At 50.1% G+C, this 55,558-nt stretch overlaps 1 protein-coding gene and 1 long non-coding RNA gene across 2 annotated transcripts; both read right to left on the bottom strand.

Moving 5' to 3' along the window:
- Positions 1–9,469: 9,469 nt before the first annotated feature.
- LOC144741126 (uncharacterized) lies at positions 9,470–26,968 on the bottom strand. The gene is made up of 5 exons (XR_013589883.1): positions 26,814–26,968; positions 18,910–18,955; positions 16,753–16,789; positions 15,404–15,463; positions 9,470–9,532 (listed from the first exon to the last, which is right to left on the bottom strand). It is a non-coding gene; the product is annotated as an uncharacterized LOC144741126 (long non-coding RNA).
- A 4,162-nt stretch (positions 26,969–31,130) lies between these two features.
- On the bottom strand, positions 31,131–53,401 carry ILF2 (interleukin enhancer binding factor 2; the record flags this gene model as incomplete). Its single annotated transcript, XM_078623761.1, has 3 exons — positions 31,131–35,258; positions 37,363–37,515; positions 52,348–53,401. Coding segments are annotated over 2 exons (1,200 nt in total), but the record flags the coding sequence as incomplete, so codon positions are not given.
- Positions 53,402–55,558: the final 2,157 nt, after the last annotated feature.

Here is a 55,558-nt window from a genome sequence, read left to right as displayed (position 1 = left end):
CCACCCACCCCACCCACCCCCCCCCCCACCCACCCACCCTCCCACTACACCCCCCCACCCCACCCACTCACTCACTTCACCCCCTCACCCCACCCCCCACCCACTCACCCCCTCCCTCCCACCCACTCCCACCCACTCACCCACCCCACCCACCCCACTCACACCACCCACCCACTCCACCCACCCCTCACCCACTCCACTCACCACCCACCCCACACTCCACCCACTCACCCACCACCTCACTCACCCACTCACTCACTCACCCACTCACTCACCCACCCTCACCACCACCACCCACTCACCCACCCACTCACCCACCCACTCACTCCACTCACCCACCCACTCACTCACCCACCCTCACCCACTCACTCCCACACTCACCCACTCCTCACCACCCCACTCACTCACTCACCACCCACTCACTCACCACCCACTCACTCACCCACTCACTCACTCACCCACTCACTCACCCACCACACCCACTCACTCCTCCCCACTCACTCACCCACTCACCCACCCACTCACTCCCACTCACTCACCACCACTCACTCACCCACACCCACTCACTCACCCACCACTCACCCACCACTCACCCACTCACTCACCCACCCTCACTCACTCACTCACCCACTCACTCACCCACCCACTCACTCACCCCTCACTCACTCACTCACCCACTCACTCACTCCCACCCACTCACTCACTCACCCACTCACTCACCACTCACCCACCCACCACTCACTCACCCACTCACTCACTCACCCACTCACTCACTCACTCACCCACCTCACCCACCCACTCACTCACTCACTCACTCACCCACTCACTCACTCACCCACTCACTCACCCACTCACTCACTCACTCACCCACTCACTCACCCACTCACCCACTCACCCACTCACTCACCCACTCACTCACCCACTCACTCACCCACTCACTCACTCACCCACTCACTCACCCACTCACCCACTCACTCACTCACCACTCACTCACCCACTCACTCACCCGCTCACTCACCCACTCACCCACTCACTCACTCACCCACTCACTCACCCACTCACCACCCACTCACTCACTCACCCACTCACTCACTCACCCACTCACTCACCCACTCACTCACTCACTCACCCACTCACTCACCCACCCACTCACTCACTCACCCACTCACTCACTCACCCACTCACTCACCCACTCACTCACTCACCCACTCACTCACCCACTCACCCACCCACTCACTCACCCACTCACTCACCCACTCACTCACCCACTCACTCACCCACTCACCACTCACCCACTCACTCACCCACTCACCCACTCACTCACTCACCCACTCACTCACCCCTCACTCACCCACTCACTCACCCGCTCACTCACCCACTCACTCACTCACCCACCCACTCACCCACCCACTCACCCACCCACTCACCCACTCACTCACTCACCCACCCACCCACCCACTCACTCACCCACCCACTCACCCACCCACTCACTCACTCACCCACTCACTCACTCACACTCACCCACCCCACTCACCCACCCACCTCACTCACCCACCCACTCACCCACCCACTCACCCACCCACTCACCCACCCACTCACCCACTCACTCACTCACCCACACCCCCCACCCCACTCACTCACCCCACCACTCACCCCCACCCTCACCCACCCACTCACTCACTCACCCCTCACTCACCCACTCACCCACTCACTCACTCACCCACTCACCCACCCACTCACCCACCCACTCACCCCACTCACTCACTCACCCACCCACCCACCCACTCACTCACCCACCCACTCACCCACCCACTCACTCACTCACCCACTCACTCACCCCACCCACTCACCCACCCACTCACTCACCCACCCACTCACCCACCCACTCACCCACCCACTCACCCACCCACTCACCCACTCACTCACTCACCCCACCCACCCACCCACTCACTCACCCACCCACTCACCCACCCACTCACCCACTCACTCACTCACCCACTCACTCACTCACCCCACTCACCCACTCACTCACTCACCCACTCACTCACCCACTCACCCACTCACTCACTCACCCACTCACTCACCCACTCACTCACCCACTCACTCACTCACCCACTCACCCACTCACTCACCCACCCACCCACTCACTCACTCACCCACCCACTCACCCACTCACTCACCCACTCACTCACTCACTCACCCACTCACCCACCCACTCACCCACTCACCCACTCACTCACCTCCCCCACGTCGCCCCCCCGACTCCTCCGCCCCTCACAGCGGCGACATCCTTCTCACCCTCCCCACGGAACCCTCCTGGGCCACAACAACAACAACCACAACAACAACAATCACAACAACATCAACCACAACAACATCAACAACAACATCAACAACAAACCACAATCACAACAACAACCACAACAACCACAACAACAACCACAACAACAACAACAACCACAATCACAACAACAACCACAATCACAACAACCACAACAACCACAACAACAACAACAACAACCACAACAACCACAACAACAACAACAACAACCACAACAACAACCACAACAACAACAACAACCACAATCACAACAACAACAACAACCACAACAACAACCACAATCACAACAACCACAACAACAACAACAATCACAACAACAACCACAACAACAACAACAACCACAACAACAACAACAATCACAACAACAACCACAACAACAATCACAACAACAACCACAACAGCCACAACAAGAACCACAACAACAAGAACCACAACAACAACAACCACAACAACAACCACAACAACAATAATCACAACAACAACAACAATCACAATCACAACAACAACAAAAACAACAACAACAACCACAACAACAACCACAACAACAACCACAACAACAACAACAACAACGATCACAACAACAATCACAACAACAATCTCAACAACAACAACCACAACAACAACAATCACAACAACAACAACAACCACAACAACAACCACAACAACAACAACAATCACAACAACAACAATCAAAACAACCACAACAATCACAACGATCTTGTAGAAGTTGCAGCAGCAGCAGTCACACACACACGTCACACACACGTCACACACGTCACACACACGTCACACACACGTCACACACACGTCACACACACGTCACACACACGTCACACACACGTCACACACACGTCACACACACGTCACACACACACACGTCACACACGTCACACGTCACACACGTCACACACGTCACACACGTCACACACGTCACACACGTCACCACACGTCACACACACGTCACACACACGTCACACACACGTCACACACACGTCACACACACGTCACACACACGTCACACACACGTCACACACACGTCACACACACGTCACACACACGTCACACACACGTCACACACACGTCACACACACGTCACACACACGTCACACACACACACGTCACACACACACACACGTCACACACACACGTCACACACACACACACGTCACACACACACACACGTCACACACACACACGTCACACACACACACGTCACACACACACGTCACACACACGTCACACACACACGTCACACACACACGTCACACACACACACGTCACACACACACACGTCACACACACGTCACACACACACGTCACACACACGTCACACACACGTCACACACACGTCACACACACACACAGTCACACACACACGTCACACACGTCACACACACACGTCACACACACACGTCACACACACGTCACACACACACGTCACACACGTCACGTCACACACACACACGTCACACACACACGTCACACACACGTCACACACACACGTCACACACACACACGTCACACACACGTCACACACACGTCACACACACGTCACACACACACACGTCACACACACACACGTCACACACACGTCACACACACGTCACACACACGTCACACACACACACGTCACACACACGTCACACACGTCACACACACACGTCACACACGTCACACACACACGTCACACACACGTCACACACACGTCACACACACGTCACACACACGTCACACACACACACGTCACACACACACACGTCACACACACACACGTCACACACACGTCACACACACACGTCACACACGTCACACACACACACGTCACACACACACGTCACACACGTCACACACACACGTCACACACACACACGTCACACACACGTCACACACACGTCACACACACACACGTCACACACACACGTCACACACGTCACACACACACGACACACACGTCACACACACGTCACACACACGTCACACACACGTCACACACACACACGTCACACACACACGTCACACACACACGTCACACACACACGTCACACACACGTCACACACACGTCACACACACACACGTCACACACACGTCACACACACACGTCACACACACACACGTCACACACACGTCACACACACGTCACACACACGTCACACACACACGTCACACACGTCACACACACACGTCACACACACGTCACACACACGTCACACACACACACGTCACACACACACGTCACACACGTCACACACACGTCACATGTCACACACACACGTCACACACGTCACACACGTCACAGACACACACGTACTACACACACACACACTAAACACACACGTCACACACACACGTCACACGTCACACACACACGTCACACCACACACACGTCACACACACACGTCACACACCACCACACGTCACACACACGTCACCACACACACGTCACACACACACACGTCACACACACACCACACACACGTCACACACACACGTCACACACACACGTCACACACACACGTCACACACACACACGTCACACACACACGTCCACACACACACGTCACACACACACGTCACACACACACACGTCACACACACACACGTCACACACACACACGTCACACACCACACGTCACACACACACGTCACACACACACGTCACACACACACACACACGTCACACACACACACGTCACACACACACACACACGTCACACACACACGTCACACACACGTCACACGACACACACGTCACACACACGTCACACACGTCACGTCACACACACGTCACACACGTCACACACACACGTCACACACACGTCACACACACACACACGTCACACACGTCACGTCACACACACACACGTCACACACACACGTCACACACACACGTCACACACGTCACACTCACACACGTCACACACACACGTCACACACACACACGTCACACACGTCACACACACACGTCACACACACGTCACACACGACACAACACGTCACACACGTCACGTCACACACACGTCACACACACGTCACACACACACGTCACACACACGTCACACACACACGTCACACACGTCACGTCACACACACGTCACACACAGCACACGTCACACACGTCACACACACGTCACACACACGTCACACACACACACACGTCACACACGTCACGTCACACACACGTCACACACACGTCACACACACACGTCACACACACACGTCACACACACACACACGTCACACACACACGTCACACACACGTCACACACACACGTCACACACACACACACACACACGTCACACACACACACGTCACACACACGTCACATACACGACACACACACGTCACACACACACACGTCACACACACACGTCACACACACGTCACACACACACACGTCACACACGTCACACACACACACGTCACACACACACACGTCACACACACGTCACATACACACACACACACGTCACACACACACACGTCACACACACGTCACACACACACGTCACACACACACACGTCACACACGTCACATACACACACGTCACAACACACGTCACACACACACACTCCACACGTCACACACACACACACACACACACGTCACTCACACACACGTCACACACACACACGTCACACACACACACGTCACACACACACACGTCACACACACTACACACACACGTCACACACACGTCACACACACACACGTCACACACACACACGTCACATACACACACACACACGTCACACACACGTCACACACACACAACGTCACACACACACACGTCACACACACACACACACACGCACTACACACACGCACTACACACACGTCACACACACACACGTCACACACACACACGTCACACACACACGTCACACACACACGTCACACACACACGGCACACACACAGTAACGTCACACACACACGTCACACACACACACACGTCACACGCCACACACACACGGCACACACACACTACACACACACGTCACACACACACACGTCACATACACACACACACACGTCACATACACACGTCCACACACACACACACGTCACACACACACACGTCACACACACACACGCACTACACACACGTCACACACACACACGTCACACACACACGTCACACACACACGTCACACACACACACGTCACACACACACTACACACACTACACACATGTACTACACACACACGTCACACAACACACACGTCACACACACACACGTCACACACACACTACACACACACGTCACACACACACACACGTCACACACACGTCACACACACACACACGTCACACACACACACGTCACACACGTCACACACACACACGTCACACACACACACGTCACACACACACACACGTCACACACACACCACGTCACACACACACACGTCACACACACACACACGTCACACACACACACACGTCACACACACACGTCACACACACACACACGTCACACCCACACACCACGTCACACCACACACACCGTCACACACACGTCACACACACACACGTCACACACACACACGTCACACACACACACGTCACACACACACACGTCACACACACACTACACACACACACACGTCCACACACACGTCACACACACGCCACACACACACACGTCCACACACACACACGTCACACACACACTACACACACACACACGTCACACACACACACGTCACACACACACACGTCACACACACACACGTCACACACACACACGTCACACACACACTACACACACACACACACGTCACACACACACACACGTCACACACACGCCACACACACACACGTCACACACACACGTCACACACACACACGTCACACACACACACGTCACACACACACACGTCACACACACACACGGCCACACACACACTACACGTCACACACACACACACACGTCACACACACACACACACGTCACACACACACACACACACGTCAACACACACACACGTCACACACACACACGTCACACACACACACACGTCACACACACACACGTCACACACACACACGTCACACACACACACACACGTCACACACACTAAACACACACGTCACTCACACACACACACGTCACACACACACACACACGTCACACACACACACACACACGTCACACACACACACGTCACACACACACTAAACACACACGTCACACACACACGTCACACACACACACGTCACACACACACACGTCACACACACACGTCACACACACACTAAACACACACGTCACTCACACACACACACGTCACACACACACACACACGTCACACACACACACGTCACACACACACACGTCACACACACACGTCACACACACACACGTCACACACACACGTCACACACACACGTCACACACACACGTACTACACACACACACACGTCACACACACGTCACACACACACACGTCACACACACACTAAACACACACGTCACACACACACGTCACACACACACACGTCACACACACACACGTCACACACACACACACGTCACACACACACACACACGTCACACACACTAAACACACACGTCACTCACACACACACACGTCACACACACACACACACGTCACACACACACACACACGTCACACACACACACGTCACACACACACTAAACACACACGTCACACACACACGTCACACACACACACGTCACACACACACACGTCACACACACACGTCACACACACACTAAACACACACGTCACACACACACTAAACACACACGTCACTCACACACACACACGTCACACACACACACACACGTCACACACACACACTACACACACACGTCACTCACCTCCACCTCTCCGCCCACCCCCTCCCCCCCTTTCTTCTCTGGCTCCTCCCCCAAAGCCCCCCCCACCCCTCCCGCCCGCACCCCCCACTTCTCTGGCTCCTCCCCCAAAGCCACCGCCCCCCACCCCTCCCGCCCCAGGCCCCTCCCCCATCTTCTCTGGCTCCTCCCCCCAAAGCCCCCCCCCACCCCCTCCCCGCCCCCACCCCCCCACTTCTCTGGCTCCTCCCCCAAAGCCACCCGCCCCCACCCCCTCCCGCCCCCTTCACTGGCTCCTCCCCCTTCGTCACTGGCCCCTCCCCCAAAGCCGCCACCCCCTCCCCCCCACCCCCTTCTCTGGCTCCTCCCCCAAAGCCACCGCCCCTCCCCCCACCCCCCTTCTCTGGCTCCTCCCCCAAAGGCTCCCCTCCCCCCACTGGCCCCGCCCTCTTCTTCACTGGCTCCTCCCCCAAAAGCCACCGCCCCCACCCCTCCCCCCCCACCCCCTTCTCTGGCTCCCTCCCCCAAAGCCACCGCCCCTCCCCCCACCCCCTTCTCTGGCTCCTCCCCCAAAGGCTCCCCTCCCCCCACTGGCCCCGCCCTCTTCTTCTCTGGCTCCTCCCCCAAAGCCACCGCCCCCACCCCTCCCCCCTTCTCTGGCTCCTCCCCCAAAGCCGCCGCCCCTCCCCCCCACCCCCTTCTCTGGCTCCTCCCCCAAAGGCTCCCCTCCCCCCACTGGCCCCGCCCTCTTCTTCTCTGGCTCCTCCCCCAAAGCCACCGCCCCCACCCCTCCCCCCTTCTCTGGCTCCTCCCCCAAAGCCGCCGCCCCTCCCCCCCACCCCCTTCTCTGGCTCCTCCCCCAAAGGCTCCCCTCCCCCCACTGGCCCCGCCCTCTTCTTCTCTGGCTCCTCCCCCAAAGCCACCGCCCCCCACCCCTCCCCCCATTCTCTGGCTCCTCCCCCAAAGCCGCCGCCCCTCCCCCCACCCCCTTCTCTGGCTCCTCCCCCAAAGGCTCCCCTCCCCCCACTGGCCCCGCCCTCTTCTTCTCTGGCTCCTCCCCCAAAGCCACCGCCCCCACCCCTCCCCCCCACCCCCTTCTCTGGCTCCTCCCCCAAAGCCAACGCCCCTCCCCCCCACCCCCTTCTCTGGCTCCTCCCCCATAGCCCCCACCCCTGCCCCTCCCCCCCCCCACCCCTCCCCTCGGCCCCCCCCCACCCACGACATTCCTGGGGGAAGGCCTCCAAAGGGGGGTTGGCCCCTCCCCCCCAATCCCCCACTTCCCCCCCAGCCCCTCCCCCCTCCCCCCCCAGCCCCTCCCCCTTTCCGCGTGCCCAGAGACTTGGGGGATGACATTTCCACAGCCTCCTGGAGACACACACACACAGTGACACACACACAGTGACACACACACAGTGACACACACACAGTGACACACACAGTGACACACACACAGTGACACACACACAGTGACACACACACAGTGACACACACACAGTGACACACACACAGTGACACACACACAGTGACACACACAGTGACACACACACAGTGACACACACACAGTGACACACACACAGTGACACACACAGTGACACACACACAGTGACACACACACAGTGACACACACACAGTGACACACACACAGTGACACACACACAGTGACACACACAGTGACACACACACAGTGACACACACACAGTGACACACACACAGTGACACACACAGTGACACACACACAGTGACACACACACAGTGACACACACACAGTGACACACACACAGTGACACACACACAGTGACACACACACAGTGACACACACAGTGACACACACAGTGACACACACACAGTGACACACACACAGTGACACACACACACACACAGTGACACACACACACAGTGACACACACAGTGACACACACACAGTGACACACACACACACACAGTGACACACACACACAGAGACACACACAGTGACACACACAGTGACACACACAGTGACACACACACACAGTGACACACACAGTGACACACACACAGTGACACACACACACACACAGAGACACACACAGTGACACACAGTGACACACACAGTGACACACAGTGACACACACACACACACAGAGACACACACACACAGTGACACACACAGTGACACACACAGTGACACACACACACACAGAGAGACACACACACACAGTGACACACACACACAGTGACACACACACACACAGAGACACACATAGTGACACACACACACACAGTGACACACACACACACACAGAGACACACACAGAGACACACATAGTGACACACACACACACAGTGACACACAGTGACACACACACACACACAGAGACACACACAGAGACACACACACAGTGTTACACACACACACAGAGACACACACACACAGTGTTACATACACACACACACACACAGTGTTACACACACAGACACACACACACAGTGTTACACACACACACACAGACACACAGTGACACACACACAGTGTTACACACACACACATAGACACACAGTGACACACACACAATGACACACACACAGACACACACACAGTGACAGTGTTACACACACACAGTGACACACACACAGTGACACACACACAGTGACACACACATACAGTGACACACATACAGTGACACACACACACAGTGACACACACACAGAGACACACACACACAGAGACACACACACACAGAAACACACACACAGTGTTACACACACAGACACACACACACACACAGTGTTACACACACACACATAGACACACAGTGACACACACACACACACAGTGTTACACACACACACAGACACACAGTGACACACACAGTGACACACAGTGACACACACACACACACACAGTGACACACACAGTGACACACACACAGTGACACACACACAGTGACACACACAGTGACACACACACAGTGACACACACAGTGACACACACACAGTGACACACACAGTGACACACACACACACACAGTGACACACACACACAGTGACACACACAGTGACACACACACAGTGACACACACACACACAGTGACACACACACACAGAGACACACACAGTGACACACACAGTGACACACACAGTGACACACACAGTGACACACACACACAGTGACACACACAGTGACACACACACAGTGACACACACACACACACAGAGACACACACAGTGACACACACAGTGACACACACACACACACACAGTGACACACACACACAGTGACACACACACACACAGAGACACACATAGTGACACACACACACACAGTGACACACAGTGACACACACACACACACAGAGACACACACAGAGACACACACACAGTGTTACACACACACACAGAGACACACACACACAGTGTTACATACACACACACACACAGTGTTACACACACAGACACACACACACACAGTGTTACACACACACACACACATAGACACACAGTGACACACACACAGTGTTACACACACACACATAGACACACAGTGACACACACACAATGACACACACACAGACACACACACAGTGACAGTGTTACACACACACAGTGACACACACATACAGTGACACACATACAGTGACACACACACAGTGACACACACACACACAGTGACACACACACAGAGACACACACACACAGAGACACACACACACAGACACACACACACAGTGTTACATACACACACACACACAGTGTTACACACACAGACACACACACACACAGTGTTACACACACACACACATAGACACACAGTGACACACACACAGTGTTACACACACACAGACACACACACAGTGACAGTGTTACACACACACAGTGACACACACACAGTGACACACACACAGTGACACACACATACAGTGACACACATACAGTGACACACACACACACAGTGACACACACACAGAGACACACACACACAGAGACACACACACACACAGACACACACAGAGACACACACACACACAGTGACACACACACAGTGTTACACACACAGACACACACACAGTGTTACACACACACACATAGACACACAGTGACACACACACAGTGACACACACAGACACACACACAGAGACACACACACACACACAGACACACACACACAGAGACACACACACACAGAGAGACACACACACAGTGACACACACACAGTGACACACACACAGTGTTACACACACAGACACACACACACATAGACACACAGTGACACACACACACAGACACACACACACAGAGACACACACACACACAGACACACAGACACACAGAGACACACACACACAGAGACACACACACACAGAGAGACACACACACAGAGACACACACAGAGACACACACACACACAGTGACACACACACAGTGTTACACACACAGACACACACACACACACATAGACACACACACAGTGACACACACACAGACACACACACACAGAGACACACACACACACAGACACACACACACAGAGACACACACACACAGAGACACACACACACAGAGAGACACACACACAGAGACACACACAGAGACACACACACACACAGTGACACACACACAGTGTTACACACACAGACACACACACACACAGTGTTACACACACACACATAGACACAGTGACACACACACAGTGACACACACACAGACACACACACAGTGACACAGTGTTACACACACACAGTGACACACACACAGACACACAGTGACACAGTGTTACACACACACAGTGACACACACACAGTGACACAGTGTTACACACATACACACAGAGACACACACACACACAGTGTTACACACACAGTGACACACACACACAGTGACACACACACACAGTGACACACACAGACACAGTGTTACACACACAGTGACACACAGACAGTGACACACACACACACAGTGACACACACACAGTGACACACACACACACAGTGACACACACACACACACACAGTGACACACACACACACACACAGTGACACACACACACACACAGTGACACACACACACACACAGTGACACACACACACACAGTGACACACACACAGTGACACACACACAGTGACACACACACAGTGACACACACACACAGAGACAGACACAGAGACAGATAGTCAGTGGCATACACACACACAGAGACACACACACAGAGACACACAGTGACACACACACACACAGTGACACACACACAGAGACACACACAGTGACACACACACAGAGACACACACACACACAGTGACACACACACAGAGACACACAGTGACACACACACACACAGTGACACACACACACACAGTGACACACACACAGAGACACACACAGTGACACACACACAGAGACACACACACACAGTGACACACACACAGAGACACACACAGTGACACACACACAGTGACACACACACAGTGACACACACAGTGACACAGTGTTACACACACACAGTGACACACACACAGTGACACACACACACAGTGACACACACAGACACAGTGACACACACAGACACAGTGACACACACAGACAGTGTTACACACAGAGACACACACAGTGACACAGTGTTACACACACACAGTGACACACACACAGTGACACACACACAGTGACACACACACAGTGACACACACAGTGACACACACACACAGTGACACACACACACAGTGACACACACAGTGACACACACAGTGACACACACACAGTGACACACACACAGAGTGACACACACACAGTGACACACACACAGTGACACACACAGTGACACACACAGTGACACACACACAGTGACACACACACACAGTGACACACACACAGTGACACACACAGTGACACAGTGTTACACACATACACAGTGACACACACATACACAGTGACACAGTGTTACACACACAGTGTTACATACAGACACACACAGTGACACACACACAGTGACACACACACAGACACACACACACACAGTGACACACACACACAGTGACATACATACACACACATACACAGTGTTACATATACAGTGTTACATACAGACACACACAGTGACATACATACACACACAGACACACACACACACAGTGACACACACACACAGTGACACACACATACACAGTGTTACATACACACTCACCCACCCACCCACTCACCCACCCGCCCACTCACCCACCCACCTACTCACCCACCCACACACTCACTCACTCTCTCACTCACCTACTCACCCACTCACTCATACACTCACTCACTCACCCACCCGCCCACTCACCCACCCGCCCACTCACCCACCCACCCACTCACCCACCCACCCACTCACCCACCCACACACTCACTCACTCTCTCACTCACCTACTCACTCACTCACTCATACACTCACACACTCACTCTCTCACTCACTCACTCACTCACTCACCCACCCACTCACCCACCCACTCACCCACTCACCCACCCACTCACCCACCCACTCACCCACTCACCCACCCACTCACCCAGCCACCCACTCACCCACCCACTCACCCAGCCACCCACTCACCCACCCACTCACCCACCCACTCACCCACTCACCCACCCACTCACCCACTCACCCACCCACTCACCCACCCACTCACCCACTCACCCAGCCGCCCACTCACCCACCCACCCACTCACTCACCCACTCACCCACCCACTCACCCACTCACCCACCCACCCACTCACCCACCCACTCACTCACCCACCCACTCACTCACCCACTCACCCACCCACCCACTCACCCACCCACTCACTCACCCACCCACTCACCCCCACGCTCACCCCACGCTCACCCCACGCTCACCCACCCACTCACCCACCCACTCACCCCCACGCTCACCCCACGCTCACCCCACGCTCACCACTCACTCACCCCCACGCTCACCCCACGCTCACCCCACGCTCACCCCACGCTCACCCACCCACCCACTCACTCACCCACCCACCCACCCACTCACCCCCACGCTCACCCCACGCTCACCCCACGCTCACCCCACGCTCACCCCACGCTCACCCCACGCTCACCCCACGCTCACCACTCACTCACCCCCACGCTCACCCCACGCTCACCCCACGCTCACCCACCCACCCACCCACTCACTCACTCACCCACCCACCCACTCACCCCCACGCTCACCCCCACGCTCACCCCACGCTCACCCCACGCTCACCCCACGCTCACCCCACGCTCACCCCACGCTCACCACTCACCAGATCCCAGAGAGGGCCTCTGCAAGTCGTCGTCCTGCGGGTTCCAGCTGATGCACTTACCTGCACAAGAAGCAGCGTCACAGACTCAGAGAGACTCATAGACACACACATAGACACACATAGAGAGACATAGAGAGACATAGACACACAGAGACTCATAGAGACTCATAGAGACACAGAGACACAGAGACACACATAGAGAGACATAGAGAGACAGAGACACACAGAGACTCGTAGAGACACTCATAGAGACACACAGAGACACACAGAGACTCATAGACACATAGAGACTCATAGAGACCCATAGAGACCCATAGAGACACATAGACACACACATAGAGAGACATAGAGACTCATAGAGACACACAGAGACTCATAGACACACACATAGAGACTCATAGAGACACATAGAGACACACAGAGACTCATAGAGACACATAGAGACACATAGAGACTCATAGAGACACATAGAGACACATAGACTCACAGAGACTCATAGACACACACATAGAGACTCATAGACACACAGAGACTCATAGACACACATAGAGACTTGGTGAGTGGCTGGGACTCAGGGTCTAGTAGAGACTCGGGGTCTAGTAGAGACTCAGGGTGTAGTAGAGACTCAGGGTGTAGTAGAGACTCAGGGTGTAGTAGAGACTCAGGGTCTAGTAGAGACTCAGGGTGTAGTAGAGACTCAGGGTCTAGTAGAGACTCAGGGTCTAGTAAAGACTCAGGGTCTAGTAGAGACTCAGGGTGTAGTAGAGACTCAGGGTCTAGTAGAGACTCAGGGTGTAGTAGAGACTCAGGGTGTAGTAGAGACTCAGGGTGTAGTAGAGACTCGGGGTGTAGTAGAGACTCGGGGTCTAGTAGAGACTCAGGGTCTAGTAGAGACTCAGGGTCTAGTAGAGACTCAGGGTCTAGTAGAGACTCAGGGTCTAGTAGAGACTCAGGGTGTAGTAGAGACTCAGGGTGTAGTAGAGACTCAGGGTCTAGTAGAGACTCAGGGTCTAGTAGAGACTCAGGGTCTAGTAGAGACTCAGGGTCTAGTAGAGACTCAGGGTGTAGTAGAGACTCAGGGTGTAGTAGAGACTCAGGGTCTAGTAGAGACTCAGGGTGTAGTAGAGACTCAGGGTGTAGTAGAGACTCAGGGTGTAGTAGAGACTCGGGGTCTAGTAGAGACTCAGAGTGTAGTAGAGACTCAGGGTGTAGTAGAGACTCAGGGTCTAGTAGAGACTCAGGGTGTAGTAGAGACTCAGGGTCTAGTAGAGACTCAGGGTGTAGTAGAGACTCAGGGTGTAGTAGAGACTCAGGGTCTAGTAGAGACTCAGGGTGTAGTAGAGACTCACCAACCATCTTTGGGCTGGTAGCTGCAGCCTCCAAGCCCTGAAGACAAAAAGTTAAATGTCACCACTCACTACAATACGTAGCGTATAGTGTAGTAGTGTATAGTGTAGTGTATAGTGTAGTGTATAGTGTAGCGTATAGTGTAGTAGTGTATAGTGTAGTGTAGTAGTGTATAGTGTAGTAGTGTATAGTGTAGTAGTGTATAGTGTAGTGTAGTAGTGTATAGTGTAGTAGTGTATAGTGTAGTAGTGTATAGTGTAGTAGTGTATAGTGTAGTAGTGTATAGTGTAGTGTAGTAGTGTATAGTGTAGTAGTGTATAGTGTAGTGTAGTATTGTATAGTGTAGTGTAGTAGTGTATAGTGTAGTAGTGTATAGTGTAGTGTAGTAGTGTAGAGTGTAGTAGTGTAGTGTAGTAGTGTAGTGTATAGTGTAGTGTATAGTGTAGTAGTGTAGTAGTGTATAGTGTAGTAGTGTAGTAGTGTATAGTGTAGTAGTGTAGTAGTGTAGTAGTGTATAGTGTAGTAGTGTATAGTGTAGTAGTGTAGTAGTGTATAGTGTAGTGTAGTAGTGTATAGTGTAGTAGTGTATAGTGTAGTGTATAGTGTAGTAGTGTATAGTGTAGTGTAGTAGTGTATAGTGTAGTAGTGTATAGTGTAGTAGTGTAGTGTAGTAGTGTAGTGTATAGTGTAGTGTATAGTGTAGTAGTGTAGTAGTGTATAGTGTAGTAGTGTATAGTGTAGTAGTGTAGTAGTGTATAGTGTAGTGTAGTAGTGTATAGTATAGTAGTGTATAGTGTAGTGTATAGTGTAGTAGTGTATAGTGTAGTGTAGTAGTGTATAGTGTAGTGTAGTAGTGTATAGTGTAGTGTAGTAGCGTATAGTGTAGTAGTGTATAGTGTAGTGTATAGTGTAGTAGTGTATAGTGTAGTATAGTAGTGTAGTGTATAGTGTAGTGTATAGTGTAGTGTATAGTGTAGTAGTGTAGTGTATAGTGTAGTGTATAGTGTAGTGTATAGTGTAGTAGTATAGTGTATAGTATAGTAGTGTAGTGTATAGTGTAGTGTATAGTGTAGTGTATAGTGTAGTGTATAGTGTAGTGTATAGTGTAGTGTATAGTGTAGTAGTGTAGTGTATAGTGTAGTGTAGTAGTGTATAGTGTAGTGTAGTAGTGTATAGTGTAGTGTATAGTGTAGTAGTGTAGAGTGTAGTGTATAGTGTAGTGTATAGTGTAGTAGTGTATAGGGTAGTGTAGTAGTGTATAGTATAGTAGTGTATAGTGTAGTGTATAGTGTAGAGTGTAGTGTATAGTGTAGTAGTGTATAGTGTAGTAGTGTATAGTGTAGTAGTGTATAGTGTAGTAGTGTATAGTGTAGTAGTGTATAGTGTAGTAGTGTATAGTGTAGTGTATAGTGTAGTGTATAGTGTAGTGTATAGTGTAGTAGTGTAGTGTAGTAGTGTATAGTGTAGTGTAGTAGTGTATAGTGTAGTGTATAGTATAGTGTATAGTGTAGTAGTGTATAGCGTAGTGTAGTAGTGTATAGTGTAGTAGTGTATAGTGTAGTAGTGTATAGTGTATAGTATAGTGTAGTAGTGTATAGTGTAGTAGTGTATAGTGTAGTGTATAGTGTAGTAGTGTATAGTGTAGTGTATAGTATAGTAGTGTAGTGTATAGTGTAGTGTAGTAGTGTAGTGTATAGTGTAGTAGTGTATAGTGTATAGTATAGTAGTGTAGTAGTGTATAGTGTAGTGTAGAGTGTAGTGTATAGTGTAGTGTATAGTGTAGTAGTGTAGTGTATAGTGTAGTGTATAGCAGAGGTGTGGACTCGAGTCATGTGACTTGGACTCGAGTCAGACTCGAGTCATGAATTTGATGACTTGCGACTCGACTTGGACTTGCATAACAATGACTTTGTCCCACCTATGAGATGTGGACTCGAGTCATGTGACTTGGACTCGAGTCAGACTCGAGTCATGAATTTGATGACTTGCGACTCGACTTGGACTTGCCTAACAATGACTTTGTCCCACCTCTGGTGTATAGTGTAGTAGTGTAGTGTATAGTAGTGTATAGTGTAGTGTATAGTGTAGTGTATAGTGTAGTGTAGAGTGTATAGCTAGAAGTGTCGGACAAGTATTTGCGAGTTCCCAGTGAAACTTACCGCTTCAGGTGTTTCGTCCTCCCAACTAGACATGCTGACGATGGACCTGCATCATCATGACATCATCAGAATCATCAGCATCACATCATCAGCATCACATCATCAGAATCACATCATCAGCATCACATCATCAGCATCACATCATCAGAATCACATCATCAGAATCACATCATCAGAATCATCAGCATCACATCATCAGAATCACATCATCAGAATCACATCATCAGAATCACATCATCAGAATCACATCATCAGAATCACATCATCAGAATCACATCATCAGAATCACATCATCAGAATCACATCATCAGAATCACATCATCAGAATCACATCATCAGAATCATCAGAATCACATCATCAGAATCACATCATCAGAATCATCAGCATCACATCATCAGCATCACATCATCAGCATCACATCATCAGAATCACATCATCAGAATCACATAATCAGAATCACATCATCAGCATCACATCATCAGAATCACATCATCAGAATCATCAGAATCACATCATCAGAATCACATCATCAGAATCACATCATCAGAATCACATCATCAGAATCACATCATCAGAATCACATCATCAGAATCACATCATCAGAATCACATCATCAGAATCACATCATCAGAATCACATCATCAGAATCACATCATCAGAATCACATCATCAGAATCACATCATCAGAATCACATCATCAGAATCATCAGAATCACATCATCAGAATCACATCATCAGAATCATCAGCATCACATCATCAGCATCACATCATCAGCATCACATCATCAGAATCACATCATCAGAATCACATCATCAGAATCACATCATCAGCATCACATCATCAGAATCACATCATCAGAATCACATCATCAGAATCATCAGAATCACATCATCAGAATCACACTACTATACACTACACTGCTATACACTACACCACTATACACTACACTATACACTACACTATACACTACACTATACACCGCTATACACTACACACCACTATACACCGCTATACACTACACTACTATACACTGCTATACACTACACACTACAGTACTATACACTACAGTACTATACTATACACTACACTATTATACACTACTACACTATACACTACAATATACACTACACTATACACTACACTACTACACACTACACTATACACTACACACTACTACACTATACACTACTACACTATACACTACTACACTATACACTACTACACTATACACTACTACACTATACACTACTACACTATACACTACTACACTATACACTACTACACTATACACTACTACACTATACACTACTACACTCTAGCAGAGTAGTGGGAGGGGCTATCAGAGTAGTGGGAGGGGCTAGCAGAGTAGTGGGAGGGGCTAGCAGAGTAGTGGGAGGAGCTAGCAGAGTAGTGGGAGGAGCTAGCAGAGTAGTGGGAGGAGCTAGCAGAGTAGTGGGAGGGGCTAGCAGAGTAGTGGGAGGAGCTAGCAGAGTAGTGGGAGGGGCTAGCAGAGTAGTGGGAGGGGCTAGCAGAGTAGTGGGAGGGGCTAGCAGAGTAGTGGGAGGGGCTAGCAGAGTAGTGGGAGGAGCTAGCATAGTGGGAGGGGCTAGCAGAGTAGTGGGAGGGGCTAGCAGAGTAGTGGGAGGAGCTAACAGAGTAGTGGGAGGAGCTAGCAGAGTAGTGGGAGGGGCTAGCAGAGTAGTGGGAGGAGCTAGCAGAGTAGTGGGAGGAGCTAGCAGAGTAGTGGGAGGGGCTAGCAGAGTAGTGGGAGGGGCTAGCAGAGTAGTGGGAGGGGCTAGCAGAGTAGTGGGAGGAGGTAGCATAGTGGGAGGGGCTAGCAGAGTAGTGGGAGGGGCTAGCAGAGTAGTGGGAGGAGCTAACAGAGTAGTGGGAGGAGCTAGCAGAGTAGTGGGAGGGGCTAGCAGAGTAGTGGGAGGAGCTAGCAGAGTAGTGGGAGGGGCTAGCAGAGTAGTGGGAGGGGCTAGCAGAGTAGTGGGAGGAGCTAGCAGAGTAGTGGGAGGAGCTAGCAGAGTAGTGGGAGGAGCTAGCAGAGTAGTGGGAGGGGCTAGCAGAGTAGTGCGAGGAGCTAGCAGAGTAGTGGGAGGAGCTAGCAGAGTAGTGGGAGGAGCTAGCAGAGTAGTGGGAGGAGCTAGCAGAGTAGTGGGAGGGGCTAACAGAGTAGTGGGAGGAGCTAGCAGAGTAGTGGGAGGAGCTAGCATAGTGGGAGGGGCTAGCAGAGTAGTGGGAGGGGCTAGCAGAGTAGTGGGAGGAGCTAGCAGAGTAGTGGGAGGAGCTAGCAGAGTAGTGGGAGGAGCTAGCAGAGTAGTGGGAGGGGCTAGCAGAGTAGTGGGAGGAGCTAGCAGAGTAGTGGGAGGGGCTAGCTAGGGGCCAGTGGGTTATAGGGGAACGTGGCTTATGGGATCAATCCATCCAGCAGTGAATAGACCACGGGATGGTGAGTTATAGGGGCCAGTGGGTTATAGGGGAACGTGGCTTATGGGATCAATCCATCCAGCAGTGAATAGACCACGGGATGGTGAGTTATAGGGGCCAGTGGGTTATAGGGGAACGTGGCTTATGGGATCAATCCATCCAGCAGTGAATAGACCACGGGATGGTGAATTATAGGGGCCAGTGGGTTATAGGGGAACGTGGCTTATGGGATCAATCCATCCAGCAGTGAATAGACCACGGGATGGTGAGTTATAGGGGCCAGTGGGTTATAGGGGAACGTGGCTTATGGGATCAATCCATCCAGCAGTGAATAGACCACGGGATGGTGAATTATAGGGGCCAGTGGGTTATAGGGGAACGTGGCTTATGGGATCAATCCATCCAGCAGTGAATAGACCACGGGATGGTGAGTTATAGGGGCCAGTGGGTTATAGGGGAACGTGGCTTATGCGATCAATCCATCCAGCAGTGAATAGACCACGGGATGGTGAGTTATAGGGGCCAGTGGGTTATAGGGGAACGTGGCTTATGGGATCAATCCATCCAGCAGTGAATAGACCACGGGATGGTGAATTATAGGGGCCAGTGGGTTATAGGGGAACGTGGCTTATGGGATCAATCCATCCAGCAGTGAATAGACCACGAGATGGTGAATTATAGGGGCCACGGGGTTATAGGGGAACGTGGCTTATGGGATAAATCCATCCAGCAGTGAATAGACCACGGGATGGTGAGTTATAGGGGCCAGTGGGTTATAGGGGAACGTGGCTTATGGGATCAATCCATCCAGCAGTGAATAGACCACGGGATGGTGAATTATAGGGGCCAGTGGGTTATAGGGGAACGTGGCTTATGGGATCAATCCATCCAGCAGTGAATAGACCACGGGATGGTGAGTTATAGGGGCCAGTGGGTTATAGGGGAACGTGGCTTATGGGATCAATCCATCCAGCAGTGAATAGACCACGGAATGGTGAATTATAGGGGCAACGGGGTTATAGGGGAACGAAGTTTATGGGATCAATCCATCCAGCAGTGAATAGACCACGGGATGGTGAATTATAGGGGCCACGGGGTTATAGGGGAACGTGGCTTATGGGATAAATCCATCCAGCAGTGAATAGACCACGGGATGGTGAGTTATAGGGGCCAGTGGGTTATAGGGGAACGTGGCTTATGGGATCAATCCATCCAGCAGTGAATAGACCACGGGATGGTGAGTTATAGGGGCAACGGGGTTATAGGGGAACGAAGTTTATGGGATCAATCCATCCAGCAGTGAATAGACCACGGGATGGTGAATTATAGGGGCAACGGGGTTATAGGGGAACGAAGTTTATGGGATCAATCCATCCAGCAGTGAATAGACCACGGGATGGTGAATTATAGGGGCCAGTGGGTTATAGGGGAACGTGGCTTATGGGATCAATCCATCCAGCAGAGAATAGACCACGGGATGGTGAGTTATAGGGGCCAGTGGGTTATAGGGGAACGTGGCTTATGGGATCAATCCATCCAGCAGTGAATAGACCACGGGATGGTGAATTATAGGGGCCACGGGGTTATAGGGGAACGTGGCTTATGGGATCAATCCATCCAGCAGTGAATAGACCACGGGATGGTGAGTTATAGGGGCCAGTGGGTTATAGGGGAACGTGGCTTATGGGATCAATTTGCTACTGGCAAAGGAGGTTCCAATAATGTTATAATCTCGATGTAAAGCTTTCGTGAGTCGTCACTTAGAAGGGAAATAATGGAATAGCAAAAATAAAACATAATAAAATACTATTTTTTTATGTTTAATTATTATTTTATTATTCACGTAGAAGGGAAATAATAATAAAAACATAATAAAAAAATAAAACATAATAAAATAATAAATATAAAACTTACTAAAATAATACAAATGAAACATAATAAAATAATAAAACATAATAAAATAATTCTCACGACGTTTCGGCCACAACGCAAGCAGCCGTCCTCAGGTGAAGAACAGGTCTGTCGAGAAGACGTGTTTAGCAAACACAAGACGCTGTTCTTCTCGACAGACGCTGTTCTTCACCTGACGACGGCTGCTTGCGTTGTGGCCGAAACGTCGTGAGAATTGTATTTTATGAAGTTTAATTTGTATTGTTTTATTATGTTTTATGTTCATTATTTTATGTTTTATTTTTATTATTTTATTATGTTTTATATTCATTATTTTATTATGTTTTATTTGTATTAGGTTTTATATTCATTATTTTATTTTGTTTTATTTTTTTTATTTTATTATTTCCCTTCTACGTGACTTACCGAAAGAACCAAGAAGATGTTAGAATCTCTGAACAATTTTATAATTAATCGATTAACAATGTTATAATTAATCTGCTAACAATGTTACATGTTAACATTATCATTTATCTCTTAACAATGTTATAATTAATCTGTTAATTGATAAACTTTAACAAATGTAAGGTTATCCTTAAGGTTATAAACTTTAACAAATGTAACTTTATAAGGCGGCAGCCATTTTAGAATTAATTAAATAATTACCGGAGCGTCTTTGAGAGGCTTAAAAACAGCAATTTTAAGACGTTTTAACTTTTAATCGCGTTTTGTGAGGTAAAATATAACATCATCTATCATATAAAGTGTAACAAATTAAGATTAAAAAACATTTATAAATGTTTAAGATAAGATGTTATATAAACTCTAATTACGCGCGGTCCGAACTGTACAGAAACCCGTGCTAATCGATTAATTATATTATTAATATTATGTATTAATCTTATATTCATGTTATTATACTTTATATTTTTTAATGATTCTATACTAATCGTACAAGTTAAACGTATGGTTATTCTCCCATTATACTTTATTACTAATGTATAACTGTTAAACATTACACGTTTTATCGCTTTTAATCGCGTTTTGTGAGGTAAAATCTAACATCATCTATCATCTAAAGTGTAACAAGTTAAGATTAATAAACATTTAGAAATGTTTAAGATGTTATATAAACTCTAAATACGCGCACTACGAACTGTACAGAAACCCGTGCTAATCGATTAACGTTCTTTATGAATGTTAGACATTAAGATTATATCTAAAAAAGTATAATGTAAAATGTTTAGCATGTATATCTGATATAAAGTATCATAACAGATTTAACATTTATAGGTGAGATAACACGGTTATAATATATAACTTAATGTAATGTTTAACATATTCATGTAGATGTAGTGAAACTAGGACAATATAATGGATCTAATGTGTAACATTTGTATAACAAAGCGAGTACATTAAAAGTGTGATAGTATAATATATAATGTAAAGTATAAAAAATGTGATTGTTATTACATAATAATATTAACTATAATAATGTCAAGTATAACAATGTTAACTTTAATAATGTAAATTATAATATAAACTATAATAATTTAAACTATACTAATGTTAACTTTAATCTTTAATATAAATTATAATGTAAATTATAAAATATAAACTTTAATAATGTAAACTACGTTCTTCTTGGTTCTTTCGGTAAAGTCACGTAGAAGGGAAATAATAAAATAAAACATAATAAAATATAATAAAATAATGAATATAAAACCTAATACAAATAAAACATAATAAAATAATGAATATAAAACATAATAAAATAATAAAAATAAAACATAAAATAATGAATATAAAACATAATAAAATAATAAAAATAAAACATAATAAAATCATGAATATAAAACATAATAAAATATTAAAACATAATAAAATACAATTCTCACGACGTTTCGGCCACAACGCAAGCAGCCGTCCTCAGGTGAAGAACAGGTCTGTTGGTATTGTGGCCGAAACGTCGTGAGAATTGTATTTTAGTAAGTTTTATTTTTATGATGTCCCTTCTACGTGAATAATAATATAATAAAACTAAAACATAATAAGATATTATTTTATTGGTTTATTTTTATTATTTTATTATTTCCCTTCTACGTGACGACTTTACCGAAAGAACCAAGAAGATGAATCCCTGCAGCTGCAGTCACGAAAGCAGCTTTACATCGAAAATTATAGCATTGTTAGCAGCTTAATTATAACATTGTTAATATATTAGTTATAAAATTGTTCAGAGATTATAACATCTTCTTGGTTCTTTCGGTAAAAGTCACGTAGAAGGGAAATAATAAGATTAAAACAATAAAATTATCACGTTTCGGCCACAATACCGACAGAGCTGTTCTTCACCTGACGACGGCTGCTTCCGTTGTGGCCGAAACGTCGTGAGAATTGTATTTTATTGTAAAAAATATTATTTTATTATTTTCCTTCTACGTGAATAAAAAATGAAAACATAATAAATTATAATAAAATATTATTATGTTTTAATTTTTAGTATTTTCTTATTTAAAATATTATTATTAAATGTTTTATTTTTATTATTTTATTATTTCCCTTCTACGTGATGACTTTACCGAAAGAACCTGCTGCAGTCACGAAAGCTTTAAATCGATATACTGTTAACTTTAATCTTTAATATAAATTATAACAATAAACTATTACAATATAAACTATAATGTAAATTATAATAATGTAAACGATTACAATATAAACTATAATGTTAACTATAACAATGTAAAGTATAACAATGTAAACTATAACAATGTAACCTGTTAACTTTAACAATGTAACATTTTTTAAGATGATCGCCAATCCGCCATTGTAGAGCGATGCGGGCGATGTGAACTTTTATTAACAAATTAGCGACTCGTTTCTATTTAAATCGCTTCTATTTCTCATTCCTGAGGTAAAAGTGGCGTTTGCCGGTCGAGAAACTGTAATTTTTTTACGAAAATTTAATTTTAACAAAAACAATTCAACTTAAAATTCGACGGTGATAATTGTATAACATTTTTTTTTTTACATTTAAATCGCTTCTATTTCTCATTCCTGAGGTAAAGGTGGCGCTTGCCGATCGAGAAACTTTAATTTTAACAAAAACAATTCAAACAAAAATTCGACGATAATTGTATTACATTTTTTAAAACATTTAAATCGCTTCTATTTACGATTCCTGAGGTAAAAGTGGCGCTTGCCGATCGAGAAACTTTAATTTTTTAAAGAAAATTTAATTTGAACAAATACAATTCAAACCAAACTTCGACGGTGATAATTGTATTAACATATTTTTTTACATTTAAATCGCTTCTATTTACGATTCCTGAGGTAAAAGTGGCGCTTGCCGATCGAGAAACTTTAATTTTTTTACGAAAATTTAATTTTAGCAAAAACAATTCAAGCCAACATTCGACGATAATTGTATTAAATTTTTAAACATTTAAATCGCTTCTATTTTCGATTCCTGAGGTAAAGGTGGCACTTGTCGATCGCAAAAAATAAATTTAGTATAAAAATCTTTAACAAAAAACGTTTTTTGTTTAAAACTTTCGACGGTGAAAGTTGAGTTTTTACCTCACACGAAGATTTTCGCTTTTCGGCGGGAAGGAAGAAAGTGGCCGACACCACGTGGGAGGGCACGTGAGAATTGGGGCCAGTGAGCTGCGGTGACGTCATCACGCACGGCCGGTGACGTCACCGCGTACGAGGCGGGGTAGCGTGATGGGAGCGCGCGTGACGTCAACGCGTAGGAAAGCGCGCTGACGTCATCACGCACGGGTGGTGACGTCATCGCGTATGAGGCGGGGTAGCGTGATTGGAGCGCGCGTGACGTCACCGCGTAAAAAAATGAGTGACGTCATCACGCACGGTTGGTGACGTCATCACGCACGGGTGGTGACGTCACCGCGTACGAGGCGGGGTAGCGTGATGAAAGTGCGCGTGACGTCAACGCGTAGAAAAATGAATGACGTCATCACGCACGGGTGGTGACGTCACCGCGTACAAGGCGGGGTAGCGTGAGGAGAGCGCGTGTGACGTCAACGCGTAGGAAAGCGAGCTGACGTCATCACGCATGGCGGGTGACGTCACCGCGTACAAGGCGGGGTAGCGTGATGGGAGCGCGCGTGACGTCGACGCGTAAGAAGACGAGTGACGTCATCACGCACGGCGGCAAATGACGTCACCGCGTACAGGTGGGGGGGAAGGGGGCAATGCGATTGGCGCGAGACGTGACGTCATTGCGCAAAGAAAGCGTGACCTCAGCGCGTGAGAAAGCGCGTGACGTCATAGCTAACGGCGGGTTAGTGACGTCACCTAGTGATAAAATCGTGATGTCATCACGCACAAGAGGGTGACGTCACCGCGTACAGAAGGGGGCAGTGCGAAAAGAACGCGTGACGTCACCGCGCACCATATCGAATGACGTCACCAGCACCCTTTTAATTTCTTTGGGCGTGACGTCATTTGTTGGTGTGGGGGGCGCGCGCGTGACGTCACCATGCTGCCGTGCCAGGCTGGGTGATGATGATGGTGATGGTAGTGATGATGGTGATGATGGTGGTGATGATGATGGTGATAGTAGTGGTGGTGGTGATGGTGGTGATAGTAGTGGTGGTGGTGATGGTGGTGGTGATGGTGGTGATGATGGTGATGATGATGATGGTGGTGGTGATGGTGGTGATGATGGTGATGGTGATGATGATGGTGATGATGGTGGTGGTGGTGATGATGGTGATGATGGTAGTGGTGGTGATGGTGGTGATGATGGTGATGGTGATGATGATGGTGATGATGGTGGTGGTGGTGATGATGGTGATGATGGTAGTGGTGGTGATGGTGGTGATGGTGGGAGTGGTGATGGTAGTGGTGGTGATGATGGTGGTGGTGATGGTGGTGGTGATGATGGTGATGATGATGGTGATGATGGTGGTGGTGATGGTGGTGGTGATGATGGTGGTGATGGTAGTGGTGGTGATGGTGGTGATGGTGGGAGTGGTGATGGTAGTGGTGGTGATGATGGTGGTGGTGATGGTGGTGATGATGGTGATGATGATGATGGTGGTGGTGATGGTGGTGATGATGGTGATGGTGATGATGATGGTGATGATGGTGGTGGTGGTGATGATGGTGATGATGGTGGTGGTGATGATGGTGGTGATGGTAGTGGTGGTGATGGTGGTGATGGTGGGAGTGGTGATGGTAGTGGTGGTGATGATGGTGGTGGTGATGGTGGTGATGATGGTGGTGATGATGGTGATGGTAGTGATGATGGTGATGATGGTGGTGATGATGGTGATAGTAGTGGTGGTGGTGATGGTGGTGATAGTAGTGGTGGTGGTGATGGTGGTGGTGATGGTGGTGATGATGGTGATGATGATGATGATGGTGGTGGTGATGGTGGTGATGATGGTGATGGTGATGATGATGGTGATGATGGTGGTGGTGGTGATGATGGTGGTGGTGATGGTGGTGATGATGGTGGTGGTAATGATGGTGGTGGTAATGGTGGTGGTGATGATGGTAGTGGTGACGGTGGTGGTGATGATGGTGTTGATGATGGTGATGATGATGGTGATGTCTGTGTGTAACAGCACTTGGCCCTGCAGCCCTGCTAGAGGCTACCTGGGGGAGCTTTGTCTGTGTGTAACAACACTTGCCCCTACAGCCCTGCTAGAGGCTACCTGGGGGAGCTTTGTCTGTGTGTGTAACAGCACTTGCCCCTACAACCCTGCTAGAGGCTACCTGGGGGAGCTTTGCCTGTGTGTGTGTAACAGCACTTGCCCCTACAGCCCTGCTAGAGGCTACCTGGGGGAGCTTTGTTTGTGACAGCACTTGCCCCGACAGCCCTGCTAGAGGCTACCTGGGGGAGTTTTGTCTGTGTGTGTAACAGCACTTGCCCCTATAGCCCTGCTAGAGGCTACCTGGGGTAGCTTTGCATGTGTGTGTGTAACAGCACTTGCCCCTATAGCCCTGCTAGAGGCTACCTGGGGGAGCTTTGCCTGTGTGTGTAACAGCACTTGCCCCTATAGCCCTGCTAGAGGCTACCTGGGGGAGCTTTGCCTGTGTGTGTAACAGCACTTGCCCCTATAGCCCTGCTAGAGGCTACCTGGTGGAGCTTTGCCTGTGTAACAGCACTTGCCCCTACAGCCCTGCTAGAGGCTACCTGGGGGAGCTTTGCCTGTGTAACAGCACTTGCCCCTACGGCCCTGCTAGAGGCTACCTGGGGGAGCTTTGCCTGTGTGTGTGTAACAGCACTTGCCCCTACGGCCCTGCTAGAGGCTACCTGGGGGAGCTTTGCCTGTGTGTGTGTAACAGCACTTGCCCCTGCAGCCCTGCTAGAGGCTACCTGGGGGAGCTTTGCCTGTGTGCGTGTAACAGCACTTGCCCCTACGGCCCTGCTAGAGGCTACCTGGGGGAGCTTTGCCTGTGTGTGTGTAACAGCACTTGCCCCTACGGCCCTGCTAGAGGCTACCTGGGGGAGCTTTGCCTGTGTGTGTGTAACAGCACTTGCCCCTACGGCCCTGCTAGAGGCTACCTGGGGCAGCTTTGCCTGTGTGTAACAGCACTTGCCCCTACAGCCCTGCTAGAGGCTACCTGGGGGAGCTTTGCCTGTGTGTGTGTGTAACAGCACTTGCCCCTACGGCCCTGCTAGAGGCTACCTGGGGGAGCTTTGCCTGTGTGTGTGTAACAGCACTTGCCCCTACGGCCCTGCTAGAGGCTACCTGGGGGAGCTTTGCCTGTGTGTGTGTAACAGCACTTGCCCCTACGGCCCTGCTAGAGGCTACCTGGGGGAGCTTTGCCTGTGTGTGTGTAACAGCACTTGCCCCTGCAGCCCTGCTAGAGGCTACCTGGGGGAGCTTTGCCTGTGTGTGTAACAGCACTTGCCCCTACGGCCCTGCTAGAGGCTACCTGGGGGAGCTTTGCCTGTGTGTGTAACAGCACTTGCCCCTACGGCCCTGCTAGAGGCTACCTGGGGGAGCTTTGCCTGTGTGTGTAACAGCACTTGCCCCTGCAGCCCTGCTAGAGGCTACCTGGGGGAGCTTTGCCTGTGTGTGTGTGTAACAGCACTTGCCCCTACGGCCCTGCTAGAGGCTACCTGGGGGAGCTTTGCCTGTGTGTGTGTAACAGCACTTGCCCCTGCAGCCCTGCTAGAGGCTACCTGGGGGAGCTTTGCCTGTGTGTGTAACAGCACTTGCCCCTACGGCCCTGCTAGAGGCTACCTGGGGGAGCTTTGCCTGTGTGTGTAACAGCACTTGCCCCTACGGCCCTGCTAGAGGCTACCTGGGGGAGCTTTGCCTGTGTGTAACAGCACTTGCCCCTGCAGCCCTGCTAGAGGCTACCTGGGGGAGCTTTGCCTGTGTGTGTGTGTAACAGCACTTGCCCCTGCAGCCCTGCTAGAGGCTACCTGGGGGAGCTTTGCCTGTGTGTGTGTGTAACAGCACTTGCCCCTACGGCCCTGCTAGAGGCTACCTGGGGGAGCTTTGCCTGTGTGTGTGTAACAGCACTTGCCCCTGCAGCCCTGCTAGAGGCTACCTGGGGGAGCTTTGCCTGTGTGTGTAACAGCACTTGCCCCTACGGCCCTGCTAGAGGCTACCTGGGGGAGCTTTGCCTGTGTGTGTAACAGCACTTGCCCCTACGGCCCTGCTAGAGGCTACCTGGGGGAGCTTTGCCTGTGTGTAACAGCACTTGCCCCTGCAGCCCTGCTAGAGGCTACCTGGGGGAGCTTTGCCTGTGTGTGTGTGTAACAGCACTTGCCCCTACAACCCTGCTAGAGGCTACCTGGGGGAGCTTTGCCTGTGTTTGTGTGTAACAGCACTTGCCCCTACGGCCCTGCTAGAGGCTACCTGGGGGAGCTTTGTCTGTGTGTGAGTGACGCAGTGAGACGTTGAGGAGTTTCTAAGTTTCGAGTTTTATTCAAATGACAAAAAAAGGTTGCAACTCTTAAACAACATCTGTGTGTGTGTGTCACTGTGTGTGTGTGTCACTGTGTGTGTCACTGTGTGTGTCACTGTGTGTGTCACTGTGTGTGTCACTGTGTGTGTGTCACTGTGTGTGTGCGTGTCACTGTGTGTGTCACTGTGTGTGTGTCACTGTGTGTGTCACTGTGTGTGTGTCACTGTGTGTGTCACTGTGTGTGTCACTGTGTGTGTCACTGTGTGTGTGTCACTGTGTGTGTCACTGTGTGTGTGTCACTGTGTGTGTCACTGTGTGTGTCACTGTGTGTGTGTCACTGTGTTTGTGTCACTGTGTGTGTGTCACTGTGTGTGTGTCACTGTGTGTGTCACTGTGTGTGTGTCACTGTGTGTGTGTCACTGTGTGTGTCACTGTGTGTGTCACTGTGTGTGTGTCACTGTGTGTGTGTCACTGTGTGTGTGTCACTGTGTGTGTGTGTCACTGTGTGTGTGTCACTGTGTGTGTCACTGTGTGTGTGTGTCACTGTGTGTGTGTCACTGTGTGTGTCACTGTGTGTGTGTGTCACTGTGTGTGTGTGTCACTGTGTGTGTGTGTCACTGTGTGTGTGTGTCACTGTGTGTGTGTGTGTGTCACTGTGTGTGTGTGTGTCAATGTGTGTGTCACTGTGTGTGTGTGTCAATGTGTGTGTGTGTCAATGTGTGTGTGTCACTGTGTGTGTGTCACTGTGTGTGTGTGTGTCACTGTGTGTGTGTCACTGTGTGTGTCACTGTGTGTGTGTCACTGTGTGTGTGTCACTGTGTGTGTCACTGTGTGTGTGTGTCACTGTGTGTGTGTCACTGTGTGTGTCACTGTGTGTGTGTCACTGTGTGTGTGTCACTGTGTGTGTGTGTGTCACTGTGTGTGTGTGTGTCACTGTGTGTGTGTTACTGTGTGTGTGTCACTGTGTGTGTCACTGTGTGTGTCACTGTGTGTGTGTCACTGTGTGTGTGTGTCACTGTGTGTGTGTGTCACTGTGTGTGTGTGTCACTGTGTGTGTGTGTCACTGTGTGTGTGTGTCACTGTGTGTGTGTGTCACTGTGTGTGTCACTGTGTGTGTCACTGTGTGTGTGTGTCACTGTGTGTGTGTCACTGTGTGTGTCACTGTGTGTGTCACTGTGTGTGTGTGTCACTGTGTGTGTGTGTGTGTGTCACTGTGTGTGTGTGTCACTGTGTGTGTGTGTCACTGTGTGTGTGTGTCACTGTGTGTGTGTGTGTGTGTCACTGTGTGTGTGTGTGTGTGTCACTGTGTGTGTGTGTCACTGTGTGTGTGTCACTGTGTGTGTGTGTCACTGTGTGTGTGTGTGTGTCACTGTGTGTGTGTGTGTGTCACTGTGTGTGTGTGTCACTGTGTGTGTGTCACTGTGTGTGTGTGTCACTGTGTGTGTGTGTGTGTGTCACTGTGTGTGTGTGTGTGTCACTGTGTGTGTGTGTCACTGTGTGTGTGTGTCACTGTGTGTGTGTGTCACTGTGTGTGTGTGTCACTGTGTGTGTGTGTCACTGTGTGTGTGTCACTGTGTGTGTGTGTCACTGTGTGTGTGTGTCACTGTGTGTGTGTCACTGTGTGTGTGTCACTGTGTGTGTCACTGTGTGTGTGTCACTGTGTGTGTCACTGTGTGTGTGTGTCACTGTCTGTGTGTCACTGTGTGTGTGTCACTGTGTGTGTGTGTGTCACTGTGTGTGTCACTGTGTGTGTCACTGTGTGTGTGTCACTGTGTGTGTGTCACTGTGTGTGTGTGTCACTGTGTGTGTGTCACTGTGTGTGTGTCACTGTGTGTGTGTGTCACTGTGTGTGTGTGTGTGTCACTGTGTGTGTGTCACTGTGTGTGTCTCACTGTGTGTGTGTCACTGTGTGTGTCACTGTGTGTGTCACTGTGTGTGTGTGTGTCACTGTGTGTGTCACTGTGTGTGTGTGTCAATGTGTGTGTGTGTCAATGTGTGTGTGTCACTGTGTGTGTGTCACTGTGTGTGTGTGTGTCACTGTGTGTGTGTCACTGTGTGTGTCACTGTGTGTGTGTCACTGTGTGTGTGTCACTGTGTGTGTCACTGTGTGTGTGTGTCACTGTGTGTGTGTCACTGTGTGTGTCACTGTGTGTGTGTCACTGTGTGTGTGTGTGTCACTGTGTGTGTCACTGTGTGTGTGTCACTGTGTGTGTGTCACTGTGTGTGTCACTGTGTGTGTCACTGTGTGTGTGTCACTGTGTGTGTGTCACTGTGTGTGTGTGTGTCACTGTGTGTCTGTGTCACTGTGTGTGTCACTGTGTGTGTGTCACTGTGTGTGTGTGTGTCACTGTGTGTGTGTCACTGTGTGTGTCACTGTGTGTGTGTCACTGTGTGTGTGTGTCACTGTGTGTGTGTCACTGTGTGTGTGTCTCTATCTGCGCATCCAAGTATTCTTCAGGTCAGCCTGCATCTGTCCGCACACACACACAGACACACACACAGACACACACACACAGACACACACACACACAGACACACACACAGACACACACACACAGATACACACACAGACACACACACACACAGACACACACAGACACACACACACACAGACACACACACACACACAGACACACACACACACACAGACACACACACACACAGACACACACACAGACACACAGACACACACACAGACACACACACACAGACAGACACACATCAGGCCCATATTAAACGTCAATCAACACACACGAAACATGAACCACGCCCATAGAGACACACAGAGACACACAGAGACACACATACAGATACATCTATGTGTGTCTCTGTGTGTGTCTATCTCTGTGTCTCTATCTATATCTGTGTGTGTCACTGTGTGTGTCACTGTGTGTGTGTCACTGTGTGTGTGTGTGTCACTGTGTGTGTGTGTGTCACTGTGTGTGTGTTACTGTGTGTGTGTCACTGTGTGTGTCACTGTGTGTGTCACTGTGTGTGTGTCACTGTGTGTGTGTGTCACTGTGTGTGTGTGTGTGTGTCACTGTGTGTGTGTGTGTGTCACTGTGTGTGTGTGTCACTGTGTGTGTGTCACTGTGTGTGTGTGTCACTGTGTGTGTGTGTGTGTGTCACTGTGTGTGTGTGTGTGTCACTGTGTGTGTGTGTCACTGTGTGTGTGTGTCACTGTGTGTGTGTGTCACTGTGTGTGTGTGTCACTGTGTGTGTGTCACTGTGTGTGTGTGTCACTGTGTGTGTGTGTCACTGTGTGTGTGTCACTGTGTGTGTGTCACTGTGTGTGTCACTGTGTGTGTGTCACTGTGTGTGTCACTGTGTGTGTGTGTCACTGTGTGTGTGTCACTGTGTGTGTGTGTGTCACTGTGTGTGTCACTGTGTGTGTCACTGTGTGTGTGTCACTGTGTGTGTGTCACTGTGTGTGTGTCACTGTGTGTGTGTGTCACTGTGTGTGTGTCACTGTGTGTGTGTCACTGTGTGTGTGTGTCACTGTGTGTGTGTGTGTGTCACTGTGTGTGTGTCACTGTGTGTGTCTCACTGTGTGTGTGTCACTGTGTGTGTCACTGTGTGTGTCACTGTGTGTGTGTGTGTCACTGTGTGTGTCACTGTGTGTGTGTGTCAATGTGTGTGTGTGTCAATGTGTGTGTGTCACTGTGTGTGTGTCACTGTGTGTGTGTGTGTCACTGTGTGTGTGTCACTGTGTGTGTCACTGTGTGTGTGTCACTGTGTGTGTGTCACTGTGTGTGTCACTGTGTGTGTGTGTCACTGTGTGTGTGTCACTGTGTGTGTCACTGTGTGTGTGTCACTGTGTGTGTGTGTGTCACTGTGTGTGTCACTGTGTGTGTGTCACTGTGTGTGTGTCACTGTGTGTGTCACTGTGTGTGTCACTGTGTGTGTGTCACTGTGTGTGTGTCACTGTGTGTGTGTGTGTCACTGTGTGTCTGTGTCACTGTGTGTGTCACTGTGTGTGTGTCACTGTGTGTGTGTGTGTCACTGTGTGTGTGTCACTGTGTGTGTCACTGTGTGTGTGTCACTGTGTGTGTGTGTCACTGTGTGTGTGTCACTGTGTGTGTGTCTCTATCTGCGCATCCAAGTATTCTTCAGGTCAGCCTGCATCTGTCCGCACACACACACAGACACACACACAGACACACACACACAGACACACACACACACAGACACACACACAGACACACACACACAGATACACACACAGACACACACACACACAGACACACACAGACACACACACACACAGACACACACACACACACAGACACACACACACACACAGACACACACACACACAGACACACACACAGACACACAGACACACACACAGACACACACACACAGACAGACACACATCAGGCCCATATTAAACGTCAATCAACACACACGAAACATGAACCACGCCCATAGAGACACACAGAGACACACAGAGACACACATACAGATACATCTATGTGTGTCTCTGTGTGTGTCTATCTCTGTGTCTCTATCTATATCTGTGTGTGTCTCTGTGTGTGTCTATCTGTGTGTGTGTCTCTCTATCTGTGTGTGTGTCTATCTATCTGTGTGTGTGTCTATCTATCTGTGTGTGTGTCTCTCTGTGTGTCTGTGTGTGTGTCTATCTCTGTGTATGTGTCTCTGTGTATGTGTGTGTGTCTCTCTGTGTGTCTGTGTGTGTGTCTATCTGTGTGTGTGTGTGTCTATCTCTGTGTATGTGTCTCTGTGTATGTGTGTGTGTCTCTCTGTGTGTCTGTGTGTGTGTCTATCTGTGTGTGTGTCTATCTCTGTGTATGTGTCTCTGTGTATGTGTGTGTGTCTCTCTGTGTGTCTGTGTGTGTGTCTATCTGTGTGTGTGTCTATCTCTGTGTATGTGTCTCTGTGTATGTGTGTGTGTCTCTCTGTGTGTCTGTGTGTGTGTCTATCTGTGTGTGTCTATCTCTGTGTATGTGTCTCTGTGTATGTGTGTGTGTCTCTCTGTGTGTCTGTGTGTGTGTCTATCTGTGTGTGTGTGTGTGTGTCTATCTCTGTGTATGTGTCTCTGTGTATGTGTGTGTGTCTCTCTGTGTGTCTGTGTGTGTGTCTATCTGTGTGTGTGTGTGTCTATCTCTGTGTATGTGTCTCTGTGTATGTGTGTGTGTCTCTCTGTGTGTCTGTGTGTGTGTCTATCTGTGTGTGTGTGTGTCTATCTCTGTGTATGTGTCTCTGTGTATGTGTGTGTGTCTCTCTGTGTGTCTGTGTGTGTGTCTATCTGTGTGTGTGTGTGTCTATCTCTGTGTATGTGTCTCTGTGTATGTGTGTGTGTCTCTCTGTGTCTCTGTGTGTGTCTATCTATCTCTCTCTATGTGTGTCTGTGTGTCTCAGTGTGTGTGTCTATCTGTCTATCTCTGTGTGTATGTGTGTGTCTCTATCTATGTGTGTCTCTGTGTCTCTCTGTGTGTGTGTCTCTGTGTGTCTCTCTCTCTGTGTCTCTGTGTGTGTGTGTCTCTGTGTGTCTCTCTCTCTGTGTCTCTCTGTGTGTGTGTCTCTGTGTGTCTCTCTCTCTCTGTGTGTGTCTCTGTGTGTGTCTCTCTCTGTGTCTCTGTGTGTGTCTCTCTCTATGTGTGTCTTTCTGTGTGTGTCTCTGTGTGTGTGTCTCTCTGTGTGTGTGTGTGTCTCTCTGTGTGTGTGTGTGTCTCTCTGTGTGTGTGTCTATCTGTGTGTGTCTCTCTGTGTGTGTGTCTCTGTGTGTGTCTATCTGTGTGTGTCTCTCTGTGTGTGTCTCACGGCGTCGCTATTCCTGTGTCTCCATCCCCTCCTCCTCCGCCTCCTCCTCCTGTGTGTGTGTGTGTCTATCTGTGTGTGTGTCTGTGTGTGTGTGTCTATCTGTCTGTGTCTCTCTGTGTGTGTCTCACGGCGTCGCTATTCCTGTGTCTCCATCCCCTCCTCCTCCGCCTCCTCCTCAGCCTCCTCCTCCTCCTGTGTGTGTGTGTGTCTATCTGTGTGTGTGTCTCTGTGTGTCTGTGTGTGTCTCTCTGTGTCTATCTGTGTGTGTCTCACAGCGTCGCTATTCCTGTGTCTCCATCCCCTCCTCCTCCGCCTCCTCCTCCGCCTCCTCCTCCTGTGTGTGTGTCTATCTGTGTGTGTGTCTGTGTGTGTGTGTCTATCTGTGTGTGTCTATCTGTGTGTGTCTCTCTGTGTGTCTCTCTGTGTCTATCTGTGTGTGTCTCACGGCGCCGCTATTCCTGTGTCTCCATCCCCTCCTCCTCCGCCTCCTCCTCCGCCTCCTCCTCCTCCACCTCCTTCTTCTCCGGAGGCTTCTCGTAGGCTCGCTCGGACGGAGCCACCACCACGCCGTCCCACACGGACAGCTTCGTAGCGATGCCTACACATAGACACATACACACTATACACTACTACACTACACTATACACTACTACACTATACACTACTACACTATACACTACTACACTATACACTACTACACTATACACTACTACACTATACACTACTACACTATACACTACACTACACTATACACTACTACACTATACACTACTACACTATACACTACACACTATACACTACTACACTATACACTACTACACTATAGACTACTACACTATACACTACTACACTATACACTACTACACTATACACTACTACACTATACACTACTACACTATACACTACTACACTATACACTACTACACTATACACTACTACACTATACACTACACTATACACTACTACACTATACACTACTACACTATACACTACTACACTATACACTACTACACTACACTATACACTACACTATACACTACACACTACTTCTCGTAGGCTCGCTCGGACGGAGCGACCACCACTCCGTCCCACACGGAGAGCTTCGTAGCGATGCCTTCACACACATAGACACATTATACACTACTACACTACACTATACACTACTACACTACACTATACACTACTTCTCGTAGGCTCGCTCGGACGGAGCCACCACCACGCCGTCCCACACGGACAGCTTCGTAGCGATGCCTTCACACACATAGACACACACATAGACACATACATAGACACACTACTACACACTACTTCTCGTAGGCTCGCTCGGACGGAGCCACCACCACGCCGTCCCACACGGACAGCTTCGTAGCGATGCCTTCACACACATAGACACACACATAGACACATACATAGACACACTACTACACACTACTTCTCGTAGGCTCGCTCGGACGGAGCCACCACCACGCCGTCCCACACGGACAGCTTCGTAGCGATGCCTTCACACACACAGACACATACATAGACACACTACTACACACTACTTCTCGTAGGCTCGCTCGGACGGAGCCACCACCACGCCGTCCCACACGGACAGCTTCGTAGCGATGCCTTCACACACATAGACACATACATAGACACACTACTACTACACACTACTTCTCGTAGGCTCGCTCGGACGGAGCCACCACCACGCCGTCCCACACGGACAGCTTCGTAGCGATGCCTTCACACACATAGACACATACATAGACACACTACTACTACACACTACTTCTCGTAGGCTCGCTCGGACGGAGCGACCACCACCCCGTCCCACACGGACAGCTTCGTAGCGATGCCTTCACACACACAGACACACACATAGACACACTACTACACACTACTTCTCGTAGGCTCGCTCGGACGGAGCGACCACCACGCCGTCCCACACGGACAGCTTCGTAGCGATGCCTTCACACACATAGACACATACATAGACACACTACTACTACACACTACTTCTCGTAGGCTCGCTCGGACGGAGCCACCACCACGCCGTCCCACACGGACAGCTTCGTAGCGATGCCTTCACACACACAGACACATACATAGACACACTACTACACACTACTTCTCGTAGGCTCGCTCGGACGGAGCGACCACCACGCCGTCCCACACGGACAGCTTTGTAGCGATGCCTTCACACACACAGACACATACATAGACACACTACTACACACTACTTCTCGTAGGCTCGCTCGGACGGAGCGACCACCACGCCGTCCCACACGGACAGCTTTGTAGCGATGCCTTCACACACATAGACACATACATAGACACACTACTACTACACACTACTTCTCGTAGGCTCGCTCGGACGGAGCCACCACCACCCCGTCCCACACGGACAACTTTGTAGCGATGCCTTCACACACATAGACACACAGACACAGACCGAGCCTCTGCCATGTAGATGGTAAAAAGCAGAAAGTCAGGAAGAAACAGACTCCTGCGACGTTTCCTCGGTGGGTAAAACTTAAAGCAGTAAAACCAGCGTGCGAAACAAGTAAACCCGTAAAAACAAAGTGTGTCACTCTAAATCCTTTATATGTGTGGCGGCGAACTTAATATGAAGGATTTAACAAGTAAACCCGTAAAAACAAAGTGTTTCACTCTAAATCCTTTAAATGCGTGGCGGCGAACTTAATATGAAGGATTTAACAAGTAAACCCGTAAAAACAAAGTGTGTCACTCTAAATCCTTTATATGCGTGGCGGCGAACTTAATATGAAGGATTTAACAAGTAAACCCGTAAAAACAAAGTGTTTCACTCTAAATCCTTTATATGCGTGGCGGCGAACTTAATATGAAGGATTTAACAAGTAAACCCGTAAAAACAAAGTGTTTCACTCTAAATCCTTTATATGCGTGGCGGCGAACTTAATATGAAGGATTTAACAAGTAAACCCGTAAAAACAAAGTGTGTCACTCTAAATCCTTTATATGCGTGGCGGCGAACTTAATATGAAGGATTTAACAAGTAAACCCGTAAAAACAAAGTGTTCCACTCTAAATCCTTTAAATGCGTGGCGGCGAACTTAATATGAAGGATTTAACAAGTAAACCCGTAAAAACAAAGTGTGTCACTCTAAATCCTTTATATGCGTGGCGGCGAACTTAATATGAAGGATTTAACAAGTAAACCCGTAAAAACAAAGTGTTTCACTCTAAATCCTTTAAATGCGTGGCGGCGAACTTAATATGAAGGATTTAACAAGTAAACCCGTAAAAACAAAGTGTGTCACTCTAAATCCTTTATATGCGTGGCGGCGAACTTAATATGAAGGATTTAACAAGTAAACCCGTAAAAACAAAGTGTTTCACTCTAAATCCTTTATATGCGTGGCGGCGAACTTAATATGAAGGATTTAACAAGTAAACCCGTAAAAACAAAGTGTTTCACTCTAAATCCTTTATATGCGTGGCGGCGAACTTAATATAAAGGATTTAACAAGTAAACCCGTAAAAACAAAGTGTGTCACTCTAAATCCTTTATATGCGTGGCGGCGAACTTAATATGAAGGATTTAACAAGTAAACCCGTAAAAACAAAGTGTTTCACTCTAAATCCTTTATATGCGTGGCGGCGAACTTAATATGAAGGATTTAACAAGTAAACCCGTAAAAACAAAGTGTGTCACTCTAAATCCTTTATATGCGTGGCGGCGAACTTAATATGAAGGATTTAACAAGTAAACCCGTAAAAACAAAGTGTTCCACTCTAAATCCTTTATATGCGTGGCGGCGAACTTAATATGAAGGATTTAACAAGTAAACCCGTAAAAACAAAGTGTGTCACTCTAAATCCTTTATATGCGTGGCGGCGAACTTAATATGAAGGATTTAACAAGTAAACCCGTAAAAACAAAGTGTTCCACTCTAAATCCTTTATATGCGTGGCGGTGAACTTAATATGAAGGATTTAACAAGTAAACCCGTAAAAACAAAGTGTTTCACTCTAAATCCTTTATATGCGTGGCGGTGAACTTAATATGAAGGATTTAACAAGTAAACCCGTAAAAACAAAGTGTTTCACTCTAAATCCTTTATATGCGTGGCGGCGAACTTAATATAAAGGATTTAACAAGTAAACCCGTAAAAACAAAGTGTTTCACTCTAAATCCTTTATATGCGTGGCGGCGAACTTAATATGAAGGATTTAACAAGTAAACCCGTAAAAACAAAGTGTGTCACTCTAAATCCTTTATATGCGTGGCGGCGAACTTAATATAAAGGATTTAACAAGTAAACCCGTAAAAACAAAGTGTGTCACTCTAAATCCTTTAAATGCGTGGCGGCGAACTTAATATGAAGGATTTAACAAGTAAACCCGTAAAAACAAAGTGTGTCACTCTAAATCCTTTATATGCGTGGCGGCGAACTTAATATGAAGGATTTAACAAGTAAACCCGTAAAAACAAAGTGTGTCACTCTAAATCCTTTATATGCGTGGCGGCGAACTTAATATGAAGGATTTAACAAGTAAACCCGTAAAAACAAAGTGTTTCACTCTAAATCCTTTATATGCGTGGCGGCGAACTTAATATGAAGGATTTAACAAGTAAACCCGTAAAAACAAAGTGTTTCACTCTAAATCCTTTAAATGCGTGGCGGCGAACTTAATATGAAGGATTTAACAAGTAAACCCGTAAAAACAAAGTGTGTCACTCTAAATCCTTTATATGCGTGGCGGCGAACTTAATATGAAGGATTTAACAAGTAAACCCGTAAAAACAAAGTGTTTCACTCTAAATCCTTTATATGCGTGGCGGCGAACTTAATATGAAGGATTTAACAAGTAAACCCGTAAAAACAAAGTGTTTCACTCTAAATCCTTTATATGCGTGGCGGCGAACTTAATATGAAGGATTTAACAAGTAAACCCGTAAAAACAAAGTGTGTCACTCTAAATCCTTTATATGCGTGGCGGCGAACTTAATATGAAGGATTTAACAAGTAAACCCGTAAAAACAAAGTGTGTCACTCTAAATCCTTTATATGCGTGGCGGCGAACTTAATATGAAGGATTTAACAAGTAAACCCGTAAAAACAAAGTGTTTCACTCTAAATCCTTTATGTGCGTGGCGGCTAGAGGCCTCTCGTCCTCTGGCTTGAGATGGCTGCCACCTATGGGTCAGATGATTGCCTGACACCGTTAAGCGATTGGTAATTAAACATCGAATTTGTTTTCCCTAAACGATGTAAAATTACGGAATTTTTTTCCACGAACATTAACCGTCACGCGCAACGAGTCTGTGTGGAAAAACGTCAGCTCGATGGGATCACGGGAAGTGGGTTAAAAAAACGAGCGAAAGATTTGCACGGTCCTAAGCAAGCATTGAAGCAAGCAAGCGAACTTAATATAAAGGATTTAAAAAAGAAGCTAAACATGGTAAAAACAAAACTGGCCGTCTGTCAGTAAACTGTACAGCAACTCGAGAATCGTTGTCCGTCAAATAAGATGGTCCAAATAAGTGCAGTTAAACATTTTTTGCGCGGTTAATAACATCTTTCCAATGCTTACTCACAGTTTGTGACCATCATCATCGCGGTTAAAATTATAATGGTAGGTTTTTACCCTTTTAACTGGTACAAAACTGACACCTTTATTCAAGGCATCATGTTTGCAATGACCACAACACAAGCAGTCAATAAAGCAAACAAAAAGATGCAACTCTGATGAGGATGATAATAATATGCACTGTCCTTGAAGTTGATTGGCCCACACCCGAGACGGCTTTCTTTAAAAGAGATCTCATAGTGTAAATGTTTACCCCGAACTCTCAATACTCTGACATTGCACTGTGTTTGAGTCGTGCGCCTTCTGGTGTCATCTGGCCCTACACCAATGGGGACTAGGCTCTAAAGAAAGCCGTCTCGGGTGTGGGCCAATCAACTTCAAGGACAGTGCATATTATTATCATCCTTATCAGAGTTGCATCTTTTTGTTTGCTTTATTGACTACTTGTGTTGTGGTCATTGCAAACATGATGCCTTGAATAAAGGTGTCAGTTTTGTACCAGTTAAAAGGGTAAAAACCTACCATTATATTTTGCCACTGGTAAAAGAGATCTCATAGTGGTTAAAATGATGTCTCTGTTTGTATATCTGTGAAGTACCGGTAAGTACGCTGGACACAGCTAATCCTGACCTACTCCCAAGTCCTCCACTAACGGGCTAGCTAGGGGAGGCTAACTGGCCCGACACTGGTGAGTCGGGCTACGGTCTCCGGAGTCCCAGGGTACTGACCCTGGTTCACGGAACCACGCCTCTGGCTCGATCCTCCGCAGCCCTGACAAGGGCGGCGTCGAGGGGAGTCCAGGGCTTCTAACTAGGAGATCTTCCTTCTTCCTCCTTCGTTTCCAGACTCAGCCACGAGCTCTCTCTGTCCTCCCCCTTTATACCCCCCGTCAGGATCACATCTGGATGGCTTCGTGCAACAAACCTTTGATGGTAGCCGGGAGGTTTGCAGAGCACCTTGGTCTCGGAAAAGACAACTTCATGAGAGCATCTCTCCCCGTGTCTCTGTGTCTCTACGTGTCTCTGTGTGTCTCTACGTGTCTCTGTGTGTCTCCCATGTCTGTGCGTCTCCCCATGTCTCTGTGTGTCTCTGAGTGTCTCTGTGTGTCTCTGTGTGTCTCTGTGTGTCTCTGTGTGTCTCTGTGTGTCTCTGTGTGTCTCTACGTGTCTCTGCGTGTCTCTGTGTGTCTCTGTGTGTCTCTGAGTGTCTCCCCGTGTCTCTGTGCGTCTCCCGTGTCTCTGTGTGTCTCCCATGTCTGTGTGTCTCTGAGCGTCTCCCCGTGTCTCTGTGTGTCTCTGAGTGTCTCCCCGTGTCTGTGTGTCTCTACGTGTCTCCCCCGCGTCTCTATGTCTCCCCGTGTCTCTGTGCGTCTCCCCGTGTCTCTGTGTGTCTCCCATGTCTGTGTGTCTCCCATGTCTGTGCGTCTCCCCATGTCTCTGTGTGTCTCTGAGTGTCTCCCCGTGGCTCTGTGCGTCTCTACGTGTCTCTGTGTGTCTCTGTGTGTCTCTGAGTGTCTCCCCGTGTCTCTGTGTCTCTACGTGTCTCTGTGTGTCTCTACGTGTCCCCGTGTCTCTGTGCGTCTCCCCCGTGTCTCTGTGCGTCTCCCCCGTGTCTCTGTGTGTCTCTCCCCGTGTCTCTGTGCGTCTCCCGTGTCTCTGTGTGTCTCCCATGTCTGTGCGTCTCCCCGTGTCTCTGTGTGTCTCTGTGTGTCTCCCCGTGTCTCTGTGTCTCTACGTGTCTCTGTGTGTCTCTACGTGTCCCCGTGTCTCTGTGCGTCTCCCCCGTGTCTCTGTGCGTCTCCCCCGTGTCTCTGTGTGTCTCTCCCCGTGTCTCTGTGCGTCTCCCGTGTCTCTGTGTGTCTCCCATGTCTGTGCGTCTCCCCGTGTCTCTGTGTGTCTCTGTGTGTCTCTGAGTGTCTCCCCGTGTCTCTGTGCGTCTCTACGTGTCTCTGTGTGTCTCTGTGTGTCTCTGAGTGTCTCCCCGTGTCTCTGTGTGTCTCTACGTGTCCCCGTGTCTCTGTGCGTCTCCCCCGTGTCTCTGTGTGTCTCTCCCCGTGTCTCTGTGCGTCTCCTGTGTCTCTGTGTGTCTCCCGTGTCCGTGCGTCTCCCCGTGTCTCTGTGTGTCTCTGTGTGTCTCTGAGTGTCTCCCCGTGTCTCTGTGTGTCTCTCCCCGTGTCTCTGTGCGTCTCCTGTGTCTCTGTGTGTCTCCCGTGTCTGTGCGTCTCCCCGTGTCTCTGTGTGTCTCTGTGTGTCTCTACGTGTCCCCGTGTCTCTGTGCGTCTCCCCCGTGTCTCTGTGTGTCTCTCCCCGTGTCTCTGTGCGTCTCCTGTGTCTCTGTGCGTCTCCTGTGTCTCTGTGTGTCTCCCGTGTCTGTGCGTCTCCCCGTGTCTCTGTGTGTCTCTGTGTGTCTCTACGTGTCCCCGTGTCTCTGTGCGTCTCCCCCGTGTCTCTGTGTGTCTCTCCCCGTGTCTCTGTGCGTCTCCTGTGTCTCTGTGCGTCTCCTGTGTCTCTGTGTGTCTCCCGTGTCTGTGCGTCTCCCCGTGTCTCTGTGTGTCTCTGTGTCTCTGTGTGTCTCTACGTGTCCCCCGTGTCTCTGTGTCTCTCCCGTGTCTCTGTGTGTCTGTGCGTCTCTCCCCGTGTCTCTGAGTGTCTCTGTGTGTCTCTGTGTATCTCTGTGCGTCTCTGTGTCTCTGTGTATCTCTGTGCGTCTCTGTGTCTCTCTGTGTCTCCCCGTGTCTCTGAGTGTCTCTGTGCGTCTCTGTGCGTCTCTGTGTGTCTCTGTGTGTCTCTGTGCGTCTCTGTGTATCTCTGTGCGTCTCTGTGTCTCTGTGTGTCTCCCCGTGTCTCTGAGTGTCTCTGTGTGTCTGTGTATCTCTGTGTGTCTGTGTGTCTCTACGTGTCCCCCGTGTCTCTGTGTGTCTGTGTGTATCTCTGTGCGTCTGTGTGTCTCTACGTGTCCCCCGTGTCTCTGTGTGTCTCTACGTGTCCCCCGTGTCTCTGTGTGTCTGTGTGTATCTCTGTGCGTCTGTGTGTCTCTACGTGTCTCCCCCGTGTCTCCCCCGTGTCTCTATGTCTCCCTGTGTCTCCGTGTCTCTGTGTGTCTCTCCCCGTGTCTCTACGTCTCCCCCGCGTCTCTGTGTGTCTCTACGTGTCCCCCGTGTCTCTCTGTGTCTCTGTGTGTCTCTGTGTCTCTGTGTATCTCTGTGTGTCTCTACGTGTCCCCCGTGTCCCCCGTGTCTCTCTGTGTCTCTGTGCGTCTCTGTGTCTCTGTGTGTCTCTGTGCGTCTCCCCCGCGTCTCTACGTGTCTCTGTGTGTCTCTACGTGTCCCCCGTGTCTCTCTGTGTCTCTGTGCGTCTCTGTGTCTCTGTGTGTCTCTGTGCGTGTCTCCCCCGCGTCTCTACGTGTCTCTGTGTGTCTCTACGTGTCTCCGTGTCTCCCCCGCGTCTCTCCCCGTGTCTCTGTGTGTCTCTACGTGTCCCCCGTGTCTCTACGTGTCCCCCGTGTCTCTGTGTCTCTCCCGTGTCTCTGTGTGTCTGTGCGTCTCTCCCCGTGTCTCTGTGCGTCTCTGTGTGTCTCTGTGTATCTCTGTGCGTCTCTGTGTCTCTGTGTGTCTCTGTGTGTCTCCCCGTGTCTCTGTGTGTCTCTGTGTGTCTCTGTGTATCTCTGTGCGTCTCTGTGTCTCTGTGTATCTCTGTGCGTCTCTGTGTCTCTGTGTATCTCTGTGCGTCTCTGTGTCTCTGTGTCTCTGTGTGTCTCTCCGTGTCTCTGAGTGTCTCTGTGCGTCTCTACGTGTCCCCCGTGTCTCTGTGTGTCTGTGTGTATCTCTGTGCGTCTGTGTGTCTCTACGTGTCCCCCGTGTCTCTGTGTGTCTCTACGTGTCTCCCCCGTGTCTCCCCCGTGTCTCTATGTCTCCCTGTGTCTCCGTGTCTCTGTGTGTCTCTCCCCGTGTCTCTACGTCTCCCCCGCGTCTCTGTGTGTCTCTACGTGTCCCCCGTGTCTCTCTGTGTCTCTGTGTGTCTCTGTCTCTGTGTATCTCTGTGTGTCTCTACGTGTCCCCCGTGTCCCCCGTGTCTCTCTGTGTCTCTGTGCGTCTCTGTGTCTCTGTGTGTCTCTGTGCGTGTCTCCCCCGCGTCTCTACGTGTCTCCGTGTCTCTGTGTGTCCCCCGTGTCTCTGTGTGTGTCCCCGTGTCTCTGTGTGTCTCTGTGTGTCTCTACGTGTCCCCCGTGTCTCTACGTGTCTCCCGTGTCTCTGTGTGTCTCTACGTGTCTCTGTGTGTCTCTACGTGTCTCTGCGTGTCTCCCGTGTCTCTGTGTGTCTCTCCCGTGTCTCTGTGTGTCTCTACGTGTCTCTGTGTGTCCCCCGTGTCTCTGTGTGTCTCTACGTGTCTCTGTGTGTCCCCCGTGTCTCTACGTGTCTCCCGTGTCTCTGTGTGTCTCTACGTGTCTCTGCGTGTCTCCCGTGTCTCTGCGTGTCTCCCGTGTCTCTGCGTGTCTCCCGTGTCTCTGTGTGTCTCTACGTGTCTCTGTGTGTCTCTACGTGTCTCTGTGTGTCCCCCGTGTCTCTGCGTGTCTCCCGTGTCTCTGCGTGTCTCCCGTGTCTCTGTGTGTCTCTACGTGTCTCTGTGTGTCTCTACGTGTTTCTGTGTGTCTCCCGTGTCTCTACGTGTCTCTGTGTGTCTCTACGTGTCTCTGCGTGTCTCCCGTGTCTCTGTGTGTCTCTACGTGTCTCTGTGTGTCCCCCGTGTCTCTACGTGTCTCCCGTGTCTCTACGTGTCTCCCGTGTCTCTGTGTGTCTCTACGCGTCTCTGTGTGTCCCCCGTGTCTCTACGTGTCTCCCGTGTCTCTGTGTGTCTCTACGTGTCTCTGTGTGTCCCCCGTGTCTCTACGTGTCTCCCGTGTCTCTGTGTGTCTCTACGCGTCTCTGTGTGTCCCCCGTGTCTCTACGTGTCTCCCGTGTCTCCCGTGTCTCTGTGTGTCTCTGTGTGTCCCCCGTGTCTCTACGTGTCTCTGTGTGTCTCTACGTGTCTCTGTGTGTCTCTACGTGTCTCTGTGTGTCTCTACGTGTCTCTGTGTGTCCCCCGTGTCTCTACGTGTCTCCCGTGTCTCTGTGTGTCTCTACGTGTCTCTACGTGTCTCTGTGTGTCCCCCGTGTCTCTACGTGTCTCTGTGTGTCTCTACGCGTCTCTACGTGTCTCTGTGTGTCCCCCGTGTCTCCCGTGTCTCTGTGTGTCTCTACGCGTCTCTACGCGTCTCTACGTGTCTCCCATGTCTCTGTGTGTCCCCCGTGTCTCTACGTGTCTCCCGTGTCTCTGTGTGTCTCTACGTGTCTCCCGTGTCTCTACGCGTCTCTGTGTGTCTCTACGTGTCTCTGTGTGTCCCCGTGTCTCTGTGTGTCTCTACGTGTCTCTGTGTGTCCCCGTGTCTCTGTGTGTCTCTACGTGTCTCCCGTGTCTCTGTGTGTCCCCGTGTCTCTGTGTGTCTCTACGTGTCTCTGTGTGTCCCCGTGTGTCTCTACGTGTCTCTGTGTGTCTCTACGTGTCTCTGTGTGTCCCCGTGTCTCTACGCGTCTCTACGTGTCTCTGTGTGTCTCTACGTGTCTCTGTGTGTCTCTACGTGTCTCTGTGTGTCCCCGTGTCTCTGTGTGTCTCTACGTGTCTCTGTGTGTCTCTACGTGTCTCCCGTGTCTCTGTGTGTCTCTACGTGTCTCTGTGTGTCCCCGTGTCTCTGTGTGTCTCTACGTGTCTGTGTGTCTCTGTGTGTCTCTACGTGTCTCTGTGTGTCCCCGTGTCTCTGTGTGTCTCTACGTGTCTCTGTGTGTCTCTGTGTGTCTCTACGTGTCTCTGTGTGTCTCTACGTGTCTCCCGTGTCTCTGTGTGTCTCTACGTGTCTCCCGTGTCTCTACGTGTCTCTGTGTGTCTCTACGTGTCTCTGTGTGTCCCCGTGTCTCTGTGTGTCTCTACGTGTCTCTGTGTGTCTCTACGTGTCTCTGTGTGTCCCCGTGTCTCTGTGTGTCTCTACGTGTCTCTGTGTGTCTCTACGTGTCTCCCGTGTCTCTGTGTGTCTCTACGTGTCTCTACGTGTCTCTACGTGTCTCTGTGTGTGTCCCCGTGTCTCTACGTGTCTCTACGTGTCTCTGTGTGTCCCCGTGTCTCTGTGTGTCTCTACGTGTCTCTGTGTGTCTCTACGCGTCTCTGTGTGTCCCCGTGTCTCTGTGTGTCTCTACGTGTCTCTGTGTGTCTCTACGTGTCTCTGTGTGTCCCCGTGTCTCTGTGTGTCTCTACGCGTCTCTACGCGTCTCTACGTGTCTCTGTGTGTCCCCGTGTCTCTGTGTGTCCCCCGTGTCTCTACGTGTCTCCCGTGTCTCTGTGTGTCTCTACGTGTCTCTGTGTGTCCCCGTGTCTCTGTGTGTCCCCGTGTCTCTGTGTGTCTCTACGTGTCTCTGTGTGTCTCTACGCGTCTCTACGTGTCTCTACGTGTCTCTGTGTGTGTCCCCGTGTCTCTACGTGTCTCCCGTGTCTCTGTGTGTCTCACGTGTCTCTGTGTGTCTCTACGTGTCTCTGTGTGTCTCCCGTGTCTCTGTGTGTCTCTACGTGTCTCTGTGTGTCTCTACGTGTTTCTGTGTGTCTCCCGTGTCTCTACGTGTCTCTGTGTGTCTCTACGTGTCTCTGCGTGTCTCCCGTGTCTCTGTGTGTCTCTACGTGTCTCTGTGTGTCCCCCGTGTCTCTACGTGTCTCCCGTGTCTCTACGTGTCTCCCGTGTCTCTGTGTGTCTCTACGCGTCTCTGTGTGTCCCCCGTGTCTCTACGTGTCTCCCGTGTCTCTGTGTGTCTCTACGTGTCTCTGTGTGTCCCCCGTGTCTCTACGTGTCTCCCGTGTCTCTGTGTGTCTCTACGCGTCTCTGTGTGTCCCCCGTGTCTCTACGTGTCTCCCGTGTCTCCCGTGTCTCTGTGTGTCTCTGTGTGTCCCCCGTGTCTCTACGTGTCTCCCGTGTCTCTGTGTGTCTCTACGTGTCTCTGTGTGTCTCTACGTGTCTCTGTGTGTCTCTACGTGTCTCTGTGTGTCCCCCGTGTCTCTACGTGTCTCCCGTGTCTCTGTGTGTCTCTACGTGTCTCTACGTGTCTCTGTGTGTCCCCCGTGTCTCTACGTGTCTCTGTGTGTCTCTACGCGTCTCTACGTGTCTCTGTGTGTCCCCCGTGTCTCCCGTGTCTCTGTGTGTCTCTACGCGTCTCTACGCGTCTCTACGTGTCTCCCGTGTCTCTGTGTGTCCCCCGTGTCTCTACGTGTCTCCCGTGTCTCTGTGTGTCTCTACGTGTCTCCCGTGTCTCTACGCGTCTCTGTGTGTCTCTACGTGTCTCTGTGTGTCCCCGTGTCTCTGTGTGTCTCTACGTGTCTCTGTGTGTCCCCGTGTCTCTGTGTGTCTCTACGTGTCTCCCGTGTCTCTGTGTGTCCCCGTGTCTCTGTGTGTCTCTACGTGTCTCTGTGTGTCCCCGTGTGTCTCTACGTGTCTCTGTGTGTCTCTACGTGTCTCTGTGTGTCCCCGTGTCTCTACGCGTCTCTACGTGTCTCTGTGTGTCTCTACGTGTCTCTGTGTGTCTCTACGTGTCTCTGTGTGTCCCCGTGTCTCTGTGTGTCTCTACGTGTCTCTGTGTGTCTCTACGTGTCTCCCGTGTCTCTGTGTGTCTCTACGTGTCTCTGTGTGTCCCCGTGTCTCTGTGTGTCTCTACGTGTCTGTGTGTCTCTGTGTGTCTCTACGTGTCTCTGTGTGTCCCCGTGTCTCTGTGTGTCTCTACGTGTCTCTGTGTGTCTCTGTGTGTCTCTACGTGTCTCTGTGTGTCTCTACGTGTCTCCCGTGTCTCTGTGTGTCTCTACGTGTCTCCCGTGTCTCTACGTGTCTCTGTGTGTCTCTACGTGTCTCTGTGTGTCCCCGTGTCTCTGTGTGTCTCTACGTGTCTCTGTGTGTCCCCGTGTGTCTCTACGTGTCTCTGTGTGTCTCTACGTGTCTCTGTGTGTCCCCGTGTCTCTACGCGTCTCTACGTGTCTCTGTGTGTCTCTACGTGTCTCTGTGTGTCTCTACGTGTCTCTGTGTGTCCCCGTGTCTCTGTGTGTCTCTACGTGTCTCTGTGTGTCTCTACGTGTCTCCCGTGTCTCTGTGTGTCTCTACGTGTCTCTGTGTGTCCCCGTGTCTCTGTGTGTCTCTACGTGTCTCTGTGTGTCCCCGTGTCTCTGTGTGTCTCTACGTGTCTCTGTGTGTCTCTACGTGTCTCCCGTGTCTCTGTGTGTCTCTACGTGTCTCTACGTGTCTCTACGTGTCTCTGTGTGTGTCCCCGTGTCTCTACGTGTCTCTACGTGTCTCTGTGTGTCCCCGTGTCTCTGTGTGTCTCTACGTGTCTCTGTGTGTCTCTACGCGTCTCTGTGTGTCCCCGTGTCTCTGTGTGTCTCTACGTGTCTCTGTGTGTCTCTACGTGTCTCTGTGTGTCCCCGTGTCTCTGTGTGTCTCTACGCGTCTCTACGCGTCTCTACGTGTCTCTGTGTGTCCCCGTGTCTCTGTGTGTCCCCCGTGTCTCTACGTGTCTCCCGTGTCTCTGTGTGTCTCTACGTGTCTCTGTGTGTCCCCGTGTCTCTGTGTGTCCCCGTGTCTCTGTGTGTCTCTACGTGTCTCTGTGTGTCTCTACGTGTCTCTGTGTGTGTCCCCGTGTCTCTACGTGTCTCCCGTGTCTCTGTGTGTCTCACGTGTCTCTGTGTGTCTCTACGTGTCTCTGTGTGTCTCTACGTGTCTCTGTGTGTCTCTATGTGTCTCTGTGTGTCTCTACGTGTCTCTGTGTGTCCCCCGTGTCTCTACGTGTCTCCCGTGTCTCTGTGTGTGTCCCCGTGTCTCTGTGTGTCTCTACGTGTCTCTGTGTGTGTCCCCGTGTCTCTACGTGTCTCTGTGTGTCTCTACGTGTCTCTGTGTGTCTCTACGTGTCTCCCGTGTCTCTGTGTGTCTCTACGTGTCTCTGTGTGTCCCCGTGTCTCTGTGTGTCCCCCGTGTCTCTACGTGTCTCCCGTGTCTCTGTGTGTCTCTACGTGTCTCTGTGTGTCTCTACGTGTCTCCCGTGTCTCTGTGTGTCTCTACGCGTCTCTACGTGTCTCTGTGTGTCCCCGTGTCTCTGTGTGTCCCCCGTGTCTCTACGTGTCTCCCGTGTCTCTGTGTGTCTCTACGTGTCTCTGTGTGTCTCTACGTGTCTCTACGTGTCTCTGTGTGTGTCCCCGTGTCTCTACGTGTCTCCCGTGTCTCTGTGTGTCTCTACGTGTCTCTGTGTGTCTCTACGTGTCTCTGTGTGTCTCTACGTGTCTCTGTGTGTCTCTACGTGTCTCTGTGTGTCCCCTGTGTCTCTACGTGTCTCCCGTGTCTCTGTGTGTCTCTACGTGTCTCTGTGTGTCTCTGTGTGTCTCTACGTGTCTCTGTGTGTCTCTACGTGTCTCTGTGTGTCTCTACGTGTCTCTGTGTGTCTCTACGTGTCTCTGTGTGTCTCTACGTGTCTCTGTGTGTCCCCCGTGTCTCTACGTGTCTCCCGTGTCTCTGTGTGTGTCCCCATGTCTCTGTGTGTCTCTACGTGTCTCTGTGTGTGTCCCCGTGTCTCTACGTGTCTCTGTGTGTCTCTACGTGTCTCTGTGTGTCTCTACGTGTCTCTGTGTGTCTCTACGTGTCTCTGTGTGTCCCCCGTGTCTCTACGTGTCTCCCGTGTCTCTGTGTGTGTCCCCGTGTCTCTGTGTGTCTCTACGTGTCTCTGTGTGTGTCCCCGTGTCTCTGTGTGTCCCGCGTGTCTCTGTGTGTGTCCCCGTGTCTCTGTGTGTCTCTACGTGTCTCTGTGTGTGTCCCCGTGTCTCACCAAAGTCGCGCTCGATCCCCAGAATCTTCTTGAATCCTCCGTGAGACAGGACGCGCAGCAGAGTCTGCGCTGTGAAGCAGACGCTGTCCTGAGACACGCGGCGAGAGACACGGAGAGAGACACACGGTGAGAGACACGGACACGCAGCAGAGTCTGCGCTGTGAAGCAGACGCTGTCCTGAGACACGCAACGAGAGACACGGGGAGAGACACACGGTGAGAGACACGGACACGCAGCAGAGTCTGCGCTGTGAAGCAGACGCTGTCCTGAGACACGCGGCGAGAGACACGGAGAGAGACACACGGTGAGAGACACGGACACGCAGCAGAGTCTGCGCTGTGAAGCAGACGCTGTCCTGAGACACGCGGCGAGAGACACGGGGAGAGACACACGGTGAGAGACACGGACACGCAGCAGAGTCTGCGCTGTGAAGCAGACGCTGTCCTGAGACACGCGGCGAGAGACACGGGGAGAGACACACGGTGAGAGACACGGACACGCAGCAGAGTCTGCGCTGTGAAGCAGACGCTGTCCTGAGACACGCGGCGAGAGACACGGGGAGACACGGTGAGAGACACGGACACGCAGCAGAGTCTGCGCTGTGAAGCAGACGCTGTCCTGAGACACGCGGCGAGAGACACGGGGAGAGACACACGGTGAGAGACACGGAGAGACACAGAGAGAGAGACACGGACACGCAGCAGAGTCTGCGCTGTGAAGCAGACGCTGTCCTGAGACACGCAGCGAGAGACACGGGGAGAGACACACGGTGAGAGACACGGACACGCAGCAGAGTCTGCGCTGTGAAGCAGACGCTGTCCTGAGACACGCGGCGAGAGACACGGGGAGAGACACGGTGAGAGACACGGGGAGAGACACACGGTGAGAGACACACGGTGAGAGACACACGGTGAGAGACACACGGTGAGAGACACACGGTGAGAGACACACGGTGAGAGACACACGGTGAGAGACACACAGTGAGAGACACACAGTGAGAGACACACGGTGAGAGACACACGGTGAGAGACACACGGTGAGAGACACACGGTGAGAGACACACGGTGAGAGACACACGGTGAGAGACACACGGTGAGAGACACACGGTGAGAGACACACGGTGAGAGACACACGGTGAGAGACACACGGTGAGAGACACACGGTGAGAGACACACGGTGAGAGACACACGGTGAGAGACACACGGTGAGAGACACACAGTGAGAGACACACAGTGAGAGACACACAGTGAGAGACACGGGGAGAGACACACAGTGAGAGACACGCAGTGAGAGACACACGGTGAGAGACACACGGTGAGAGACACACGGTGAGAGACACACGGTGAGAGACACACGGTGAGAGACACACGGTGAGAGACACACGGTGAGAGACACACGGTGAGAGACACACGGTGAGAGACACACGGTGAGAGACACACGGTGAGAGACACACGGTGAGAGACACACAGTGAGAGACACACAGTGAGAGACACACAGTGAGAGACACGGGGAGAGACACACAGTGAGAGACACACAGTGAGAGACACACAGTGAGAGACACACGGTGAGAGACACACAGTGAGAGACACACGGTGAGAGACACACGGTGAGAGACACACGGTGAGAGACACACGGTGAGAGACACACGGTGAGAGACACACGGTGAGAGACACACAGTGAGAGACACACGGTGAGAGACACACGGTGAGAGACACACAGTGAGAGACACACGGTGAGAGACACACGGTGAGAGACACACGGTGAGAGACACACGGTGAGAGACACACAGTGAGAGACACACAGTGAGAGACACACAGTGAGAGACACACAGTGAGAGACACACAGTGAGAGACACACAGTGAGAGACACGGGGAGAGACACACAGTGAGAGACACACAGTGAGAGACACACAGTGAGAGACACACGGTGAGAGACACACGGTGAGAGACACACAGTGAGAGACACACGGTGAGAGACACACAGTGAGAGACACACGGTGAGAGACACACGGTGAGAGACACACAGTGAGAGACACACGGTGAGAGACACACGGTGAGAGACACACGGTGAGAGACACACAGTGAGAGACACACGGTGAGAGACACACGTGAGAGACACACAGTGAGAGACACACAGTGAGAGACACACAGGTGAGAGACACACGGTGAGAGACACACGGTGAGAGACACACGGTGAGAGACACACAGTGAGAGACACACGGTGAGAGACACACGGTGAGAGACACACGGTGAGAGACACACAGTGAGAGACACACGGTGAGAGACACACGGTGAGAGACACACGTGAGAGACACACGGTGAGAGACACACAGTGAGAGACACAGTGAGAGACACACAGTGAGACACACAGTGAGAGACACACAGTGAGAGACACACAGTGAGAGACACACGGTGAGAGACACACAGTGAGAGACACACAGTGAGAGACACACAGTGAGAGACACACGGTGAGAGACACACAGTGAGAGACACACAGTGAGAGACACACGGTGAGAGACACACAGTGAGAGACACACAGTGAGAGACACACAGTGAGAGACACACAGTGAGAGACACACAGTGAGAGACACACGGTGAGACAGGAGACACACGTGAGAGACACACAGTGAGAGACACACAGGAGAGACACACAGTGAGAGACACACGGTGAGAGACACACAGTGAGAGACACACAGTGAGAGACACACAGTGAGAGACACACAGTGAGAGACACACAGTGAGAGACACACAGTGAGAGACACACGTGAGAGACACACAGTGAGAGACACACAGTGAGAGACACACAGTGAGAGACACACAGTGAGACACACAGTGAGAGACACACAGTGAGAGACACACAGTGAGAGACACACAGTGAGACACACAGTGACACACAGTGAGAGACACACAGTGAGAGACACACAGAGAGAGACACACAGTGAGAGACACACGGTGAGAGACACACAGTGAGAGACACACAGTGAGAGACACACAGTGAGAGACACACAGAGAGAGACACACAGTGAGAGACACACAGTGAGAGACACACAGTGAGAGACACACAGTGAGACACACAGTGAGAGACACACAGTGAGACACACGGTGAGAGACACAGACACAGTGAGAGACACACAGTGAGACACACAGTGAGAGACAGACAGTGAGAGACACACGGTGAGAGACACACGGTGAGAGACACACAGTGAGAGACA

The sequence above is a fragment of the Lampetra planeri genome, unplaced genomic scaffold, assembly GCF_965212315.1.
Source record: "Lampetra planeri unplaced genomic scaffold, kcLamPlan1.2.h2 scaffold_430, whole genome shotgun sequence".
Classification (NCBI taxonomy): Eukaryota; Metazoa; Chordata; class Hyperoartia; order Petromyzontiformes; family Petromyzontidae; genus Lampetra; species Lampetra planeri.
This window is presented reverse-complemented; position numbering and strand designations above follow the sequence as displayed.